This window comes from Trematomus bernacchii, unplaced genomic scaffold (assembly GCF_902827165.1).
Source record: "Trematomus bernacchii unplaced genomic scaffold, fTreBer1.1, whole genome shotgun sequence".
Taxonomy (NCBI): domain Eukaryota; kingdom Metazoa; phylum Chordata; class Actinopteri; order Perciformes; family Nototheniidae; genus Trematomus; species Trematomus bernacchii.
In genome coordinates, this window is record NW_022987567.1 from 7,911,077 (window position 1) to 7,981,386 (window position 70,310).

Sequence of the window (70,310 nt, forward strand, 5' to 3'; positions counted from 1 at the left end):
TTGTTTTGGGCATGTCATTTTCGAGCCTGAAACATGAAAAACAGGCTTGGTGCTTAACAGGTTAACAGAGACGTGTGTTCATGATTTACACGTCAGGAGGGCAAAGGAAGTCAAAGGTGGATTTGCAAATGGTTAATGACGGGGGGGTTTGATGGTTTAATGATGGGGGGGTGTAGGACCAGTTTCTTTTCATGAATATATATAAGAACAGCCAACAGGTCGAGTGCCACATGTCTGTATATTTTGTAATGTTTGGGTTTTTCTTGTTAATATAAGAACTAAAAGGACAAAAGTGAAAATCTCTGTCTTTTGCTTTTTTAAATTATAAATATATATTTAAATTATTTTTCTGAAACAAGTTATTTGCCAGAAGGGTTAAAGGTGGATTGTTAAATGAATAAGGACTTGTTAATGAATCATTTATCAGTTTCTCTTAAAGGAAATCACACAGACGTCAGCAGTCTGCTTCAGGACGTCCTTCTGAAATGTCACATGCATGCACCCTTGATGTGGACCGTGTGCTTGATGCTAATTATTTGATTTAGGGCAGGGGTCGGCAACCTTTTTGATATGAAGTGCCATTAAAAAAAAAATTGTTATCAGCGTGCCGACGATCGTGAATTATCAACGTGTTGAAGAGCTTCCACAAACAACAACCAACATAATTGTTACATTCAAATGAAGTAGCCTACATTATTCAAGTTTACATTAACTTTGGATAATAACACGGGAGAAATGAGCGGAAGCGCTCTCTTTTCCTCTCTCCCCCTCTCTCTCTCTCCTGACAGCCTGTCAGTATCTCATGCAGCTCACTGATCCAGTAATGAGTGACAGTGAAGAATAAATATATTTATAACTAGTTCCAAAGGTAGATCAAATAGCTAAGTGTGTTAGGTCTAACTCTTGTGTGTTCTGCTCCGCTCACCGGTCCGTCACAGCGGGTGGAGCTGCAGGATTTCTGCTTCACACACGTTGCATACCGCTATTTTATTGTCTTTTTCGGACACCTTAAAATACTGCCAGACTGGTGAAGCGATTTTGGCGAGCTTGTTTTGCCGCACACAGAGAAAAGTGTCATGTATGTTACGTCTCGCGATCGGCCTTTTTGAGTGGGGCTGCGTTGCGTGCATGGCTTCCTTCTGCAGGTAACGGGGAGACGCGCTCTGGCGGCGGTCTCCCCGTTACCGAAAATACATTAAATAAAATAAATATTTTGTACACTTATTCCACTTATTCCTAGTGTGCCACTGGTTACGGTGCCGCGTGCCATTGGTGGCACGTGTGCCAGGGGTTGCCGACCCCTGATTTAGGGGATGGGGCTCAATCCTGATCAGAACTTAATTATTACTTTTAAATGATTAGTTAAGATAAGGTTTGAACATAAAGAGTGAGAGTCTGCTTAAGTTTTTTTGTTTCTTTGAGTATAATTCAGATTAGAGTCTGACCAATGCTAGTGTTTAGTTGGACTCAAGATTCATAGCAAGCTGAACTTTTTACAGTGTAAGAAAGAAGTCAAAGAATACATTTATTGAATCTTTGTCACTGCAGATCTTTGCGATGATGGATGCCAAGGCCAGTCAGGACTGCATCAAGGAGAGAGATGAAGGTAAAGTTGATCCATCATTGTGTTCAGGGGGTCAGTGAGAGCACCATAACAGGTTTCCAGCATTAAGGGAAACATAGGATAACTAGTGTATGAGCATCACTTTGAGTTCAGCTCTACTTCTTCTTGTGGGAGCTGCTGCATGCTGTGTTAGCATGAAAACATGTGTGTCTCCTGTTTGCCCACTGCAGCAGCTGAATCACCCCAATGTGATCAAATACCTGGACTCTTTCATTGAAGACAACGAGCTCAACATCGTTCTGGAGCTGGAGGATGCTGGAGATCTGTCCCAGATGATAAAGGTCAGATCACAGACTCACCTCAGATCAAACAAGAACAGTGACCCTAACGGACCGTCTACACAGCAGCGTTAAAAAAATCTTGGAGGTGGGCGTATCTGAAGCTTGAGGATTTTTTGCGAGCAAGGCACGAACAACCAATCACATGAATCTCCCGCCCGCGACATACGAAGCAAAAAAGCCCGAAGTAAACTGGATATAAACTCCCCAAACAGGCGAAAACCTACCACTGTCTCTGCCACCTCCCTCCATGCCTGGCTCCTCCGGTTTATATCCCGTTAGGTAAATAGGGACTGGTCATAAAGCACCGGGTGATTCCCTACCGCTAATTTCTCCTCCATTTTTTGGAATATGAGGAAATGACCTGCGGTATGTCTCTCCCAGCTTACACGCCGTTTGATTGGCTAGAGCTTGAACTGTCAGATTTGCGTACACGGGATTTGATTGGCTGACGCTTCCACCTCAGCCTCAAAAGTTGAACATTGTTCAACTTTGAATCCTGAAAATCCTGAAAATCTCCGCTCTGCTGCCCACAATGCAGTTCGGCGAAAAGTGAGGGAAAGTGACGTCACCCCATTCAAAGTGAATGGGCAGAAGCGTTTCAAGATTTTTTTAACGCTGCTGTGTAGACGGTCCGTAACTCAACTCATTTTACACGCAGCATCAAACGTACTTGTTAGATTTGATTACTAGTATTTTATCAAGATTCATTTTCATGATTCTACTAAAAATATGTGAGATGAGAGCAACACTTTGTTTTGGCCTGGTTCCCATATGCTACACATGGGCCCGTTCTCATTTCATCAAATTCCCCTCCTCGACTCCCCTCCTCGAGACTTAGTCCCGCCCACAGGAGATGCGAGCGGAGGAGCCGAGGAGGGGAACCGAGGAGAGAGGAGTCGAGGAGAGAGGAGGGGAAGCAGCAGGCGGTTAGAGAAATGAGAACTCCTCTCCTCTGAGCGGTCATTTTAAAGAGACGTCCATTAATGATGACAGGAGGCACAGCAGCCCTCTGTCTGATGGACAGATGTGTTCATGACCACTTATATATTTACTTTGAATTCATTCACAGTGCGGTATAATGAGACAATAACAGGCTACAGATGCGGACATACACACAGACACACACACACACACACACACACACACACACACACACACACACACACACACAACACACACACACACACACACACACACACACACACACACATATATGTATATATTTATATAAATATATACAATTTCAGAATCAAACAGAGCACTCTCATAATAACGTAACACTATCAGAGACTGGATATATCCCCCCCCCCCCCCCCCTCTCTGGTCGCTACAATGAGGGAAATAAATGACGGGCCAAAAGTTTTATTTACAAGTATTACAAGTAAGCAGAGGACACCAAACCAACTGAGACCTGTCTGTCCTCTGCATCTACGCACACACTGTACCACACACACCTACACCACACACACGCACCTACAGCTCCTAAAGCATATCATCAGGATACAGCCATTGTGTATTTTATTATGTGAAGCACTAAATGATTTTAGAAAAATATCGACTTTGTTTGTAGATATCTACTAAACTAAAGCAAATCAAGAGAGTAGGCCTGTTATACTGAGTGATATATATTATACACACTGCTCTGCTTTCTGCACGGACCTCACAGCTGTTCTCACTGTAAACATCGCGTCGCGACGAAAGCAGTTAATAAAATAATATCCAGGGGATGCATGCAGAGCTGTCATTGGCTGAGATCAGTCCGGCCGTGCGTCTCGACTCTTTGAAACATCTCTGTTGCCGGAAATGCATCCGCGGAGGACCGTGGAGGACCCATCAGTGTATCCTCGGTTATAGCTCCTCCAGAGAGCCTCCTCGACGCTCGATGCTCGGTCCTCGAAGTGCATTTCGAGAAATGAGATGTCCTTCAACATGGCGCGCTAAAATTCATTTCCGGGTCACGGAGTCGAGGAGGGACATTTGATGAAATGAGAACGGGCCATAGCATCTTCAAGTCTATATATCAATATTCCAATTACTTGTATATAATAATAATAATAATACATTTATTTTATATAGGCGCCTTTCAAGGCTCTCAAGGTCGCCGTACAAATACATAAAAAACAAGATACACAATAGATAACACCAGCATAAGAAACATATATATATAGACTAGTCTTGCACTATTTCTATTATATTCTATATTATGTGTACTACTTGCACTATTGTATCTGTTTTATTGTGTTGCTCTGTTGGAGGAGTCTGTGACCTAAGAGAACTGTAGCTATGCACACATGCAGTGGCGGCTGGTGGAAAATATTTTAGGTGGGGCTGTGGAAATGGTGATCAGACAATACTAGAGGGGTCCGGGGGGATGCTCCCCCGGTAATTTTTTTTGAGAAAAGACCCCTTAAATCATGACTTCTGGTGATGTTAGAGGGGGGGGAGAAGGACAATTTGAGGCTTAAAAATATGAGAAGACTGATCAATACCTCCATAACTTCAGTGTGGTTAGCTATGAATCTTCCAAAACTTCCAAACACCTTGTCCTGGACATAGTTTCTACAGCATAAACTGTGCAACAGTACAGTAGGCCCACACAAACTGCAGAACACCGGGGCTTTGGGAACACTGATTTAATTCCCATTTAACCTGTTAAGGGGCTTTTTTCCCCCGTTTTTTTTTCTCAGGGCTTCTTAAAATGTAATAAACTATTAATGTGTCCTACTCAGAGGAAACGCATCTAACTGATGATATGAACCATGTTTACCGAAACAAAACACAAGTCTCACAAGAAGCGTCTAAATGAGCCCTGAGCGAAAAAATGCTAACGCACTCTAGGTATAAATCAATCGATATACTTATCGGATATGCACAAACAAGCTTACAAGCTGAGATTCCACATATGCTAGAAATATAAGTATCATCATTGAGCGATCAGAACTCGTGACAGGGGAAGCAAATACAGACATCACACGACGTAGCTTTAGGTAGCAAAACATGGAGATATGCTCACCTTTTGCAGAATAACAATTCTGATCAAAAACGAGAAAAACGCAGCTGAAGGTTAATCCATAGGTTCATCCAATGTGTCTGTCACTTTGAAAAATGATTGATGATCCATAATTCCATTTTTATGTCAAAAACGGAGTTTTCATTAGCTGCTAATGCTTCCAGAGTGTATGACAGCTTCCTGTTTTGTCTCCTTGGATAAGAGTCCAAACAACTCACAGACTGCACCGGGCGCTCACGTAGGAGCCCTGTGACCATCATATTTGACGACGCTGATTGGCTGAAATTATGTTTTCGCGGCATAGTTTACACGTTACAGATAGCAACAGTCAGCTGCTAGTGGCTGCTGCTGCACTGGTTGTGGGCTCCTCTCTTAGCGCCCAGACGAGAGAAGGTACACGGGCAAGGCCAGCAGGAAACATGTGACTTATCAGTAACTTTAGACATCATAACACTATTTTAAACGAGATGTTATTGTAGATTATACATTTTACTGATACCAATTATATAATATTTACCTTGTTTATTAAAAATAAAAATAAAAATATATATTTTTTTTAAATATATATATATATATTTTTTAATATGGGAAGAGGTGGGGCGGCGCCCATAGCACCCCTATGGACCGGCCGCCACTGCACACATGACAATAAAAGCCTTGAATCTTGAATCTAGCATTGTCACTTTCTATGGACTAACATTGCTTCCTTTTTATCTTTAAAGGGCCCATGTCATGGCCATTTCCACTGATCATAATTACATTGTTGAGGTATACTAAAATAGATTTATACTGTGCAATTTTCCAAACTCACATTGGTTTCGCATACAGCATCTCTGTCAAGCATGTGTATTCAGCAGTATTCACTTTCTCCACTAAACGACTCGTTGGAGCTCTTGCCCCCCCCTCCCTGTGAGCCTAGTGTGCTCCGATTGGTCAGCTCGGCCACTCGTTCTGATTAGTCAACCACCAGAGAGGCTGCGCCCATGTCAGTGCTTTTCCCGGCTGCTCTCAGCGTAACATCAGTCTTATCATGGCGTCGGTACAGCGGTATATTTTATATACATATATATTTTTAACTGTTGTTATCGAAGAGTGTGACGGCCCCAGGGCCTTTGTCTTACGATGGGGTGGAGCTGAAGAGGCTAATCAGCACGATCACGGACACCTCCGGACACTACGGCCCCAGTCTCTCTCCAAAGCGGCTGCAGGAAGACTAACTCTGCGATCCTCTCAACCACCTGTCTCTGCATTTACCACAATAAATGTGCCGTGGTTTTGTAAACTCGTGTATGTCTCCTTGTCTTTCCGTTGTGGCCTACGAGCCGCTCATAACAAAGAGTAAGTTATTTTTACCCGTTATAAACTACTACTGTTTGATGAGAAATCAAATCATGGTTTGCTATATATGAATTCAGGGAAGAAAGGATAGGCCTACTAAGTATTTCCATTAAACTTTATTTTTAGAAATGTACAAAATGAACATAAATATACATATATACATATGTATATCATCCATTCCTCCTCCTCTTGCCTGCGCACAGCCGGTGCGGTGCGGTGCCTTTTAGCAAGAGGCCTCAGTAGTAGTAGAATCCCTTCCCCGTCATGGATTGTCCGCCAGGATCTGGCTGGACGAAATCAAATGCAAATCACAAAATATTAGAGAAACTTAGTTGTTTTTAGATTCGTTAGTAGTAGTTGTGTAATGAACAGCTTGCCTGCTAATATGCTAACCTAGCTTTGTTTACCTTGGTAGCTAACACGATATGAACGTTAGCTTGGAGGAAAGGCAACTATAATGCAGTGTAATAAAACTACTATGAACAAAAGCTAGTGGTTCATATTAGGCTAGCAATAACGTGTTTATAATTGCAATCGTATACGGGTATTCTGCTACCATACAATGTAACTTGCATGAATACATTGTTTTGCGCTAGCATACAGCTAGCCTCGTTAGCTACATGCAGTATATGTACGGTCACAATGTACGGTAAACCGGAGTATACTGTATGAGTATTCCGTGTGTGTGACTGCAGACATTCTCCTGCCATGACAAACATGTAAGGCCATCTGCTGACATTGTAGTTGATATATTTAAACGCTAGCAACGTAGCATCACAAAAATGTTTTTCTGACCAAAACTAGCTCTAGCTCCGTGTGTTAGATCGCTACGCCAGCTATAATGTAATTACGTTTCGCGACTGACCGGCAAATCACCCGCAGTATACTGTCAATAGGTATTTTGTGTGTGAATGCAGACATTCTCCTGCTATGAGATACATGTATGCAAGGCCATCTGCTGATATTAGAGTTGATATATGGAAACTCTAGCAACTTAGTTAGCACAGTTAGCACTGTGTCAATGGCTTAGCAGTCCAACACAGTTTACACATTTAAACAGTCTTGTTTGATAAATACACAAATAACAATGCAAACTTACAGGTTGTATACCCAGATCTTCCCCTGCTCCAAACGGTCCAAACAAGCTGTGCATATCCGGCCTCAAACTGGGCAATGTTTTGGAAGCTTTCGTCTGTGAAATGCCGGTTCTTCGAACCTCTGGAGGAGGAACACGCCGCTGCTGGTGTGGCCATAGCTCTTCGGGATTGGTCCATTTCGTTCCGGGTACCGCATGACATCATGCGGTACCCGGAAGAATCAAATGGGCAGTGACGTATCTCCAACGAGGCGTTTTGGGGAGGTATTTTCTGTGTTAGAGTTTTACTCGCTACAGGGTGTACTTTGAGGGTTTTGACTCTGCACACCGTTTACATGCATAAAAACCTTCATAACACACAAGGGGACGGGTAATAACCGGAAAAGCATGACATGGGAGCTTTAAAGTACTTCAAGAAGAAGAGGCGCCTCATCCCAGAGAGAACTATCTGGAAGTATTTTGTGCAGCTCTGCAGCGCCCTGGAGCACATGCACTCACGCAGAGTAATGCACCGTGGTAAGCAGCTCCTGACCCATTTACTCACCCTCGTCACATTTCATAAAAGAGTGGTGCAGGAATGAGTCTTCCAACCCGTAAAGGAGGTAGCATTTGAACACTTCTGGTTGAAGGACGGCCTCACCTTAGTATGTTTCTGACAGGATAAGAAACCAACACCACTATTTGTGGTTCTTTAATTGCACTTGCATTGATCTCCTTTGTTACGCTGCCCCCTGGTGGAGAGCCTTAGACACTGAGGGGTCAGACTTATATTTGCCGCAATAAATGTACAAGCTGCTCGAATGAAAGCCATCAGAAAACCTCATTATGGATCATCAGCAATTGCATATTGGTATCAGCGGCAAAAACTTGATCTATTTATTCGTACTTTTGTTCTTATTGTACAATCAATATTTAAACACAGGAAGGAATGTGTACTTGACATAGTGTACATTTCTCTACAGCCTGCAATGATTTTATAAGCTTTGCCGTTACATTTCAATGTGTGTGTGTGTGTGTGTGTGTGTGTGTGTGTGTGTGTGTGTGTGTGTGTGTGTGTGTGTGTGTGTGTGTGTGTGTGTGTGTGTGTGTGTGTGTGTGTGTGTGTGTGTGTGTGTGTGTGTGTGTGTGTGTGTGTGTGTGTGTGTGTGTGTCAGATATAAAGCCAGCCAACGTGTTCATCACAGCCACAGGTGAGGTGAAGCTGGGTGACCTGGGATTAGGACGCTTCTTCAGCTCCAAAACCACGGCGGCACACTCCTTAGGTAAGGAACAGACAGAACATGTAAATACAGAACATGCATACATACATATTCATATACATGGATTCGATACACAGAATACATTTAAAAAACAGCATTAAATCTGTGTGTGGGCTGTCTTTCATTTTGACACACAGAACAATGGGGGCTATCCACCCTTATCCACAATGTAAAGCAATTCACACAGCCTCTTCCCTCTTCTCTCTGTGAGGAGCAGCAGGTTCAGCTTTCAGAACAAAGTAACACAAAACAAAAATGGCATTCATTTTTTTAAATGTGTAGTAATAGATTTATTTATTTTCTTCTCAAGAGAGTACCAGAATGTGTATTTTATGTTAGTATTTCAAAAAATCTCCTGTGGGAGAATCCCCCCAGACCCCCCTGCAGGGGTTGGGTTTTCAGCATGTCAACTCTTTCACCTGTGGGGAAATTGCAGGAATGGCTCCAGGTCGCCCTTTTTATTTACTACAAGACAAATATGCCTTTTTATAATTTCATACAGTTCAATTTGGATTGAGACAAGGAAATAATCTAAACCTCACGCGTGGCGTTTCACTATCAAGGGGGGCGATATAGCGTGTATGTAATTACATTGCAAATACTGATTTGAGCCCCACCACGGACTGGGACTACAAGTCAGCCCGGGACTCTCAACCGGCCCACTTCGGTACCGCCGGATTGTACGGTTATGAATGCACAATAAGTTAGTTATGATGTAGTTAAAATAATATTGGATGATAGTCATTTATTTTTTGTGTTTTGGACTGAAATAAATCATGGGTCAAAATGTACCCGTGAACACCATGAACGGTAACAGCTTTCGAACACAACACAAGGGTTAGAGAAAGCATGAGACGGAGATTTTCACTTTTGTCCTCTTAGTTCTTTTATTAACAAGATTAAAAAATATACAGACGTGTAAATGTGGCACTCGACCTGTTAGCTTTTCTTTTTTATGACTTCTCTTTTGATTTGTTTTGTTGCATTATTCAAACTTTCATTTATGCATTCAACACATTTAGACTTAGTTACAAATTAAAAACCTTTAGAATCAAATATCTCCAATGAAAGAAGCTCTGGTGCTTTCTCTCTAAAGACTCACTTTACAAGAGAAACAACACACAAATACATCAATATCCATATTCAACACATTTTTAAATCATGAACACACGTCTCTGTTAAACACATACAAGACTACAAATACAATTGAACAGAGTAAAAGGCACTCAGAGTATAAGACTATATGTTTTAAATGATTATATGATCATTTAACACGACACAGAACAACACGTGAGAAGATGTTAAAGCACATCCCATCATGTTTGATTGACAGCTGATCTCTGTGCAGTGAAGACATGAGCAATCAGCTCTCAGCAACAATGATGGACACACGGTGAGTTTAAGAAGTAGAAGAGTTCCTCAAATGACTTCAGGCTATTTCAGTTTACAAAACTCAGCTGTGTCTTCATAATTATAAAGCCAAACTCCAGCATGTAGCCGCTGAGTGAATGTGGTCTGCACTCTGTGGAGGAGAGTCATGGTTTCAGAGACGATGCTGTAGAAGGACAGAACACCTGCTCTGTGATCCAGGTACACTCCTACTCTGGAGGACAGAGGACCTGAGACGGGAGTGTCAATACTGTCTTATCACCAACAAACCGCCTGTCTGATGGTCCTCTATTCCGCTACGAGTCACCAAGTCATCCACAAGGTGATGACATGTTGTGGTTATTAATACAAAATAAAGAAAATACAATGAAGCTACTGAGAATTTCGCTCCGTGTTCATGTCGGGTGACTTTTGGGACAAACCGGCTACCGTACCGGATGTTACGTTTCGTTCGTTTTTTCGTTTTGTTCAATTTTATTAGTATTTATCAAATAAATCCTAAAAACGGAGGAGCGATAATCGCATTTACATTTACTGACTAACATTTGTATCATCTGTTGTAGACCCAAGGAAATAAAATAAAAGAAGAACTCATTCTCAAAAACGATAAATGCCATTCTTAAAATGTGTAAACGAACAATAGTTTGATTAATATTGTTGAGAGAATAAAAAGAGATATGTTATCTATCAAAACCCAGTTAAATTAACATTCATTGGATTGACCACTTTGTTGTTCAGATATATCACATATTTGTAACTGAATGATACATTAATTGAAACAAAACACAGTATAGACTGAGGGGTGAGTCTCGTGAGTTTCATGTGTTTTCTTCACTCCGCTGGGAAACTGCTCTCATGTCAAGAAGCATCAGATCAGTGCATGCGCTGCATCGCCCAATCAGTGAGCGATACACAGTAAGGGGGCGGGGCGAGTATCTGAGGATTTCCCCGGAGGATGGTCTGGTGGTTCCTCCATTATCGCTCCTCGATCCTCGCTCCTCGCTCCTCGCTCCTCGCTCCTCGCTCCTCGCTCCTCCGGCACAAATAAGGGCAATAGAGAGGCGAAGTCCCTCCCTTTCCGGGGGACCACCATGGGACCTTATTTCTGAAAAAGTATGTATTGAAGTCAATGGAGAGAGAAAGATTATCTTTCGATCCCGTTTGAATTGTGCCACGAATTACACATATGATGTTTGTCAATTTAAAAGATAATTTTGCAAGTCAAAAAAATAAAAATGTGTCGTAAAACTGTGAAGTAACACTTTTTTTTGTGTGAAACCACTCAATGAACTACATCTCCCGTCTCGCACCACACACCAAGACGGCCGTCACGTTGGCACATTTCACTCCTTTCTTTCAGAATGAGGCGGAAAGTATTAAAAGAGGTGAAAATCACTACAAGTCTGGGCATGTTGAGAGCTGTACATACACACAAGGGGAGTTAGTCGGTTCCTAAGAGCCAGCATGCGGGACCGGGACTCTGGGATTTGTAGTCTTTCTAGTATTTTTCATAGTCTTATATTTCAACAGTTTTACGACAAACTGTGACTTTTTTGACATGGAAATGATTTTTTAAGATTGACAAACATCATGTGTGTAATTCGTGGCACAATTAAAACAGGATCGAGAGATAATCTTTCTCTCCACATTGACTTCAATACATAATTTTTCCGAAATAAGGTCCCATGGGGCGGAAGTAGATGGGCGGGACTTCGCCTCTCTATAGGACGCTACTCAAGATGGCGCAGACAAATCAACTTCTGGTGATACCGAGACCGAGGAGCGAGGAAATTAAAAATAAGAGAAGTGAGAAGCAGCCCCAGTCACTCGTCCATATCTTGCCAGGTATAAACATGTTGGTGACATCAAGTAACAACTAAGGAATCATATAATTCATAAATTGTCAAAATATTGATTTTATGTTGGGAGGAAATTATGATGAATCATCTGTCCACTAATGTGGACGTCATGCATCACTGGCTATATTTCAACTACAATTCATACTTTTACTGCTACTGTTGTTCTTGAAAATACTTCATCTGCAATATCTTTTTGGGCCGTAAATCAATATACTTATGTTATTATAATGTAATTATGTAATGAATGTAACGATGCTGCATGCACACGAAGAACCAAGTACATCTGCATGCAGTGTCTCGTGGCCTTGTGCCCTGGGTGCTTTGCCAATTACCATAGTAGATAGCATCCCCAATGAAGGATCTTGTTGTGTCACAGTTATCAGTTCTTAAAAGTTCATAGCTATAACAGAGACTGTAACGGAGAGTCTACATGCCAGCGGTGTGTGGAGGTTACTCTTTCCATGTGTTCTATACAGGAAAGTGAAATAGAGTATTCCTAAATGGTGTTTTGGATATGTATGCAGATTTTCTTTATATTTACATATATCATTTTAAGTTTGCACATCTTTATTTATCATTTTATCAATATTTGTGTTAAATACAAATTTCTTCAGTTCAAACATAAACGCATACTGTCCACATATTGTTGTTCATGCCCCCAGAGCAATAAAAACACTTGGTAAAACAAATCCTGACTGAGGTTGTCATTATTCGTGCATGAAAGGGTTAAGTTCCTTTACATACACACACACACACACACACACACACACACACACGCACACACACACACACACACACAAACACACACACACACACACACACACACACACACACACACACACCTGCTGTCTTTCTGCTGACACAATCTCGATCTCATACCTGAGTTCTGTTGTGTTGTCACACACACACACACACACACACACACACACACACACACACACACACACACACACACACACACACACACACACACACACACACACACACACACACACACCACGCTTTATACTCTTACATTAGACTCAAAACAAACCCACAGAAGAACAGAAGCTCAATGTTCCCTGTGTGACTTTAAGGTTTCCAACGTGACGCAGGAGTTCCTTCCTGTTCCGGTCGGACCGGTCTGACATCAAACTGCTGCTGCTGGAGAAACGGCTCACCAGCCTCAGGCTCCATTATTGATCTTAGCAAGAGATGCCTTTTTCAGATTGTACAAGTTCACCTTTTTCAGCTCTGGTTTCATCTGATTTTTCTTAATCCTACAAATAAATAAAATATATATAAAAACATGAAAATATCTTGTTTCAGAAAAATAATTTATATATTTATAATTAAAAAAAGCGAAAGACAGAGATTTTCACTTTTGTCCTTTTAGTTATTTTATTAACAAGAAAAACCCCAACATTACAAAATATACAGACATGTGGCACTCGACCTGTTGGCTTTTCTTTATTATGACTTTTCTTTTGATTTGTTTTGTTGCATTATTCAAACTTTCATTTATGCATTCAACACATTTAGACTTAGTTACAAATTAAAAACCTTTAGAATCAAATATCTCCAATGAAAGAAGCTCTGGTGCTTTCTCTCTAAAGACTCACTTTACAAGAGAAACAACACACAAATACATCAATATCCATATTCAACACATTTTTAAATCATGAACACACGTCTCTGTTAAACACATACAAGACTACAAATACAATTGAACAGAGTAAAAGGCAATCAGAGTATAAGACTATATGTTTTAAATGATTATATGATCATTTAACACGACACAGAACAACTCGTGAGAAGATGTTAAAGCACATCCCATAATGTTTGATTGACAGCTGATCTCTGTGCAGTGAAGACATGAGCAATCAGCTCTCAGCAACAATGATGGACACACGGTGAGTTTAAGAAGTAGAAGAGTTCCTCAAATGACTTCAAGCTATTTCAGTTTACAAAACTCAGCTGTGGCTCCATGATTACAAAGCCGAACTCCAGCATGTAGCGGCTGAGTGAATGTGGTCTGCACTCTGTGGAGGAGAGTCATGGTTTCAGAGATGATGCTGTAGAAGGACAGAACACCTGCTCTGTGATCCAGGTACACTCCTACTCTGGAGGACGTAGGACCTGAGACGGGAGTGATGATACTGTTGTAACGAAATGAATAACTGTTTGGGTTACACTCTAAGGACCAAGATTTGTCATTGAGTCCAAATACACATTCATTCCCCCCCCCTGCTCTGCTGATATTCTTGTATGCGACTGCTACAAAAACTCTTCCCCCTCTCCACTCCACCTCCCAGTAACAACGTCCAGTCAGACTCTCTCTACTCAGGACCTGACAACATCCAGTGAATCTGTCTGGGTGACTAGGATAAGACTGTTGTTGTTGCATGATTGTTGCTTTTCTGCTCCCCTCAGATAATACCAGCCATGTGTTTGCTGTGTTTGGATCCAGAGTGACTTCCTGTGAATATTGTAAGAACCCAGCTCTGGTGGTGGGCTCTGCTGCTGACAGTAAAACATCCACTTCAGTCGATGAGACCTTTGTCCATTCCTCTCTCAGGACGTCCTGTAGTTTGTCTCTGACTGCTGACAGGGCCGCCGTCACGTCCTCAAAGTAGCTCAGAGGACGGATGTTGATGCTGGATGAGTGTGTAGGTTCACTGAGGGCTGACAGTGAGGGGTAGCTGTGCAGAAACTGGTTGTGATCCTCTGTGTGAGACAGCAGCTTCAGCTCAGCGTCTCTCCTCTTCAGCTCAGAGATCTCCTGCTCCAGCTTCTCCTGAAGCTCTTTGACTCGACTCACTTCTCTCTTCTGCTGGGATCTAACCTGCTGCTTCACATCAGAGCTTCTTTTCTCCATGAGACGGATCAGCTCAGTGAACATCTTCTCACTGTCCTCCACTGCTTTATCAGCAGAGCCATTGACGGCCTCCACCTCCTGCTGAAGCAGCTTCACCTCCTTCTCTCCGTCCTGGATTCTCTGCTGGATGTTTAGTCGACTCCCCTCCAGCTCTCTCTGCCTCTCAGTCCTCTCTGCTGCAGCTGACACTGTGTCGTGGCCTTTGTGTTCGTCCACAGTGCAGAGAGAACAGATACACTGCTGATCAGTGCGGCAGAACAGCTTCATCACCTCGTCGTGACGAGAGCAGATGTTCTCCTGGAGCTTCTTGGAGGGCTCCACCAGCTTGTGTTTCTTTAATTGAGCTACGTCATAATGAGGCTGGAGGTGTTTCTCACAGTAAGATACAAGACACACGAGGCAGGACTTACAGGCTCTCAGTTTCCTCCCAGTGCAGACATCACAGGCCACATCTTCAGCTCCAGCATAGCAGTGATCAGCAGGAGCAGCTTGGAGTCCAGTCTTCTTCAGCTCCTCCACTAAAGCTGCTAACATGGTGTTTTTCAGCAGGACGGGCCTCGGTCTGAAGCTCTGCCTACACTGAGGGCAGCTGTGGATTAGCTCTCCATCCCAGTGGTGTTTAATACACTTCATGCAGTAGCTGTGTCCACAGGGAAGAGTCACCGGATCCTTCAGTAGATCCAGACAGATGGAACAAGAGAAGGTTTCCCGGTCCAGCTGAACTCCTTTCTGCGCCATTTCACCTCTCAGTAGCAGCGAGTGTCTGAGTTTCACTTCCTGAGAGCTGAAACTATGTGAGCTGTGATCTGAACAGGATGTGTGTGTGCAGTGAATGTGGCCTATCAGCTCTTGTGCTTTACCCACATGTTGGTTACACCCATCCTCCTCAGTGTGGATCTGAAGGGGAGGAACCAGGAAGTACAGAGTGGAGCTGGCTGTGGCCGTTTCTCAATGTCGAGTATACCTGCTGCAGAGCCACTATTTCAAGTATACTACGTCATCGAGTGGCGCCGAAGGACTGTGTAAATGCATGCTAAATGCCCAGCATTCGGCGCCACTCGTTGACGTAGTATACTTGAAATAGTGGCTCTGCAGCAGGTTTACTCGACATTGAGAAACGGCCTGTGTTTGAGAGCAGGAAGAAGAGGGAGGGCTTATCAAACTCTGAACTGTTTCCTCATTTACAAACGGAGCCTCGCTCACAACCTGCTCTACAGTTGAAAACAGTCTTCAGCTGTAAAATATGTGTTTTAAATTCAGGCTTTTGTAGCACACAGCTCCACACTCATTTTTTATTTGTATTTAGCCTTTATTTATACAGGTGTAAAATCTCATTGAGACACAAGGTCTCATTTCCAAGAGAGACCTGTCAGTGGTAACACTACCACACAAAGTTACAGACAGACAGGACACTAAACACAGAGGCAACACTAAATTACAACACAGTAAAAAAAGTAGTCATTGAAATCCATATAAAGTATTCAGATATAGCAGGTGCAAACACCCACAGTTGATTTCTCCAGCTTTTTTAAAATTAGTTTAAAATCTGTGATGGGTATCAAACTGGTCAGCTTAAGTTCCTGCTGAAGTGTGTTCCAGGTCGAGGGGGCAGAGTATGATATGGCTTTTTTCCCAAGCACTGTGCGAACTGAGGGGACGGACAGAGTGATGTAATTTTGAGATCGTAGGCTATAGCTGTACTGTTTGTGTGATATGTAAGTGGATATGTAGAGGGGCAGCAGTCCAAGCATAGCGGTATAGATGAGTTTGTACCAGTGCAGTGATCTGCGCATTGATAATGATGTCCAGTTGACTAAAGAGTACAGCGTGCAATGGTGTGTGAGGGGTTTACAGTTGGTTATGAACCTCAGAGCCCCATGGTAGACAGCGTCCAGCAGATGAAGGGAGTGAGCTGAGGCGTTCATGTACACAACATCCCCGTAGTCCATGAGCGGTAACAATGTGGCAGCTACAAGCCGTTTCCTCGCACTTGTGGAGAAGCAGGCCTTATTTCTAAAAAAGAATCCCAGTTTTAATTTCAATTTCCTTAAGAGATTGTCAATATGTGGTTTGAAGCAGAGATTTTCATCTATAGTGCTGCCTAAGTATCTGTAGGTGTTAACAGCTTCAATGGGGTTATGCTGTGCAGACATGATGCAGGGAAGAACAGTTGGTAACCTTTTCTTATTGGAAAACAACATGACTTTTGTCTTATCTGAGTTTAACACCAACCTAAGGTGGAACAGATGTGACTGAAAAGTGTCAAAAGCAGACTGCAGACGTTCAAATGCAAGGGCAACAGTGCTAGCACAACAGTACACAACAGTATCATCTGCATATAGATGTACAGAGGCATCAATGCTTTTACCCACATCATTTATATAAATAGTAAAAAGGGTCGGTCCCAAGACCGAACCTTGAGGAACACCTCTGGGCACATTAAGAAAGCTTGAGGAGAGACCGCTGAATTTTACACATTGCTTGCGATTTGAAAGATAGTTTGCAAACCAACCAACAGCTTGGTCAGACAGGCCAATATATATATATATATTTATTTTGTTTGTGGGGGTCTGCCCACAAAAAACTGTTTTAATTCCTGAGAAAGTCAAATAAGACGGTGTGTAAAACTACACTGCCCAGCCAAAAAAAAGTAACCACTTTGATGTAACTAGGCCAGTAGGTAAGGGCTTTCCACTGGATAATAACTGCAGCGATGTATATGTTTTAGCTGAATACACTTTTTTTTTTTAACCCTAACTGATGCAGTTAGTCACTTCTTTAATGTTTGTTCTTTCTGATGTAAAGTCAAGGTTGTAACTGTTTGCAGTAAAGTCGTGGGGCGCTGAACTGTTCCTTTGAATCTTTTGAATTTTGATACATGATATACTTACTTGTCTTTCAAATTTGAAGGAGGGTGAGCAAGCATCTTGAGGAACATTCATCATTAACTCCTCCAAAAAATATAGTTTATTCAATAATAAATGAATATGTGAATCATAACAGTGATTGACAGCTGATAGGAATAATATGATTGTTAATAGTATCATATTCATTCAGACAAACATCGATGAGACAGTTAATTAATGTACTTATTGCAGCAGTCTTCATAGATTTGGTTCCCCTGCTGGTCTAAGAGTGAAACAAACTCATTCAGTTATTGTTCAGTTAAAATTCATTTCACTAGCAAGAACCACGCCACAACAGTGTGATGTTTGTACGTTTATTGAAGAAACATGTGAAGGATATGAGGGGGGTGAAGAGGTGATCTGGGAGGACGAGCTATGGTCCGTGCAGTGGGAGACTCAGAGTGGGGGTTCCGTCTCCGGCATGAACTGCGTGGGCTGATTACGGTCCCCCAGACGATACCTGGACTTTAATGTTAGTATACGCAGTATATAGATATGCACAGTTTAGATATAAATGGTGATGGGCAGAGGATGTTTATGGGTAGAAGGGTGAGGGAGGGTGGGTTGAAAGATGAGACAAGCGGTGGCCGGAAGCTTTCGCCGGATATAAATAGGGGTGGCCGTGGTTTGAGGCGGAGTTTTAGGCGTGGCCATGCTCCTGAACCTATGTTAACATTTTAACCTCATTTCACTAGCAAGAACCACGCCACAACAGTGTGATGTTTGTACGTTTATTGAAGTAACATGTGAAGGATATGAGGGGGGTGAAGAGGTGATCTGGGAGGACGAGCTATGGTCCGTGCAGTGGGAGACTCAGAGTGGGGGTTCCGTCTCCGTCCCCCAAAAGAGTCGGATTAAAAGCAGCTGACTTAAGCGTGTGCATGTCAGACGTCGTTTAGATTGTTGCGGATGTAAGCGTGGTACGCTTGGGATGACGAGCGGCCGAGGGCCTAGGTGGTTGGATAAGAGATGCCTGGTCTAGCTGCTGTGGACGCTGCGCCGATGCGGGAGAAATGGCTCTAATTCTGAGAGTGCCCCCCAAAATGTGCGGGATGTTCTGAAAGTGTTTCTGGACCAGAAACATGTGGCTTGAAGATAACGTGCCCGGAACGAGTGACTACATCTTCACTTCTAAATCCGGCTAAACATTACCTTTGAGGAGTTAGAATGATGCACGCGCGGTTTGCCCAGAACCGGGCCTCCGTTACGCTCTAAGGGAAAATACGTTTATGCCGTAAATGTTAGGTTGGGTCTGCTCGCTGCGAGGGTCAGAGGGCTTGCTGTGCCTGTTAACTGTTCTGGACTATGAGGAGATCTCTAGTCATCCTGAGAAGTCTACTGGGTTCAGGTCTGTTCTGGACTATGTGGAGATCTCTAGTCATCCTGAGAAGTCTACTGGATTCAGGTCTGTTCTGGACTATGTGGAGATCTCTAGTCATCCTGAGAAGTCTACTGGATTCAGGTCTGTTCTGGACTATGTGGAGATCTCTAGTCATCCTGAGAAGTCTACTGGATTCAGGTCTGTTCTGGACTATGTGGAGATCTCTAGTCATCCTGAGAAGTCTACTGGATTCAGGTCTGTTCTGGACTATGTGGAGATCTCTAGTCATCCTGAGAAGTCTACTGGATTCAGGTCTGTTCTGAACTATGTGGAGATCTCTAGTCATCCTGAGAAGTCTACTGGATTCAGGTCTGTTCTGGACTATGTGGAGATCTCTAGTCATCCTGAGAAGTCTACTGGATTCAGGTCTGTTCTGGACTATGTGGAGATCTCTAGTCATCCTGAGAAGTATACTGGATTCAGGTCTGTTCTGGACTATGTGGAGATCTCTAGTCATCCTGAGAAGTCTACTGGATTCAGGTCTGTTCTGGACTATGTGGAGATCTCTAGTCATCCTGAGAAGTATACTGGATTCAGGTCTGTTCTGGACTATGTGGAGATCTCTAGTCATCCTGAGAAGTCTACTGGATTCAGGTCTGTTCTGGACTATGTGGAGATCTCTAGTCATCCTGAGAAGTCTACTGGATTCAGGTCTGTTCTGGACTATGTGGAGATCTCTAGTCATCCTGAGAGGTCTACTGGATTCAGGTCTGTTCTGGACTATGTGGAGATCTCTAGTCATCCTGAGAAGTCTACTGGATTCAGGTCTGTTCTGGACTATGTGGAGATCTCTAGTCATCCTGAGAAGTCTACTGGTATCAGGTCTGTTCTGGACTATGTGGAGATCTCTAGTCATCCTGAGAAGTCTATTGGATTCAGGTCTGTTCTGGACTATGTGGAGATCTCTAGTCATCCTGAGAAGTCTACTGGATTCAGGTCTGTTCTGGACTATGTGGAGATCTCTAGTCATCCTGAGAAGTCTACTGGATTCAGGTCTGTTCTGGACTATGTGGAGATCTCTAGTCATCCTGAGAAGTCTACTGGATTCAGGTCTGTTCTGGACTATGTGGAGATCTCTAGTCATCCTGAGAAGTCTACTGGATTCAGGTCTGTTCTGGACTATGTGGAGATCTCTAGTCATCCTGAGAAGTCTACTGGATTCAGGTCTCTTCTGGACTATGTGGAGATCTCTAGTCATCCTGAGAAGTCTACTGGATTCAGGTCTGTTCTGGACTATGTGGAGATCTCTAGTCATCCTGAGAAGTCTACTGGATTCAGGTCTGTTCTGGACTATGTGGAGATCTCTAGTCATCCTGAGAAGTCTACTGGATTCAGGTCTGTTCTGAACTATGTGGAGATCTCTAGTCATCCTGAGAAGTCTACTGGATTCAGGTCTGTTCTGGACTATGTGGAGATCTCTAGTCATCCTGAGAAGTCTACTGGATTCAGGTCTGTTCTGAACTATGTGGAGATCTCTAGTCATCCTGAGAAGTCTACTGGATTCAGGTCTGTTCTGGACTATGTGGAGATCTCTAGTCATCCTGAGAAGTCTCAGTTGAATGTGGTGGCTGAAAACGGTGGGACCGGTATGGGATGGAGATCCGCCTCTGGGGCCGAGTTTCTGAATTTCCTGACGGGTGTGCTGAGGTGCCGTGATAGTCAATCGATGGGTGGTGTTGCTGTGGCTAGAGTGTAGCTGGTTGCACAGGGAGGAAAAACATTTGGGTGTTGGGGAAGGGATGGGGGGGAGGGGGAGGGGGAAAAGGTAGAGCAGTTGGAAAGGAAGGTACTAGGTAAGAGTCGGGTGATAGGTTAGCATGTGGCATGGCCCCTGCCCCTTGGTTTACTGGGTGGGACGCTGTTGCTACGGGGTTAGCTGCTAAAGGAGGAAAGTAAGCAGAAGCTGGGTAGCTGTGGACTGCTGAAGGTAGAGAAGAAGAAGGGATGGAGGGATGAAGGGATGTATGTGCAGGGGGATTTTGTGAAGCCTGTGGGCACAGGGACGACGCGCAGCGTGAATCACAGTCTGCCTGTCGATCTTTGAAAGATGAGACAAGCGGTGGCCGGAAGCTTTCGCCGGATATAAATAGGGGTGTCCGTGGTTTGAGGCGGAGTTTTAGGCGTGGCCATGCTCCTGAACCTATGTTAACATTTTAACCTCATTAAATGATGTCTGCCACCTTATATATTTATATGTAAGGCTTGACTGATGTGCCACAATAATGTCACCTATGTTATTGAGTTAAAATATGAATATTGTGGCTTTCCAAGTTAACATTGATTGATAGACTGCGATTAAATCAGCATATACTTCTGCCAGGGGATGCCACCCCTCAAAATCTCCTGCCACCCTCTTGCCACCCCATGAATATGTGTCTAGATCCGCCCCTGCAACAAATCCCACGAAAAGACACAACAACAATGTGGTAATCGGCCCTTTAGGTTCATTCATTTCCTACAGCCAAGTAACATTTGATCAAGGAGGAAAAATTGCATTTGTTGTCTGTATTAATGATTCCTCATCTACCTTCTCAGAGTGATGGTCCGGAGGGAGGGGGGGGTAATCACACTTCTCGATCTTCTGGCAGAGGGAGAGCAGGTTCATCTTGTCCCCATAAAACGGACTCTGCAGCGCTGCCATCTGCAGAAACAAGTGGAAGACAGGCTGGATGAGAGACATTCCTGATGAAGACTTTAAACCAACACGATGAAGAAGAGGTGATAGATCAGTCGCTGCTGACAGAGCGCAGACGTCCACTCTTTGGGGGATTGAAAAGGAGCTTGAAGACTGCAAGCTGCCCTGCATGTATTGTGACTTTCCTGGGACTGATGCTAGGCCCACTACATTTCATTATACCTGAAGAGCTCCCTTTCCATCCTCGTCTAAAGCAGGCCATACGTACTATATGTGAATATGTATTAACCTCAGCTGTAGTGTAAAAGGGTTAGGGTTCAAAGTGCTTGAATTTCACGTTGGAAAAGGTGTACAAATCTTTAAAAAAACAAGTAACAGTGTATGTGAGCTTACCTCATACAGAAGACATCCCAGAGACCAGATATCAGACTTAAAATTGTATCCGTTCTCGTGGATCCTCTCCGGCGACATGTAGTAAGGAGTCCCCACTGGGAGAAAGAGAGTTAAGATGTTCAGAAAATCAATTGATCATTGCTGTGAGACGATCACATAAAACACACAGATCTAATGCTGTTTTTTAAATGTATTCTGTATCGAATCCATGTATATGAATATGTATGTATGCATGTTCTGTATTTACATGTTCTGTCTGTTCCTTACCTAAGGAGTGTGCCGCCGTGGTTTTGGAGCTGAAGAAGCGTCCTAATCCCAGGTCACCCAGCTTCACCTCACCTGTGGCTGTGATGAACACGTTGGCTGGCTTTATATCTGACACACACACACACACACACACACACACACACACACACACACACACACACACACACACACACGTTGAAATGTAACAGCAAAGCTGATGCAATCATTGCAGGCTGTAGAGAAATGTACACTATGTCAAGTACACATTCCTTCCTGTGTCTAAATATTGATTGTACAATAAGAACAAAAGTATGAATAAATAGATCAAGTTTTTAGCCGCTGATACCAATATGCAATTGCTGATGATCCATAATGAGGTTTTCTGATGGCTTTCATTCGAGCAGCTTGTACATTTATTGCGGCAAAATATAAGTCTGACCCCTCAGTGTCTAAGGCACACACACACACACACACACACACACACACACACACACACACACACACACACACACACACACACACACACACACACACACACACACACACACACACACACACACACACACACACACACACACACACACACACACACACACACACAAAGGCAAATATAAGTCTGACCCCTCAGTGTCTAAGGCTCTCCACCAGGGGGCAGCGTAACAAAGGAGATCAATGCAAGTGCAATTAAAGAACCACAAATAGTGGAGTTGGTTTCTTATCCTGTCAGAAACATACTAAGGTGAGGCCGTCCTTCAACCAGAAGTGTTCAAATGCTACCTCCTTTACGGGTTGGAAGACTCATTCCTGCACCACTCTTTTATGAAATGTGACGAGGGTGAGTAAATGGGTCAGTAGCTGCTTACCACGGTGCATTACTCTGCGTGAGTGCATGTGCTCCAGGGCGCTGCAGAGCTGCACAAAATACTTCCAGATAGTTCTCTCTGGGATGAGGCGCCTCTTCTTCTTGAAGTACTTTAAAGATAAAAAGGAAGCAATGTTAGTCCATAGAAAGTGACAATGCTAGATTCAAGATTCAAGGCTTTTATTGTCATGTGTGCATAGCTACAGTTCTCTTAGGTCACAGACTCCTCCAGCAGAGCAACACAATAAAACAGATAAAATAATGCAAGTAATACACATACAAAATAATATAATAGAAATAGTGCAAAGATAGGGTTATGGGTTAATGATCTACTAATCTATATCTAACTCAAATTGGCATCAAAAAAATAGTTAAAGTACCAAAAGTAAAAGTACTTACAGTGCGTAATGTCTCATTTTAGAATCATATATATTGAATTACTGGATTATTTCATTTTTTATACATTCTTGTGTTTTTTTCCATCCCTAAGAAAGTGTAGGGGAAATGGAGACAGTAACACACAACAACCTTGAGAGAGTCAGGGTGAATGTGAACACAAGTTTATTTATTTACATCAAAGAAAATGCCAACAAATGTTCTTTAAAGTGGACCTTTCATGCTATATCTAAATTATATATTGTAGGGCCATACCTATATAAGGTATATTTATACGTTTCTGTTTTCAAAATACCAAACAGATCATGCATTTTAGCCATGCCTCATTTCGCTCTATGTGCTGTTTGCTGTCTACGGGTCTGATTCTGCTGACCACGCCCCCCTGCAGGAGAGGGGAGCCGCTCTGATCAGCTGCTGGGCTGTCAGAAGAGGGGGAGAAAAAGAGATCTCCGTCCTCCGTGTTTTATTATATAGAGTCGTTATTCATTTGTTTTAAAGCTCAATAAATAACAAAGAAGACCTTTGACCGGCACTTTTCTAATTTTGTCCGGAAGATTTCAACTTTAACGGACATCTTGACCGGCGGAAAAGAAAACCTAACTGAAACTCTGCCGCACGGTCCCCTCGTTCCTTGGAAGAGGCGGAGAGGTGGGTGTTTGTCATCTGCTGGTGGACTAACCGGAGAGAATTACAGTGCTTGCCTCGACGGGGAGGGATTGCATTGAATTAAAGCAGCGGGAGCAAACGCTTGCCTCGGGGAGGGAGAAAAAAAGCCACAGCGGAGAATAAACAGAAGCGTAACCATGGTAACTATCTTCTTCGCTGCTTTTGTGGCAGACTACAGCGCCACTTACAGGCCTGGCATATGTACTACAGCGTCTCCAGCGCTTTCGAGCGGCAATGGCCGGCCGTGGCCCAACCCCACATTCCCCTGATAGGTGGAGAGTTGGCCCAATAGCCGTAGCGCCACTTCTGTGACGACATAGAAGTGTTCAAATCTGGATCAGTCTGTATCAGATCCGTTGCAGCCCCTTTTTTTTAGATTTGGGTACAGAGGAAAATAGAGAGGGTTGTGTTTTCTGACACTTGGTGAGTTCCCTGGAACACCGGGGACACATATTCATGTATAAAAGACGTGCAAAAGTGCATTTTGCATGATAGGTCCCCTTTAACTATATTTGTTTTTGTCTTTTGGCTAATTAGCGTAAACTCGAGGCACTGGCAGCTTAGTGATTTGTTCATCACCACTCACCTTCAAACAAGCCAAGAAAAGCCGGCATAAATAAGGCCCTGACACACCAGGCAGTCACCAGAGAACTCGCCGACACCGACATCGACTGTTGCATCGGCGAGTTCTCCTGCGTCTTGGCCGTGTGTCGCACTGGAACACACCACAAAGACTTCAGCCGAGCACGTACGAACTGCGCATGCGTGAGTGGCAATAACGCTCCTTACCAGCAGGCGGAGGCGGCGGTAGTGTGTATTCGTCATTCAAAATAGGCAACAACCGGAAGACAGAGAAGAAGAACAGACTGATATAAACAAACAACAAATAGCGTGTGCGTTCCATTTTCACTCTCGTCCATCGAAAACATGTTTTAGAATATAAAAATACATGAATGATGAAATGAGCACATAAAGTGCAGACATACTATAAAATCACAGTTAATAGACCTGCGTCTGATGATCGCAGTGTTCTGGCGGGTGTGTAGTTTATTGAGTCAGCAATGTAGTAATGTATGTAATGTCATAATGGCCACTTCTTGCTAAATTTACATTTCCATGTGATGCTTTTATCCGAGGCGACTCACAATAGGTAAATGAACAGCAGTAGACAGTATCTCATTTACTTAGACACTGTACTTAAGGACAATGTTGAGGTACTTGAGACTAATCCTGCAACTTTATACTGACAAATAAACCGATGAGATGAAAAACCGGACTTCACCAAACAAATCACGGAGCTCTCAGCAGAGGACAGCCGGGGACGCTCCCGCCGATATCAGAGATGTCCCTGCTATGTGTGGGACATTTAAGGGCTATGTTTGATGTCTTTTAAGTATCACCTGCTGGGGTTTAGCTGCTGTCCTGTGCCTTCTTAAATCGTTTGTTTACGTCCCTCACTTCCGTTTCGCTTCTCATTTGCTAGCTGAACAGCTGATCAGAGTGGTTTCTTGGCCCGATAGCTTGTGTCCGACAAATGGCCGATTCAACATGTTGAATCGGCCATTTGTCGACCGTGAAAGGCCAAATAAGGCGTGTCACGGCCGAGGGTTCGGGACACACCAAATTGACTTTGGGCGACAGGGCACGCTTTGTCGCCAGACAACCGAAGACGGCCGATATCGGCCTGGTGTGTCTGAAGTGACTGTCGGTCTGAAGTGACTGCCAATGTCCGCACCGCTGTGGGCGAGACGTGGAGGGAGGGAGGGAGGGAGGGTAGAGAGAGCATCGGAACTTCACAGTCTAATCTCCCGACCTGATCTTTTTTATTTTGTATTCAATCAATATCTTTTTGGAAAGGGAAACTGTGCGCAAACAGTACACAGCAAATTGAGAAGAGTTAATATTTTGGTGTTGGTGAAATGTAAACAAGAGTAGAGTTAAATATACTCCTGATAGAGTTAAATCCCTTATATTTAACTCTCATTAGACAAATAGTTGGTGTTAAAAACGAGTGTCAAAACGAAATATCTATAAATCAAATCTGTAAGTGTAATTGTAGTACATTAACTCTGAACGTTTAACTCTTAACTCCAAACCTAACACCTTAAGTGTAAATGCATGTATCACCATGCCCCCATTGTCGTAGCACTGAAGCCACTTCAAAGTTCAAACAAGAGTCTGCCGTGACGGCTGACTGCTCCCGGACATTATTTGGTAAGTCAATTAAAATCATTTCTGTTAATGTTGTGTTTTGTTATTGGTATTTCTCTTTTATGTCTCTGTCTAAAAGTGAGACACCGTAAGCCTCACGTTATCGTTATCCTGTAACTTATACCGCGGTTCTGTTCCTTGCCATCCGTCAATAACCAGTGATAATTCTGGTTACATTGGCTATTCCAACATTTAGTTCGCTAAAACTTCTGTTTTCATGACAAACGTGTGATAGACTATTTTCCTGTTGAGCTGTGCTATAAGACAGGCGAGTCACCGCTAAGATAAGATGTGTTTGGCTTGTGGGCTTTTAGCATTAAGCTAGAGTTAGCGCTAGCTAACCAAGCCAAAAAAACGTGTAACCAGACAAACATAACCTTTATGTGAATGCAGGCACCGAGTGGGAGCGTGATATCGGTAGTATTTAATGAGATCCCTGTTTTGAAGGCTTGCGTTTATTTGCTAATGAATCATAGAAACGTTCAAGTCTACATCATAGGTTAATGTTACTGGTGCATCTGCCTTGTAACGCAGGTTGCTTCTCTCGTCATTTTGGTTGGTCAGACAATAATAACAGTTGTGTTTTTAAGATAAAGAAGTTGCCTGTTTAATAAGTTAAAGTGGACCTATCATGCTATATTTGAATAATATAGTGTAGGACCATACCTATATAAGGCATATTTATACTTTTTTTTTTTCAAAATACCAAACAGATCATGCATTTTAGCCATGCCTCATTTTGCTCAATTTGAAAAATGTTAGCTCTGTTTTTGCAAGGGCTGATTCTGTGAGAACAGCACCATCTACAGGCCTGGCATATGTACTACAGCGTCTCCAGCGCTTTCGAACGGGAATGGCCGTGGCTGTCTCCTCCTGATTGGTGGAGTTGGCCCAATAGCCGTAGCGCCACCGTCCTGACGTCAGGACAGTGTTCAAATCTGGATCAGTTTTTATCAGATCCGTTGCAGCCCCTTTTTTAGAGATTTGGGTATGGAGGAAAATAGAGAGGGTTGTGTTTTCTGACACTTGGTGAGTTCCCTGGAACACCGGGGACACATATTCATGTATAAAAGACGTACAAAAGTGCATTTTGCATGATAGGTCCCCTTTAAATATGTAACAGTAGCCTCAACTACAACTCAAGTAGGAACCCTAGAAGAATTATAATTTTTTTAAATGATTCACCTCTATGGTCCCTTGATTATTGACTGCAGCTTCAATTTATATATTTTTCTAATACATTCTCCTCTGTTTATTTTCAAGGCTGGGATGGTGACATTTCAGCTCTCCTGTTGCTATTGCATCTCCTGCCCCCAATGCCCAGAGGCCATAAAAAAACTGCCAAGATAAGCTCATCTTGTAAGATTTCTTAAGGTATTTACCATTAGATTTTTGTACTAACATTTTTTTTGTGTGCTGTGGTTGTATGTAAGTGTTGCAGTTTGATATAAGACTGCAAGAATAAATCTTACTCCTTATTAAGTAAGTTATGCTAAGTAGTAACTTTTTATATATATAAATATATATATATGTACAGTAAATGTATATGCATTTGTCATTCAAACTACAGCAGGGAGCCAGCCTCACCACATTCCTGGAGAAAGTTGAAGCAAGACAGCCCTTCCTCCTCTGCATTGGTGAGCAAAGGAAGAAAATCCAGAGGTCATCGTTGTGGACCACAAACCCATACCATGCAACGCTCAGACATCGGTGGCTGCTTTTGATGCCCTTTTCAAAGCTCACTATGTCTTCAGCCTTTCTTATGATGAAGCTCTCTCCAGTTTCTACACCTTCATCCAAACAACGATGTTCAACATCGATGTTGGTAATGCAAAGGAAAGCCCACGAGTCAAAGAACTAAGTGCACGACTACTGCGTGAGCAATAACAGCCAATTCACGAATTTCAGTCTGTGTTCACTGAGACTAATCCTGGACTTATCCTGCGCTCCAGAGAACTGCACGTTGAACATTGTAATGCATTAAGTGAAGATCCTGCTCGACCTTCCATTTATGGTGTTAAAACATCTTGTGTGCTCAATTCATTGCAGTATTTTCATAGCACTGACAATTTTGCAGTTGATATAATGCATGATTTGTTAGAGGGTGTATAGTATGAGCTAAAGCTTTTCTTTCAGTACCTAATGAAAAATGGTTACATCTCTTTGAATGCCCTGTCAGACAGGGTACAGAGTTTTAACTATGGTTACTTGGAACGTAAAAACAAACCAAGTGCTTTAAAACTTGATGACAACAGCAAGCACTTAGGTTTAAACGCCATTCAGTCATTGTGTGTTCTCCGCACTTATCTTTGGCGATATGGTTCAAAGAGAAAATAAGTATTGGAACTTTTTGCTCATTTTGTTGCAAATAGTTAATATTGTTTTCTCCCCTATCCTGACTGAAGTTACCTAAAACATTTGATCTGTGACCACGACAACATGTTCAAAGTGTTATTTCCTGATAAGAAATAGATTCCCTAACACCACTTAATGATTCACTATCCGAGATGTATTACAACAATTGTCCCTCTTATCCATATGTGGTTTATGTGATTCAAAGCAAAACATAATTTGTTTAAAAGGTCTGTAAACAATTTCAAAAACCTTACAAAATCTCTTGTTAAGCAACACCAGCGGCAAATGGCTTTTTATTATGAAAACTATTATTTTAAAAGGTTTGAGCTTGGTCCTTTAAAAATGAAAACAATAAATAACTTGGAAGGTGCAGAATCAGTGTCAGATGTTGCATTTAGATGCATTTTCAGAGGTTTCAATCTTTTCAGGTTTCAACTACAAGATGGGTCAAAAATGATGGCACTGAATACCAAATTGATCTATACATATGCACTGGAACATTCCATTACCTACCTGTGTATGCACTGGAACATTCCATTACCTACCTGTGTATGCACTGGAACATTCCATTACCTACCTGTGTATGCACTGGAACATTCCATTACCTACCTGTGTACAGTATGCACTGGAACATTCCATTACCTACCTGTGTATGCACTGGAACATTCCATTACCTACCTGTGTATGCACTGGAACATTCCATTACCTACCTGTGTATGCACTGGAACATTCCATTACCTACCTGTGTATGCACTGGAACATTCCATTACCTACCTGTGTATGCACTGGAACATTCCATTACCTACCTGTGTATGCACTGGAACATTCCATTACCTACCTGTGTTCATGAAAATTCGCAACATCATCATTCATGAGCAGCGTGCTTTCATAATTGGTTGCACTGTTCACACGCTGTACTATGATGATCACTTTCATGCCGACTGTATCGAGGACCAAAGTAATGAACATGCTGTTATTTGTATTGACCAGCTCACCTATGTTAGACCCTTTGATAGGCAATACTTTAATGAAATGAGAGAGCATACATTGTTCCATATTGCTGTGTATTTTGAAATGTATTTTAAAATGCTTTTGTGGTGCGAATGTTTGAAAATAAATCTTGTTTCAAACAACTTTAGCCTACTTTATTTTTTAGTAATTGTTATGCTTTATTAGAGCTTTATTTACACCTTAAAGTGTTAATATATGAGTAACACTTTCATAGTTAATAAACTATTCTGTGATAGAGTTAATATTTAACACCATGCAAGTGTTGAGAAAAACTAACACTGGTTAGTGTTACGAAGAGTTACATTTTAACTCCAAATAGAGTTAATAATTACTCTGAATAGTGTTAAGAAACCAACTCTTTAACAATAGTGAAATTAACTCTATCTGGACCCATATAGACACTGTCAAAGTGTTGAAATCAAATCTGACAGTGTTAATTTGGGGATGCTGATTTTGCTGTGTATAGATATATATTCATTTATTTATAAAAAAAGGGGGGAAAAAGGTCACTTTCTCTGGAGGAAGAAAAAGGGCAGGGGCTCAAGCCCACTTTGATGTCTATGTGTGCACGTGCCTGCACCTCGGTACAAAGGCCTCCACCACAGCCATCACGATCAACCCAGCCAGCAAAGAAGTCTCACCTAGCACACGTACCTCCCACACAGCCACCAGCATCAACCCGGGACAATCACACCTACCTCCCTCCAGCAGCCACCAGCAGCCCATGCACCATCACCCCCACCTACACAGCAGCCAGACCCCCTGTCCTGGAAGACAGACAATCACACTGCTCCCCCTGTCTTTACATTTATAATGAATAGTTGGTTGAAAAAGTTCTGATATTGGAAATATTGAGATTTTACAGTTTCTTATGTTAACATAAATAGTTGAATGAAATAATTGTATTTGTACACATCACATGAACCTTGGTATGGAATATGAAGTCATTATTCAGTCCTGATGTAACTTTTCTGTGGTGAAAGTAGAGTGATAGAAAATGTTTACTCCAAATTATAATTTACACATTTTCATTTTAGACATGAACAACACATTTAGCCTATAGTAGGGGGGGGGGGATAAATGGCCTAAAAATAAAAAAATTGGAAAATGATTACGCCCACTTCAGGGATGGTGCATTGGGTCATTTGGGAGATATTTTGTATTGGGAGTTGGTACCTATCATGAAATAAACCCCCCACCCCACCCAAAAAACTAAATCGGACATGTTTTTTTCCCCCTTTTATCATTAAAAAATAAAATAAAATCTTAAGAGAACACTTTGGTTCACCTGTCAGATGTTGCAAAGTTCTAATGTAACAAAGTACATTTACATAATGCATTGTGGCTCCTGGTTGACTGCAAGCAAACCGTTGAAATCCCCAAGCAGACGATCATATTCAACACACCATCTGACAAGCAGTTAAACAGAGTTGTCGCAGGTATGTTTTTTCCTTTTTAACAAAACTATTATATTATATTATTTTATAATTATATTATTATATGATATTATATGATAATTTAGCTTGGTTTGTGTCAGGTTCCATCCAATATTAGTCATACTTTTAGCTTTCTAGCTGTTAAGAACGTAGCTCAAACTAGCTAGCTAGCTTAGTGCAACAGTTGATTTGACATGTTTTTGCTCAAATTAGCCAGCTAACTTTATTATACAGTAATTACTTAGCTAACTGTTACATTAAGCTAAATTAGTAGACAGCACTGAAGTAATTAACACTCTCCTAGACCTAGTGCTTGTAACTTAATCTAATTTAGAATATTAATCTTTTTCAGAGAAGTCACATCAGTCTGATGACATACATCATCAAGCATGGCAGAGCCCAGACACATGTCCAAAACTAGATCTACCGGAAACATTTATAATGCAGATACCGACTTTCCTCCCTCCAAGAACTTCCAACCACCCACAAAACTCCCCACACTGCAGAGTGTCATAAGCATGAGACGGTACCACCTGGAGATGGGCAATGGGAGAGTGACTACAACCATAGCAGCATGGGAAGTGGCAAAACAGGTCTACGCCAAGTACTACCACGACACTGTGTTTTGTGTTTCCTTGAGCACCATCCAGAGGAAGGTAGAAAGGATCTGGAAACAGTTCATTGAGGGCAGAAAGAGGTATGGACAGACAGGGAAAGAAGACTCACTGGCTGTCCAACAATACAAAGAGTTATTTCATACAAAGTCTGAGCTCTTTGATGTATTTGCCCATGACCCTATACGGCGGCAATCACTGGAGAAAGAGTGGTGTGTAAGCATGAGTGAGATGGAGCACAAATACTATGAAGACCAGAAGACAGAGCGAAGGATGTTCTGTTCCAAAGGTGTGGACCCTGTCTGGTACCATAGCATGATGCGAACCCAAAGGTTGAGGGAGAGGAGCGAAGAGTACTAGAGGAAGAGAGACCAGCAGTTCTCATATCAAACTCTGGACCATATCACAGATATCTTGATTGAAACTGGTGAGATATCCAGCTGCAGCAGCGATGAAGAGAAAGAGGGCACACCTCCAAAAGCGACTGAGACAGATGTCTGAGACTGACACACAGCTTCAAAAGGAGGGTGAAGAGAGTGAGGCGCGAGCAGAACCCAAAGGAAGGAAAACAATCTTCACAGATGTTGCTGAACTAGACATGGATGAAGATTTACTACCACAAGAGTTTCAAAACATACGATTGTCCGAGAGAAAAGTCCGGGATGAGTTCTATACAACTATAGCCAATCTCAGAAAGAGGAGATGGCTCAAAGAAAGGAGAGGAAGAGACTAGACATGCTGGACACACTGAAATCTAGAGGTGGCCCCTTCACTGACAGTGGGGAAGTTGAGAAGTTCCTTGTGGATGAAAGTCTGAACAACAACGCAAAGCTGCAGAGGATGAAGCTTGAGGTTCAGTTTGCCAGAGAAAGTACCACGCTTCTGCCTAAAGTCGAACCTATCTTCAGAATCCAGGTGACACTGCCCAGTGGGAAGAGGAGGATGAAAACGGCACAGGAGTTTGGAGATGCTCTCATGGCGTACCTAGGCAAGAGGAGTGACCGAACCACACTGGAATATGCAAAATTCCAAGAAAGTCTTGAAAGGCTAAGAAAAATATGAGGTGCTACTTAAGACTGACAAGTTGAAGTTCTTTCTATGTCAATGTGACTGAATAAAAATGATTTAACTGTTTTGTATTTGGAATAAAAATCTAATCAAGTTTTCCAAATTAGTTTAGTCTTTTAGTCTTAACAGACTGTAAGAATAGTGAATTTCAAAGGGCGGAACAGCCAAAAAAAACGCTCTTTTTGTGTTCTTTTTTTAATTTTAAAGAGGGATGGGGGATTATTTTCAAGATACAGAGTTACTTTGAGGTGTAACAGTTCTTCTATTAATAATGTTTATTAATTCTCAAATGGGTTTGAAAGCATTCATTCAACAGTATATAGGCAAACAGTAAGAATAGCTTATGCATACCAGGCGGAATGTGCAGAAAATGCCACTTTTTGGGTTCTTTTTTTCATTTTCAAGGGGTGGGGGGTTATTTTCAAGATACAGAGTTACTTTTGGTGTCAAAGTTCTTGTATTGATAGTGTTAATCAAGTCCCAAATTGGTGTGTTGAAATTTTGAACTTGATGATTATCCCCCCCCCCTACCTTAGGTAAGGAACAGACAGAACATGTAAATACAGAACATGCATATTCATATACATGGATTCGATACACAGAATACATTTAAAAAACAGCATTAAATCTGTGTGTTTTCTGTGATCGTCTCACAGCAATGATCAATTGATTTTCTGAACATCTTAACTCTCTTTCTCCCAGTGGGTACTCCTTACTCAACCCTGTCTCCTAAAAATTACGTTCCCACAGAACTAAACTGCATTCTCAATTACGTTTAGCTAGAAACATATTTTCTCCCACGTTACGTTTGTTATGAACTTATCTCAAATACGTTTATTTTCTACATATCTTCTAGAAACATATTTTCTCCCACGTTACGTTTGTTATGAACTTATCTCAAATACGTTTATTTTCTACATATCTTTGCCATTTATTGTCTTGCTTATAATATTGATAATAGTCATTTATAAATATCATTTTAGAGCACACATTTGAAATCGACGATCGGGCTTGATATCCTATGGTTAAATTAAAATCAGTAGGCGAGGCTGTAATTTCGCCAGCTGCGAGGCATAGTTTTAACATGCCAAAAAGCTGCTGTGTCTTTTATTGCACCTCAAACACCTCAAACTTCCTCTAATGCCCCTTTCACACCAACGCAACTCCGGTTCAAGCTCCGTGCTAGAGCTTTTCTGGTTCAGAACCGGTTCTTCGGTTTAGCGCCGGCTCTTTTCACACCGCTCAGAGCCCGACTGGTGCTGCCGCTGCTGCGTCATGACGTCACAGTTTACGTCGCTGAGTTTCTCCCCAACGCCGGAGCTCACCTCACAACAACAACGGGCCGGGGACTGCGTTGCTTTTAATCATACGAAGCCAGATTAAATTAAATAACGACTTCTCCAACCTTATACTTTTCTCCAGAGTGCCGTGGTTCATTGTTTATTAATGTGTTTCAGCGGCATTTACCGACCGCTGCAGTGCTGGCCGGCTGCTCTTCAACGGGATTGTATTCTCACGTTAGCTCCGGGTTAGCTCACACGGCTCTAAAGTATTCACTGTCTGACTGTCACACAAGCAGCTGATACATATCCCCAGTTCCCCTTAAGTGAATGTGTGTCAGTCTGAATTGACGCTATTTGGTGTCAGTCTGAATTGACGCTGTTTGGCATCACAACGCTGTTATGAAAGTTTCTCTGGTATAACATGGGTGATGTTAGCATAGCAACCGAAGCTAAACTGACTACTTGCTAAGCAGTTTTCTACAGGCACTTTTTACCGACGTATTTTTCATTATGATTCTACTTGTGATAGTCGGACATGACAACCTGTGCAGCCCATGTATTGATTCCATCCGATAGCTGCTATAATAACAAACAAAACGTCTGCCTGCTCTCCACAATGATCAATAACAGCGAACGGATGGTCAAAGTAAGGTACAAATAAACAGAATCACACGAAGCCTGGTTAGTGTTGCCTGACTTTATAAAGTGTGTTTTTTTTAACAAGTGTGTGGTTGCGTTCTAGTCACTTTGCTCAGCACTACTGCTTGTTACAACTTTTATTTGCCGTACTCGCCTTAAGTGTTAGCTCAGGTTAATCTCGCCCCCCTCCGACGTAAGCGTGACGTATGCGGTTCTTGCTTCTAGACGGACAACTTTTTGGTGCTCGAAACGAACCGGATTCCGGAGCTATGACGCTGCTCCGCTGCGGTGTGAACAGGAAAACCCGGTGCTTTTCAAGCACCAGCACCGAACCGGCCCTGAAACACCGTTGGTGTGAAAGGGGTATAAGGACAGCAGAAGAGCTCTGTGGCTTCAGGCTTAATCGCCGTTCAAATGACAGCGTTGGTTTCCCCAAAAGTGGGTGGGGCTGTGACGTAGATTTTACTCTCATCTATTATTCAAAACCATTCTATTTATTCTAACGTAAATTACATGCCAGTGTTTTATCTTTTATTAAGCGATTTGTTTCTGTTGTTTAACTCATACATATATATAAACATATGTTTTTATATATATCTATGGTTTAACTGGAAATGTTTTCACATTGAACCTGAAGTACGTCACTTCACTTTGTCTTTTCGTCCCTTTTACGTTCCAGACAATGCATGGCTCAGCGTAACAGACTGAACAGCGACCCCAGGTGTGTCTACATTGGAATTACATCTTCATTACTGAAGGAAAAATACTTTACCTAGTGTTTGTTAACTGGGTTTTTAATGCAGTTGGCTTTTCTTAATGGTTACAATATTGCTATGTGTTACAGTATATCTGAAGCAAATTATGTTTCTGAAGATGTGTAGTCAATTCCACCCTTCAATGTAGCATAAATGTGAACTCTCATTACAGGAACAATACCGGAAACAGACGTATAGGAAAGATCCTCAGCTCGCTGATTGGATGTTTTAGCCGCAATGCACGTTGGGATATGGTTACAACAGTATCAGCACTCCCGTCTCAGGTCCTCTGTCCTCCAGAGTAGGAGTGTACCTGGGTCACAGAGCAGGTGTTCTGTCCTTCTACAGCATCGTCTCTGAAACCATGACTCTCCTCCACAGAGTGCAGACCACATTCACTCAGCCGCTACATGCTGGACTTTGGGTTTATAATCATGGAGTCACAGCTGAGTTTTGTAAACTGAAATAGCCTGAAGTCATTTGAGGAACTCTTCTACTTCTTAAACTCACCGTGTGTCCATCATTGTTGCTGAGAGCTGATTGCTCATGTCTTCACTGCACAGAGATCAGCTGTCAATCAAACATGATGGGAGGTGCTTTAACATCTTCTCACAAGTTGTTCTGTGTCGTGTTAAATGATCATATAATCATTTAAAACATATAGTCTTATACTCGGATTGCCTTTTACTCTGTTCAATTGTATTTGTAGTCTTGTATGTGTTTAACAGAGACGTGTGGTCATGATTTACACGTCAGGAGGGCAAAGGAAGTCAAAGGTGGATTTGCAAATGGTTAATGACGAGGGGGGGGTTTGATGGTTTAATGATGGGGGGGTGTAGGACCAGTTTCTTTTCATGAATATATATATAGTGTGGATGTGAGCTGTGTTCTGGGTGCAGAGCTTCTCTCTCCTCTGACGGTGAAGTGGCTCTGTTCCTGCATTTGAGATGGATTTCACTGTTTATTTACTTTATTTATTACTTTATTAAATATAACAAAATGTAAACTTTGCTCTAAAAACGTGTTGAATATGGATATTGATGTATTTGTGTGTTGTTGTTTCTCTTGTAAAGTGAGTCTTTAGAGAGAAAGCACCAGAGCTTCTTTCATTGGAGATATTTGATTCTAAAGGTTTTTAATTTGTAACTAAGTCTAAATGTGTTGAATGCATAAATGAAAGTTTGAATAATGCAACAAAACGGAAAAAAAGAAAAGTAAAAAAAAAAGAAAAGTGTGTGTGTGTGTGTGTGTGTGTGTGTGTGTGTGTGTGTGTGTGTGTGTGTGTGTGTGTGTGTGTGTGTGTGTGTGTGTGTGTGTAGGTCTTTGGAGGTGCTACTCTGCTCCCTGAGCTCCACCCAGGTTATCCAGTTCAATGTCCTCCTCCGCCCCCTGGTGGCCTGGAGACACACGACAGCACACAGGTGAGACTTCCTGTTCAATAAACATGTGCTCAATGCCAAATCCTAAATGCTGACTTGGTTAGTAGAACAAAAAAAGACACAGAGAAACCTACGTGGGTCTACAAGGCGACTCGAAATGGACCGAGAAAACAAGTCTCTCCCGACAACTTTTTTTTGTTTAGGCCAAACCTGCCAAACGTTTTTTTTCACCTCTGATCTGCCCGGCAACAGTGGGAAAACGTCCATATCTCATCAATTAAACCACTGACGCCTTTCACATTCACAGCAAATGGTCCCTTTTGATATGCGGCACGCTGGCGTGTGCGTGACATTTTTGATATTCTTCAAAAAAGTCCTCTTTTTCAACAATTACTGTTTTGTCACTTGCCAACACACTCACGTGATGACATGTCGCACACTGCGCCATCATTTACACTCAAACACACTCAAAGTGAGCAAACCCTGCTCAGATCCTCAAATCTCCACAACTCCCAACACATTTCCAACAGGTGAGCTGTCAAAGGTCAAAGGTCAAACTACACAAGACAGGAAGTAACAGATTTTCATGTTTTTATATATATTTTATTTATTTGTAGGATTAAGAAAAATCAGCTGAATTCAGATGTCACAGAGCAGGTGTTCTGTCCTTCTACAGCATCGTCTCTGAAACCATGACTCTCCTCCACAGAGTGCAGACCACATTCACTCAGCCGCTACATGCTGGACTTTATCTTGATTATGGAGCCACAGCTGAGTTTTGTAAACTGAAATAGCCTGAAGTCATTTGAGGAACTCTTCTACTTCTTAAACTCACCGTGTGTCCATCATTGTTGCTGAGAGCTGATTGCTCATGTCTTCACTGCACAGAGATCAGCTGTCAATAAACATTATGGGAGGTGCTTTAACATCTTCTCATGAGTTGTTCTGTGTCGTGTTAAATTATCACATAATCATTTAAATCATGTCTATCAACCTGAAGGTCAGTGGTTCAATTCCCTCTCATATCTTATGGAACTAACGAGGCTGTGGTAATTGTGCTTTAAAAAACTGAAATTATAAACAGAACTAAGGTAAAGTTAGAAAGAAATCGATGCTTATCCTTAAGTCCTGGCTCCAGATGTGCTGGTAGACTTAGGTTCTTCTGGAACAAAACAAAATAGTTTGCTCCCGGGGTACTACTTCCGGTCCGGATGTCTGATGTCTGTTTTTTTTTTTAATTAGTTTTGTATCTGGTTTCATAATTTCATAATGCCCTGAGATGTAATTCATTTAATAATCACTAACTTATCAATACTGATTTTTTCTTTTGAGTAATAAATCAGAATTCTTACTTAAATCTCAGATCTATGAAAACAAATCCTGAAGGTTTTCAGTGAAAGTCAGAAATCTGATAATTTTTTTTAACTTTTTTTCAGATTTTCTATTACTTTTTACAGAAAATCTCAGAAATCTGACTTTTCCTTAAAATATATTTTATTTATTTTCATGAAAACCTTCAGGATTTGTTTTCATAGATCTGAGATTTAAGTAAGAATTCTGATTTATTACTCAAAAGAAAAAATCAGTATTGGGACTGATCAAATCTTTGTTCAGCCAGCGATACCTGTCACGGGGCTTGGTGTGTTTATTTGGTTGGGGCTCGATGTCCACATAATCACTGACTGGGCGGCCATTGGGTTCAGATAAGAGATAAGATAGAACTTTATTGATCTCAATTTGGGACATTGTTGTGTTGCAGCAGCATAAAAGACATGGCATACAATACAAATGAAAAAAGACTAGAAATAAACAAGAAAGTAGAAAATATACATGTTGAATTTACAAATGAACAAAAGCCAAATATAAAGCAAGTTATTATATATACATAAGTATGTGAGGGATGGATTGTTGTTGGTTTTCTTTGTCCACAGGCATCTTCATCTGCCTCTTCTTCACTCATAGCAGTGTCCTCTGATTCCATCTCAAATCACTTTCTCCTTTTTGGATCACATCCTGCACACTGAATCCAGGACCTCTCTTTGCTGCTGGCATTCTGAAATGGAAAAAGTCATTAATAAATATGTATCAATAATACATATGCTTATTATATTGTAATAGATTACCTGAAGGCATGGGCGTAGGAAGCATCCTGAATGTGGGGGGGACATTTTTAACGGGGGGTGTGGGGGCGGGAAAAAAAATAGATTTCCTGTATTCTGGTGCATTTTAACAGGTGGTTTGATACTTTTATGTGGCTATACTAGCATGAGGGAAATGATGGGTACATTTTGTAATTTCATCCAGTAGTAAAGAAAGGAAACATATTGTGAGGATCTGCAGTACTTCCTCCTTCTTTTCCCCTTCTATGTTTGTCTGTCTTCCTGGCTGGGCGTGGCTGACCTACATTCTGATTCCCGCCAACTCACCTCCACTGCTGTTGTTCATCTCACTGATTGCCACTACTCACCTGCACCTGCTTAAAACCCTGGTTCCCATCCTCAGACTTCGCCAGTTCTTCGTTTATTCTTCAGTGGTAAACTATCGTCCAGGCCTACTAGCAGTAATTCTAGTAAACCTTTTTGATACTCCTAGTGAAAGGTTATTCCTTTCTAACCCTGCATCTTTCCTGTTCCAGATCTACACACACCTGCCGCTCTCCTTGCCACGTCCAGCCTCCGACTCCTCGTCTGAGTTCCCTCCGTGCTTCCACGCACACCAGCTCATCCTGTCTACATTCGCCAGCTCTGGATCTCCGGCTCTCCACGCCGGTGCTCCCTCCGTGCATCTCCGCACCTCCGTCTCCCCCTGAGCTATCCAGCTCCACGTCTGTCTTCTCTGAGCTCCTCTTTACACCTTGCCTGTGCCGTGGTCAAATAAAGACTATTGTTTGACACTTCACCACTGTCTCCGTCTAGTGTTTGCGTAGCGGGTTCTCATCTCCAGTCACTTCTCGGGAAGCGTAACACATATTTGATTATTAATTCAGAGCTGTCTTTGAATTAATAAAAAGCAGTTTAAATGCCCATTTTTTGTACATTTATATACAACAATAAATATTTGTGAGTGCATTGAGAGATATTGTTGTGGAGAGTCATTTATATATAAATCGCAAAATACATTTGTGAATCCTTCTGTGAGCATTTATTAATATTGAGACTGATCTGACTCCATACGGATGTTAAGTTCACCTAGGAATGGTATCATTGACTTAAATGTTCAAATAAATGTTGCTCTTCTGTCTATATTGGTCATATGATGCCCCTTGACTGAAATGTTTCCTGTTCAAGATCCCCACTGATTTCCTTAAAATCCTGGGATGAGAGTCCACATCACAATTTACTCTCAACTGTCATTTCCCTTTCATCACTCACCTCAGCAATGCTCTCTCCACTGTCCCTGCATTCTGCCTCTGACTCACTCTCAAGTGCCTAGATGTCAAGAGAGGTGGTGAAGTGATAATTATTTATTGAGCAGTATACTCTTTCACGTTGAATCATAACAAGTCATACTGAATGTAAATACAACTGACTCTAAAGTAAGTCCCAGTCTGTGACATTGGACATTTTGAAGACTCAAAGTCCCAAGCAGTAGGTAGAATATTAGCTAGTCTATGTAATGTGCACAGAAAATAAATAGTTAACTGAATACTGGGATGGAAATAGCCTATAAGCACTCAGTAAAACATAAACACACACAAAAAGCTTCTGAATGATAAGAATTAAAACATAATGCACATTACAATTTTGAGAGAGAGTACCTAAGTTAAAGAACTCAGAAAAGAATCTCTTATCGAACTGAGGCTCCAGTAAAACACACTGACTGCGTCTCTACATGGACATCAGTAAGCCGTGTATGAGTATTATCCCGGTTATGATCATATTGGGGATATGGTGTTTACATGAGCACAGAGAGATCGGGTTATTCATGTTCCCTGTTTACATGATAAATACTAGTAACCTGGCATTTCGATGCCTTTTCTCATCTAAACTATTCAGTATTTGTATCTCTCTATCATGACATAAAGACGAAACTCCTCTCCAGAAGTGAGACGCCGCCATCACTGTTAACTGATTAACTGCTACCAGCTGATGACTTACTTTCCTCTTCTTTGAAAAAAATGTTCTTATGTCCATGTTGTCTGGGGGAGAAAACATATCAAACCAAGAGATCGTCAGCTTTGATTTTCGCTGTATTAACCATTTCCTGAACATTTGGTGTGTGTGCCTTACCTCCGCTACCGGCATCGCTTCATACAACAGATCAGGGGCCTCATTTATAAAGGGATATACGCTCAAAAAATGGCGTAAGCCAGTTTCTACGCAATGTTTGCGATTTATAAAATTCTAACTTCACGGGAAAATGTGCGGTCCTCCACGCAAACTCTAACCCATGCGTACGCACTAAGCACACAAACGGGAGAGACGAGAAACTGCGACACCGTTGGCAGAAAGAAGAATGGAGAGAAATATGTGGAAATAAATCAAATGTTACCTCTCATTTATCAAATGAAGAATTCATTTTCAAACATTGATTAAAGCCAATCTTAAAATGATTAAACAAACGGCTGTTTGAGACTCCTCAGTGCACACAAACACTTGGAGAAATAAATAAATACGGATATGTTATTTAAAACCACCTCGAATATGTTGTGTTAATGTTATGAAATGTTTTCTCATAAATGATGCGGTAAGCAGGAGGACAGAATTACGTCTAAACTGACGCCGTTTTGCATTTCTATAGGTTGTAGATACGAGCATGGTTTTATATACTATCACGTTTAATCGTGTTTTATGCCGTTTGCCAAGACTTGATAAGTCGCTCGTAAAACACAGGAGGTATGGAAACTAAGAACACCATATGTGGTAAATTGTACAGCTAATATAACACAACACATTGTATTTCCTTTAACTGGTGGATTATGGATATATAGTTGCTGATCGACAGCTGGAACACAAACCACCAAATACAACAAAATAATTCAGATCCAGTCGTCATGACTACACTCCGGAGGGATTCCCCGATCATTTCTTACAGTTTCTCATCAAGGGGGGGGGGGTCTCCTGTCCCCGGGACAAACACACTGCCTGAGGAAGGTTATGTGTCTTTTTTTTGTCATTAACTTTTTTCGGACCACTTTATTTATTTAGGTGACGATCCGACCTCCATGCTGCTACTCTGGTTCAAACTGCATCCACCAAACAATATGATTTATCTCGACCTCCCCACAATAACCTAAATCTGACACGGTGTGAGATGTCTTTTTTAGTTGTTCGGTCGTCATTTCCTGCGATCTTCTTCATGCAGTCAGTCAAAATGAATGAATGAATGAATGGGCGTTTCTTTGAGTATTTATAGGCAAATATGGGCGTTACGAGTCGATTGTGATTTATAAAGGGAAACAGGCGTAGGGAGTGCCGTACGCACTTCCCTCGCCGGTACGCAATGTTTTGTGAATCGGAAAATGGCGGAAAATGTATGTACCTATTTTTGTGCTTTGTACTACGTAAGCAACCTTCCTACGTCAATCCTACGCAAGGCGTTATAAATGAGGCCCCTGAGCTGTCCAACTATGACAACACTCCTTGAACATGCGCACGCTATGTGAGAATCTGCCTTGGTACAAAGTAGCAGTGAAAACATGGTACGGAGTTTCATTGATTTGGGCATTCTCTCAATAAGCAAGTGGAATGGATTTCATTTGATAGTGAAGCACTGACACAGCGCTCTACAAAGTGCGGCGAGTGGATAGACCTATTCATGGACTTTCCGCATAGTAAAAGTGGGGGGGTCTAAACTAATCATTTGAAAAAGTGGGGGGGACTTGTCCCACCCTCATATAATGGCTGCGACGCCCATGGTTAGTGTACATATTCTTTGAGAAAGGTTGAGTTCCCATGGGGGGAGGGGGGCAGAGGGAGGGGAGACCAGGTGCATGTTGCGAAAAATTATTGTTACAGTTGATGAAGGGCAGTGGTGTAGTGGGGATTTTTTAACTGGGTGGACACTATGGACGCGCTCGTGAACTGTCAACAGGGGGGTACACTGTGGACCTCTGTGTCGCTTGTCAGCCCAACATGATGCCGTTTAAACAATATAATAATAAAGGGCGGTGCCGGCAGTCAGCGAACCGATCCGGCCTTTCTGCGCAACTGTCACTCAAATGCGGGACATAGTCTCAATTTGTGGGACGCGGGACAAATAATACAAATGCTGTGTGTGCATTCCCGCACAAAGCGGGACACCTGGTCACCCTACACACACGGTGCTGTCCCTCACACACACACGCTTCAAATCAAGTTGCATAAATGCTTGAGCTATGTTTTTATTATAATTACTGTGAAATCTGCCAATTATGTTTTCGTCATTATTACAACAAATACACACTTGCAACTGATAACACTGGAAATGATTTTATATTTATTAGACTGTTAAAAAAAAAAAGCATGCTTCAAATAAGTGCTATACTAAATAATAAATAAATATATACTATGGAGGACGGAACATGACATAAGTATAAATAAATAAATAAATGTGGAAAAATATGAATGAATAAATAAATACATAACATTTGAGAATAAAACAGAACACACACTATTATAAAATCTTTAACATATTTCTACATTTAAAAATAAGGACAACAAAAATCATTTGCTCCCGACCCGGGGTACTACTTCCGGTCCGGATGCCTGAGTCACTTGTGTTTTTTTTTTAAATTAGTTTTGTATCTGGTTTAATAATTTCATAATGCCCTGAGGTTTAATTAATTTAATAAACACTAATTTGATGTGCCCTTTTCAGATTGATTTGATAAATAATAATACAATTAAATAAAAAAAGAAAGAACGAAACGTAACATCCGGTACGGTAGCCGGTTTGTCCAAAAAGTCACCCGACATGAACACGGAGCGAATTTCACAGTAGCTTCATTGTATTTTTTTATATTCATGTATTTAATTTGGCACAATCTTCTTTGTCTCCTCACTTAAAGTGGACCTATCATGCTATATTTGAATAATATAGTGTAGGACCATACCTATAAAAGGCATATTTATACTTTTTTTTTTTCAAAATACCAAACAGATCATGCATTTTAGCCATGCCTCATTTTGCTCAATTTGACATTTTTTAGCTCTGTTTTTGCAAGGGCTGATTCAGTGAGAACAGCACCATCTACAGGCCTGGCATATGTACTACAGCGTCTCCAGCGCTTTCGAACGGCAATGCCGTGGCTGTCTCCTCCTGATTGGTGGAGTTGGCCCAATAGCCGTAGCGCCACTGTCCTGACGTCAGGACAGTGTTCAAATCTGGATCAGTTTTTATCAGATCCGTTGCAGCCCCTTTTTTAGAGATTTGGGTATGGAGGAAAATAGAGAGGGTTGTGTTTTCTGACACTTGGTGAGTTCCCTGGAACACCGGGGACACATATTCATGTAGAAAAGACGTACAAAAGTGCATTTTGCATGATAGGTCCCCTTTAAAGAACATTTGTTGGCATTTTCTTTGATGTAAATAAATAAACTTGTGTTCACTTTCACCCTGACTCTCTCAATGTTATTGGTTGTTGTGTGTTACTGTCTCCATTTCCCCTACACTTTATTAGGGATGGAAAAAAACACAAGAATGTATAAAAAATGAAATAATCCAGTAATTCAATCTATATTGTTCTAAAATGAGACATTACGCACAGTAAGTACTTTTACTTTTGGTACTTTAACTATTTTTTTGATGCCAATTCGAGTTAGATATAGATTAGTAGATCATTCAAAATATAAATCAATGATTAAATACACTTTGACAGATATTTATAGGATAAGATATCCAGCAGCAGGACATCAAGTTATTCAAATGATCTCTACATTTACTAACTGTGATAAAACACATCAATAATCATTATAGTAACCCAGTAACTCAATATATATATACGATTCAGAAAAGGGCCATAATGCATAAGGAGTACTTTTACTTTTGGTCCTTTAAGTATATTTTGATACCAATGCTTTTGTACTTTTACTTGTAACAGAGTATTTTTACCCCGTAGTATTTCTACTTTTACTTTAGTAGAATATCTGAGTACTTCTTACACCACTGCCACCATGAGTGTGGAGCTGTGTGCTACAAAAGCCTGAAGTTAAAACACATATTTTACAGCTGAAGACTGTTTTCAAATGTAGAGCAGGTTGTGAGCGAGGCTCCGTTTGTAAATGAGGAAACAGGTCAGAGTGTCTGCTCCTCCTCCTGGAGTGAGTCAGAGTTTGATAAGCCCTCCCTCTCCTTCCTGCTCTCAGACACAGCCAGCTCCACTCTGTACTTCCTGGTTCCTCCCCTTCAGATCCACACTGAGGAGGATGGGTGTAACCAACATGTGGGTAAAGCACAAGAGCTGATAGGCCACATTCACTTCACACACACATCCTGTTCAGATCACAGCTCACATAGTTTCAGCTCTCAGGAAGTGAAACTCAGACACTCGCTGCTACTGAGAGGTGAAATGGCGCAGAAAGGAGTTCAGCTGGACCGGGAAATCTTCTCTTGTTCCATCTGTCTGGATCTACTGAAGGATCCGGTGACCACTTCCTGTGGACACAGCTACTGCATGGACTGTATTAAACACCACTGGGATGGAGAGTTAATCCACAGCTGCCCTCAGTGTAGGCAGAGCTTCACACCGAGGCCTGTCCTGCTGAAAAACACCATGTTAGCAGCTTTAGTGGAGGAGCTGAAGAAGACTGGACTCCAAGCTGCTCCTGCTGATCTCTGCTATGCTGGAGCTGAAGATGTGGCCTGTGATGTCTGCACTGGGAGGAAACTGAGAGCCTGTAAGTCCTGCCTCGTGTGTCTTGTATCTTACTGTGAGAAACACCTCCAGTCTCATTATGACGTAGCTCAATTAAAGAAACACAAGCTGGTGGAGCCCTCCAAGAAGCTCCAGGAGAACATCTGCTCTCGTCACGACGAGGTGATGAAGCTGTTCTGCCGCACTGATCAGCAGTGTATCTGTTATATCTGCACTGTGGACGAACACAAAGGCCACGACACAGTGTCAGCTGCAGCAGAGAGGACTGAGAGGCAGAGAGAGCTGGAGGGGAGTCGACTAAACATCCAGCAGATAATCCAGGACAGAGAGAAGGAGGTGAAGCTGCTTCAGCAGGAGGTGGAGGCCGTCAATGGCTCTGCTGATAAAGCAGTGGAGGGCAGTGAGAAGATGTTCACTGAGCTGATCCGTCTCATGGAGAAAAGAAGCTCTGATGTGAAGCAGCAGGTCAGATCCCAGCAGAAGAGAGAAGTGAGTCGAGTCAAAGAGCTTCAGGAGAAGCTGGAGCAGGAGATCTCTGAGCTGAAGAGGAGAGACGCTGAGCTGACGAGGAGAGACACTGAGCTGAAGCTGCTGTCTCACACAGAGGATCACAACCAGTTTCTGCACAGCTACCCCTCACTGTCAGCCCTCAGTGAACCTACACACTCCTCCAGCATCAACATCCGTCCTCTGAGCTACTTTAAGGACGTGACGGCGGCCCTGTCAGCAGTCAGAGACAAACTACAGGACGTCCTGAGAGAGGAATGGACAAACGTCTCATCGACTGAAGTGGATGTTTTACTGCCAGCAGCAGAGCCCACCACCAGAGCTGGGTTCTTACAATATTCACAGAGAATCAAACTGGATCCAAACACAGCACACATACTGCTGTTATTATCTGAGGGGGGCAGAAAAGCAACATTCATGAAACAACAACAGTCTTATTCTAGTCACCCAGACAGATTCACTTATTTTGGTCAGGTCCTGAGAAGAGAGAGTCTGACAGGACGTTGTTACTGGGAGGTGGAGTGGAGAGGGGGAACAGTTTTTGTAGCAGTCGCATACAAGAATATCAGCAGAGCAGGGGCTGAAAGTCGATTTGGATTCAATGACAAATCTTGGTCCTTAGAGTGTAACCAAAACAGTTATACATTTCATTACAACAGTATCCTCACTCCCGTCTCAGGTCCTCCGTCCTCCAGAGTAGGAGTGTACCTGGATCACAGAGCAGGTGTTCTGTCCTTCTACAGCGTCTCTGAAACCATGACTCTCCTCCACAGAGTGCAGACCACATTCACTCGGCCGCTACATGCTGGAGTTCGGCTTTGTAATCATGGAGCCACAGCTGAGTTTTGTAAACTGAAATAGCCTGAAGTCATTTGAGGAACTCTTCTTCTTCTTAAACTCACCGTGTGTCCATCATTGTTGCTGAGAGCTGATTGCTCATGTCTTCACTGCACAGAGATCAGCTGTCAATCAAACATGATGGGATGTGCTTTAACATCTTCTCACGAGTTGTTCTGTGTCGTGTTAAATGATCATATAATCATTTAAAACATATAGTCTTATACTCTGATTGCCTTTTACTCTGTTCAATTGTATTTGTAGTCTTGTATGTGTTTAACAGAGACGTGTGTTCATGATTTAAAAATGTGTTGAATATGGATATTGATGTATTTGTGTGTTGTTGTTTCTCTTGTAAAGTGAGTCTTTAGAGAGAAAGCACCAGAGCTTCTTTCATTGGAGATATTTGATTCTAAAGGTTTTTAATTTGTAACTAAGTCTAAATGTGTTGAATACATTTACATGTCTGTATATATTTTAATCTTGTTAATAAAAGAACTAAAAGGACAAAAGTGAAAATCTGTCTTTTGCTTTTTTAAATTATAAATATATATTTAAATTATTTTTCTGAAACAAGTTATTTGCCAGAAGGGTTAAAGGTGGATTGTTAAATGCATAAGGACTTGTTAATGAATCATTTATCAGTTTCTCTTAAAGGAAATCACACAGACGTCAGCAGTCTGCTTCAGGACGTCCTTCTGAAATGTCACATGCATGCACCCTTGATGTGGACCATGTGCTTGATGCTAATTATTTGATTTAGGGGATGGGGCTCAATCCTGATCAGAACTTAATTATTACTTTTAAATGATTAGTTAAGATAAGGTTTGAACATAAAGAGTGAGAGTCTGCTTACGTTTTTTTGTTTCTTTGAGTATAATGCAGATTAGAGTCTGACCAATGCTAGTGTTTAGTTGGACTCAAGATTCATAGCAAGCTGAACTTTTTACAGTGTAAGAAAGAAGTCAAAGAATACATTTATTGAATCTTTGTCACTGCAGATCTTTGCGATGATGGATGCCAAGGCCAGTCAGGACTGCATCAAGGAGAGAGATGAAGGTAAAGTTGATCCATCATTGTGTTCAGGGGGTCAGTGAGAGCACCAGAACAGGTTTCCAGCATTAAGGGAAACATAGGATAACTAGTGTATGAGCATCACTTTGAGTTCAGCTCTACTTCTTCTTGTGGGAGCTGCTGCATGCTGTGTTAGCATGAAAACATGTGTGTCTCCTGTTTGCCCACTGCAGCAGCTGAATCACCCCAATGTGATCAAATACCTGGACTCTTTCATTGAAGACAACGAGCTCAACATCGTTCTGGAGCTGGAGGATGCTGGAGATCTGTCCCAGATGATAAAGGTCAGATCACAGACTCACCTCAGATCAAACAAGAACAGTGACCCTAACTCAACTCATTTTACACGCAGCATCAAACGTACTTGTTAGATTTGATTACTAGTATTTTATCAACATTCATTTTTCATGATTCTACTCAAAATATGTGAGATGAGAGCAACACTTTGTTTTGGCCTGGTTCCCATATGCTACACATAGCATCTTCAAGTCTATATATCAATATTCCAATTACTTGTATATAGACTAGTCTTGCACTATTTCTATTATATTCTATTTCTATTACTTGCATTATTGTATCTGTTTTATTGTGTTGCTCTGCTGGAGGAGTCTGTGACCTAAGAGAACTGTAGCTATGCACACATGACAATAAAAGCCTTGAATCTTGAATCTAGCATTGTCACTTTCTATGGACTAACATTGCTTCCTTTTTATCTTTAAAGTACTTCAAGAAGAAGAGGCGCCTCATCCCAGAGAGAACTATCTGGAAGTATTTTGTGCAGCTCTGCAGCGCCCTGGAGTACATGCACTCACGCAGAGTAATGCACCGTGGTAAGCAGCTACTGACCCATTCACTCACCCTCGTCACATTTCATAAAAGAGTGGTGCAGGAATGAGTCTTCCAACCCGTAAAGGAGGTAGCATTTGAACACTTCTGGTTGAAGGACGGCCTCACCTTAGTATGTTTCTGACAGGATAAGAAACCAACACCACTATTTGTGGTTCTTTAATTGCACTTGCATTGATCTCCTTTGTTACGCTGCCCCCTGGTGGAGAGCTTTAGACACTGAGGGGTCAGACTTATATTTGCCGCAATAAATGTACAAGCTGCTCGAATGAAAGCCATCAGAAAACCTCATTATGGATCATCAGCAATTGCATATTGGTATCAGCGGCTAAAAACTTGATCTATTTATTTGTACTTTTGTTCTTATTGTACAATCAATATTTAAACACAGGAAGGAATGTGTACTTGACATAGTGTACATTTCTCTACAGCCTGCAATGATTTTAACAGCTTTGCCGTTACATTTCAGTGTGTGTGTGTGTGTGTGTGTGTGTGTGTGTGTGTGTGTGTGTGTGTGTGTGTGTGTGTGTGTGTGTGTGTGTGTGTGTGTGTGTGTGTGTGTGTGTGTGTGTGTGTGTGTGTGTGTGTGTGTGTGTGTGTGTGTGTGTGTGTGTGTGTGTGTGTGTGTGTGTGTGTGTGTGTGTGTGTGTGTCAGATATAAAGCCAGCCAACGTGTTCATCACAGCCACAGGCGAGGTGAAGCTGGGTGACCTGGGATTAGGACGCTTCTTCAGCTCCAAAACCACGGCGGCACACTCCTTAGGTAAGGAACGGACAGAACATGTAAATACAGAACATGCATACATACATATTCATATACATGGATTTGATACAGAATACATTTAAAAAACAGCATTAAATCTGTGTGTTTTATGTGATCGTCTCACAGCAATGATCAATTGATTTTCTGAACATCTTAACTCTCTTTCTCCCAGTGGGGACTCCTTACTACATGTCGCCGGAGAGGATCCACGAGAACGGATACAATTTGAAGTCTGATATCTGGTCTCTGGGATGTCTTCTGTATGAGGTAAGCTCACATACACTGTTACTTGTTTTTTTAAGATTGTTACACCTTTTCCAACGTGATATTCAAGCACTTTGAACCCTAACCCTTTTACACTACAGCTGAGGTTAATACATATTCACATATAGTACGTATGGCCTGCTTTAGACGATGATGGAAAGGGAGCTCTTCAGGTATAATGAAATGTAGTGGGCCTAGCATCAGTCCCAGGAAAGTCACAATACATGCAGGGCAGCTTGCAGTCTTCAAGCTCCTTTTCAATCCCCCAAAGAGTGGACGTCTGCGCTCTGTCAGCAGCGACTGATCGATCACCTCTTCTTCATCGTGTTGGTTTAAAGTCTTCACCAGGAATGTCTCTCATCCAGCCTGTCTTCCACTTGTTTCTGCAGATGGCAGCGCTGCAGAGTCCGTTTTATGGGGACAAGATGAACCTGCTCTCCCTCTGCCAGAAGATCGAGAAGTGTGATTACCCCCCCCTCCCTCCGGACCATCACTCTGAGAAGGTAGATGAGGAATCATTAATACAGACAACAAATGCAATTTCTCCTCCTTGATCAAATGTTACTTGGCTGTAGGAAATGAATGAACCTAAAGGGCCGATTACCACATTGTTGTTGTGTCTTTTCGTGGGATTTGTTGACCAAGAAACTGCAGAATATCCGTCTCCTTTAAAGGGGACCTATCATGCAAAATGCACTTTTGTACGTCTTTTATACATGAATATGTGTCCCCGGTGTTCCAGGGAACTCACCAAGTGTCAGAAAACACAACCCTCTCTATTTTCCTCCATACCCAAATCTCGAAAAAAGGGGCTGCAACGGATCTGATAAAAACTGATCCAGATTTGAACACTGTCCTGACGTCAGGACGGTGGCGCTACGGCTATTGGGCCAACTCTCCACCAATCAGGGGAATGTGGGGTTGGGCCACGGCCGGCCATTGCCGCTCGAAAGCGCTGGAGACGCTGTAGTACATATGCCAGGCCTGTAAGTGGCGCTGTAGTCTGCCGCAAAAGCAGCGAAGAAGACTTCCCGCCCATAGTTACCATGGTTACCCTTCTGTTTATTCTCCGCTGTGGCTTTTTTTCTTCCTCCCCGAGGCAAGCGTTTGCTCCCGCTGCTTTAATTCAATGCAATCCCTCCCCGTCGAGGCAAGCACTGTAATTCTCTCCGGTTAGTCCACCAGCAGATGACAAACACCCACCTCTCCGCCTCTTCCAAGGAACGAGGGGACCGTGCTGCAGAGTTTCAGTTTCAGTTACTTTCGCCGGTCAAGATGTCCGTTAAAGTTTAAATCTTCCGGACAAAATTAGAAAAGTGCCGGTCAAAGGTCTTCTTTGTTATTTATTGAGCTTTAAAACAAATGAATAACGACTCTATATAATAAAACACGGAGGACGGAGATCTCTTTTTCTCCCCCTCTTCTGACAGCCCAGCAGCTGATCAGAGCACGTCTCCCCTCTCCTGCAGGGGGGCGTGGTCAGCAGAATCAGACCCGTAGACAGCAAACAGCACATAGAGCGAAAGGAGGCATGGCTAAAATGCATGATCTGTTTGGTATTTTGAAAACAGAAACGTATAAATATACCTTATATAGGTATGGCCCTACAATATATCATTTAGATATAGCATGAGGGGTCCACTTTAAGCTAATGAAGCCCTTCTTTCCTACAGCTGAGGGAGCTGGTCAGCATGTGCATCAACCCGGAGCCAGACCAGCGGCCGGACATCGTCTTCGTGCTGCAGATCGCCAAACAGATGCAGGTTTGGACCTCCAGCACCTGAGCCCCCCCCCCTCCTTCTTCTCAATCTGAGGACTGTCTCATGTGCACAGGAGCACCATGGCAGCTTCACCCCCTCTCCTCTCCTGTCATGGAGGATGTGAAGAGCCCAGTAGTGGTGCAGCACTCGTTCAAAGTGGACTTTTCTGAAAGCAAAGGAGACTTTTCTGCAGCTCAGGATGAAGAGCTGTCTCAGTCTGATCAGATTTCTTCGAGGGTGCATTCCATACAGACGGGGACTTTGAGTATTGATCGTCTGTCGTTGTAATCTATTTTATATTGTCAATTTAAGTACATTCTGTAGGGGTCAAATGAGCCATCGGTAACTGTGTATTAGCCATTACTGAGTCACATTTGTGATTTGTCTTCACATTTGTCGTTTACATGCAGTGTGTATTAGCCCAGTGTGACTGCTTCCTTATTATATCACTTCTCTGGGCCTGGTCTTGTTCAAATATATTTTATTTATTTTCATGAAAACCTTCAGGATTTGTTTTCATAGATCTGAGATTTAAGTAAGAATTCTGATTTATTACTCAAAAGAAAAAATCAGTATTGGGACTGATCAAATCTTTGTTCAGCCAGCGATACCTGTCACGGGGCTTGGTGTGTTTATTTGGTTGGGGCTCGATGTCCACATAATCACTGACTGGGCGGCCATTGGGTTCAGATAAGAGATAAGATAGAACTTTATTGATCTCAATTTGGGACATTGTTGTGTTGCAGCAGCATAAAAGACATGGCATACAATACAAATGAAAAAAGACTAGAAATAAACAAGAAAGTAGAAAATATACATGTTGAATTTACAAATGAACAATAACAAAAGCCAAATATAAAGCAAGTTATTATATATACATAAGTATGTGAGGGATGGATTGTTGTTGCTTTTCTTTGTCCACAGGCATCTTCATCTGCCTCTTCTTCACTCATAGCAGTGTCCTCTGATTCCATCTCAAATCACTTTCTCCTTTTTGGATCACATCCTGCACACTGAATCCAGGACCTCTCTTTGCTGCTGGCATTCTGAAATGGAAAAAGTCATTAATAAATATGTATCAATAATACATATGCTTATTATATTGTAATAGATGACCTGAAGGAATAGATAGGCAGGTTGAACAAGTGTTCATTCTGTCTGGCTTAGCCTATTATCACACTAAAAGGAATGCCTACACCCACACATGCAGGTAAACCAGTTCAACAAGTCACACAATGCTGTCTGGATAATGCTAACAGGCTAATTATCATACTAAAAGGGATACATCCAAATGTCTCAAAACATTTCAGAAAGAACTGTTTCTGCCAGAACCAGGGAAGAGTTAAATGTATTTTTGTAACTAATTAACTGATAAGATACAAGTAGAGTTTATAATATAGCTACAGATATAATTTCACATACTGCTATCAGAAATAATGTATTAATTTATTCAATTCTGGTGTTAATTCAACATCTTAACAGAGGACACATTTAGAACTCAGTTATAGTGAATTATCAAAGACATTCTATTTTTCTATTAGTGTTTTATTTCCATATAAGAAGGTAGCCAGGGCCGGTCATTAAAGGAGGCGATCCAGGAAGCCTTCGCTCTCTCAGACCTGCTGCTGACTCCAGAGCCTCTTTGTGGTCTCTGAGAGATTTGGTCATTATTCTGTCTTCTTGTTTTTAGTATTGTTAAATGTGTGTGTGGTGGGAAGTGGAGGATTTGGGTAAGTTTGGGGTACCCTCTACCTCTCCTCACGTAGGTAAACTCTGATAGACACACTAGGTTAGTAGATTGTTGCACCCTGTAGTTGTTTTGTCTCCTTGTTAGTAGAACAGATAGTGAGGGCTTTTTGTTTGAGTTTTGTTATATTCATTTATTTAATTTGGCACAATCTTCTTTGTCTCCTCACTTAAAGAACATTTGTTGGCATTTTCTTTGGTGTAAATAAATTAACTTGTGTTCACTTTCACCCTGACTGTTGTGTGTTACTGTCTCCATTTCCCCTACACTTTATTAGGGATGGAAAAGACACATGAATGCATAAAGAATGAAATAATCCAGTAATGCAATATATATGATTCTAAAAGGAGACATTACGCACAGTAAGCACTTTTACTTTTGGAACTTTAACTATTTTTTTGATGCCAATACGTCTCAGTTTATGCTGCTATATACTTCTACTGCACTACATTTTAGAAGACAGTATTGTACTTTTTACTTCACTGCATTCATTTCACAGCTTTTACTAGTTAGATATAGATTAGTAGATCATTCAAAATATAAATCAATGATTAAATACACTTTGACAGATATTTATAGGATAAGATATCCAGCAGCAGGACATCAAGTTATTCAAATGATCTCTACATTTACTAACTGTGATAAAACACATCAATAATCATTATAGTAACCCAGTAACTCAATATATATATACGATTCTGAAAAGGGCCATAATGCATAAGGAGTACTTTTACTTTTGGTCCTTTAAGTATATTTTGATACCAATGCTTTTGTACTTTTACTTGTAACACAGTCTTTTTACCCCGTAGTATTTCTACTTTTGCTTTAGTAGAATATCTGAGTACTTCTTACACCACTGCCACCATGAGTGTGGAGCTGTGTGCTACAAAAGCCTGAAGTTAAAACACATATTTTACAGCTGAAGACTGTTTTCAAATGTAGAGCAGGTTGTGAGCGAGGCTCCGTTTGTAAATGAGGAAACAGGTCAGAGTGTCTGCTCCTCCTCCTGGAGTGACTCAGAGTTTGATAAGCCCTCCCTCTCCTTCCTGCTCTCAGACACAGCCAGCTCCACTCTGTACTTCCTGGTTCCTCCCCTTCAGATCCACACTGAGGAGGATGGGTGTAACCAACATGTGGGTAAAGCACAAGAGCTGATAGGCCACATTCACAGCACACACACATGCTGTTCAGATCACAGCTCACATAGTTTCAGCTCTCAGGAAGTGAAACTCAGACACTCGCTGCTACTGAGAGGTGAAATGGCGCAGAAAGGAGTTCAGCTGGACCGGGAATTCTTATCTTGTTCCATCTGTCTGGATCTACTGAAGGATCCGGTGACCACTTCCTGTGGACACAGCTACTGCATGAAGTGTATTAAAGGCTTCTGGGACGGAGAGGATGAGAAGAAGATCCACAGCTGCCCTCAGTGTAGGCAGAGCTTCACACCGAGGCCTGTCCTGCTGAAAAGCACCATGTTAGCAGCTTTAGTGGAGGAGCTGAAGAAGACTGGACTCCAAGCTGCTCCTGCTGATCTCTGCTATTCTGGAGCTGAAGATGTGGCCTGTGATGTCTGCACTGGGAGGAAACTGAGAGCCTGTAAGTCCTGCCTTATGTGTCTTGTATCTTACTGTGAGAAACACCTCCAGCCTCATTATGAATCACCTGCCTTTGAGAAACACAAGCTGGTGGAGCCCTCCAAGAAGCTCCAGGAGAACATCTGCTCTCGTCACGAGGAGGTGATGAAGCTGTTCTGCCGCACTGATCAGCAGTGTATCTGTTCTCTCTGCTCTGTGGACGAACACAAAGGCCACGACACAGTGTCAGCTGCAGCAGAGAGGACTGAGAGGCAGAGAGAGCTGGAGGGGAGTCGACTAAACATCCAGCAGAGAATCCAGGACAGAGAGAAGGAGGTGAAGCTGCTTCAGCAGGAGGTGGAGGCCGTCAATGGCTCTGCTGATAAAGCAGTGGAGGACAGTGAGAAGATGTTCACTGAGCTGATCCGTCTCATGGAGAAAAGAAGCTCTGATGTGAAGCAGCAGGTCAGATCCCAGCAGAAGAGGGAAGTGAGTCGAGTCAAAGAGCTTCAGGAGAAGCTGGAGCAGGAGATCTCTGAGCTGAAGAGGAGAGACGCTGAGCTGAAGCTGCTGTCTCACACAGAGGATCACAACCAGTTTCTGCACAGCTACCCCTCACTGTCAGCCTTCAGTGAACCTACACACTCATCCAGCATCAACATCCGTCCTCTGAGATACTTTGAGGACGTGACGGCGGCCCTGTCAGCAGTCAGAGACAAACTACAGGACGTCCTGAGAGAGGAATGGACAAACGTCTCACCGACTGAAGTGGATGTTTTACTGTCAGCAGCAGAGCCCACCACCAGAGCTGGGTTCTTACAATATTCACAGGAAGTCACTCTGGATCCAAACACAGCATACACACTGCTGTTATTATCTGAGGGGAGCAGAAAAGCAACAAACATGAAACAACCACAGTCTTATTCTAGTCACCCAGACAGATTCACTGGATGTCTTCAGGTCCTGAGTAGAGAGAGTCTGACTGGACGTTGTTACTGGGAGGTGGAGCAGAGAGGGGGAAGAGTTTTTGTAGCAGTCGCATACAAGAATATCAGCAGAGCAGGGGGTGCGGGTGTAAGTGGATTTGGATTCAATGACAAATCTTGGTCCTTAGATTGTAACCAAAACACATATACATTTCGTTACAACAGTATCAGCACTCCCGTCTCAGGTCCTCAGTCCTCCAGAGTAGGAGTGTACCTGGATCACAGAGCAGGTATTCTGTCCTTCTACAGCATCATCTCTGAAACCATGACTCTCCTCCACAGAGTGCAGACCACATTCACTCAGCCGCTACATGCTGGAGTTTGGCTTTGTAATCCTGGAACCACAGCTGAGTTTTGTAAACTGAAATAGCCTGAAGTCATTTGAGGAACTCTTCTACTTCTTAAACTCACCGTGTCTCCATCATTGTTGCTGAGAGCTGATTGCTCATGTCTTCACTGCACAGAGATCAGCTGTCAATCAAACATTATGGGATGTACTTTAACATCTTCTCACGAGTTGTTCTGTGTCGTGTTAAATGATCATATAATCATTTAAAACATATAGTCTTATACTCTGATTGCCTTTTACTCTGTTAAATTGTATTTGTAGTCTTGTATGTGTTTAACAGAGACGTGTGTTCATGATTTAAAAATGTGTTGAATATGGATATTGATGTATTTGTGTGTTGTTGTTTCTCTTGTAAATTGAGTCTTTAGAGAGAAAGCACCAGAGCTTCTTTCATTGGAGATATTTGATTCTAAAGGTTTTTAATTTGTAACTAAGTCTAAATGTGTTGAATGCATAAATGAAAGTTTGAATAATGCAACAAAACAAATCAAAAGAAAAGTCATAATAAAGTAAAGCCAACAGGTCGAGTGCCACATGTCTGTATATTTTGTAATGTTTGGGTTTTTCTTGTTAATAAAAGAACTAAAAGGACAAAAGTGAAAATCTCTGTCTTTTGCTTTTTTTAATTATAAATATATAAATTATTTTTCTGAAACAAGATATTTTCATGTTTTTATACATATTTTATTTATTTGTAGGATTAAGAAAAATCAGATGAAACCAGAGCTGAAAAAGGTGAACTTGTACAATCTGAAAAAGGCATCTCTTGCTAAGATCAATAATGGAGCCTGAGGCTGGTGAGCCGTTTCTCCAGCAGCAGCAGTTTGATGTCAGACCGGTCCGACCGGAACAGGAAGGAACTCCTGCGTCACGTTGGAAACCTTAAAGTCACACAGGGAACATTGAGCTTCTGTTCTTCTGTGGGTTTGTTTTGAGTCTAATGTAAGAGTATAAAGCGAGGTGTGTGTGTGTGTGTGTGTGTGTGTGTGTGTGTGTGTGTGTGTGTGTGTGTGTGTGTGTGTGTGTGTGTGTGTGTGTGTGTGTGTGTGTGTGTGTGTGTGTGTGTGTGTGTGTGTGTGTGTGTGTGTGTGTGTGTGTGTGTGTGTGTGTGTGTGTGTGTGTGTGTGTGTGTGTGTGTGTGTGTGTGTGTGAGAAACTCACCTTGTAGGCTACACTCAAAACACTACAACCAATCAGCTGGTCAAATAGTTTAATCCTACAGACGGTGTATGTAAAGGAACTTAATAGGTCGATGCATTATTTGTAGAAAAGTGACTTTGTACCACTCACTCTAATTGGGGCAGATTTGTTTCTGCAGAAATATAAACACATTTCAAACACATTAAGAAGGCAAATCATTCCACAAATTGACTCTTGACAAGGCACACGTGTTAATTGAAAACCGGGGACGACCTCATGAAGCTGACTGAGAGAAGCCAAGAGTGTGCAAATCGTTTATCGAGGCAAAAGGGGGCTACTTTGAAGAATAGAAAATAAAAATCATATTCTGGATTTTTTTAACACTTTTTTGTTAACTAGATAATTCCATATGTGTTCTTTCATAGTTTTGATGTCTTCAGTATTAATTTACAAAGTAGAAAACAATAAACATTAAAGGGCCCATGTCATGCTTCTCTGGTTATTACCCGTCCCCTTGTGTGTTATGAAGGTTTTTCTTCATGTAAACCGTCTGCAGAGTCAAAAACCCTCAAAGTACACCCTGTAGCGAGTAAAACTCTAACACAGTCTATGCTGCCCCAGAACGCCTCGTTGGAGATTTCTCATTTTCCAGTGTTTACTTCCTGGGTACTGTGACGTGGGGATACCCAGAGGCCACACCCTCTGCCAGCCTTTCACGAAACAAAGCTTCCCAAACCTTTCAGCGATTCATGCCGGATATGTACAGCGTAGGGCACTGAAGAACGATGCTGTTCCTACTTTGTTTGGACCAGCGGGAGATTCGGGTACACAACCTGTAAGTATTCATTGTTGTTTGTGTATTTATGATGTTTAAAACAAACAAGGTATCTACCACGACTGTTTAAATGGGTAAACGTTTTTCGGGCTGCTAAGTTGGGATCGCGGAGAAATGCTCTCCGCAGACCCATGCTCACAGCGTTATAAACCTTTTTCTTACTCAATATCAAGCCACACTTATTGTTTTTACTTCGGCTGTGAGTGTGTGTGTGCTCAGGATGAGTTTCGCTTGTTCTAGCTGTATCGATATGTATAAATCTATTTTAGAAGACCTCAACAATGGAATTATGATCAGTAGAAATGGCCATGACATGGGCCCTTTAATAAACTGCAGTAGTAGTACTATAAGGAAGTTATATTTTTGGCTAACAAATTTCAGGAAATGTGGGAAACAGCTGTCCCAATGAAAAGTTAGAGATATCTTGAAAATTATAGTTGTAATCGTGAATTAATAAATGATGGCGCTCCATATATGACAGATTTTTGTAGACAAAGGATACTGGCCTATGCTGAAATATCAAAGTCTCTGCAGAGCACGACTGTTACGTGCTCCCTTTTCTGTTGTCTTCTCTGTCTCTCTGCTGCGCAGGTACACCTGGTCCGCCCCTGGCTCCGCCTCCCCCAGGTGTCCTAATTCCATTCAGCTGGGGACTTAAAAGGAGAAGCTGGAGGAGAAGAGATCTCTCTCCTGATCCTTATGCCGGAAGACTCCGTCCGAGGACAATCTCTCTCTGCTGTTTGGATCTGTAGATCATTTGTGTTAATTTGGCAATATGTGTACTCTGGAGGATCTGGGAGTATAGGTTTTCGCGGCTTTATTTTACCCGTAGGGTTTTGTTAGATCTCTGGGTAGGGGAGGGAAGCTCTGGGTCCTACGGCCAGAGGACTGGTTGGCCCAGGCCCCCTTCTTCTTTTGTTTGTTTTTGCCGTCCTCCAGACGTGGTTCGTTTGCCGGTGGGCACATGTGAGTACGGCTGTGCGCTTTAATAAATGCTCGCCGACAAGTGCTGCGTATTTGGTGTGGTTTATTTTATGTTGCGGGTCTTCCCACGAGCCACTACCACTTGGTAGAGGACGGGTCGTAACACCAAAAGACTGAGACCAAATGACCTTTGACCCTGACTGACAGTGTTACTTGAGAAAAGCACTAGCCGCGTTCACACCAAGTACTTTGCCGTACTTAGTGCCCTGGCACCCAGTGCCCCGGCACTTATTACCCCAGGGCACTTAGTACAGATTGTGTTCACACCGGAATAAGTTCCCTGAGGGAATATTACGCAAATGAGCCGCTGACGTCACTTCGTCTTCTTCTGCTTTGGGTTTACTGGCAGGGCGCAAACAACTTCACGGCGTATACCAGGGTTGCCGACTTTGGGTACCTGGCTGGAGTGAGATTTTGATATCATGGGTTTAATTCGGTTTAATTACACATATGCGCACTAAATGACTGCTATCGTGTCAGCAGCGGGACCTTAGCACAAATACACAATATTGGACACAGACTATAAAGGGCACACAGTTTCATTCACTAATGAAAGTCAAACATGTTTGTTTCCACTGTTTTATTGTGTGCCTGTCGCGATAAGCAATTAATTGACTTATCGTACGATAAATAAAAATGAACTCGATAACTTTTCTGACCTCGATAAATTGCCATTTACATGAGGATGTGACTAGCAGTTTGAAAGGATGTACTTGAATTATTATTATATATTATCATTATGTCAGTGGTCTAAAATGGTCATACAACGGTGCCGTCAATATTATCGTTTATCGCAATAATTTCCGGGAAAATGTATCCAACAAAATTAATTATCGTGAGAGGCCTATACATGAAACACACACAAACACATCTACAGACTTACTCCAAACTGCCAAATATATTAATTAACACACTCCCACTCTCATATACTCTTTGACTCTATTTTGGCCTAGTAGAACAATAAGCAGCAGACTTTTACTTTTTTATCATTTCTACTGGATTTTAGATCTGCGCATGCGCAATACGGGTCGGCAGTGGCGGCTCCAGAGTATTTTTGTTGGGTAATCTATGGTAGGGCTAACCCATACAGTGGTGGGGCTCAAGTCAGTATTTGCAATGTAATTACATACACGCTATATCGCCCCCCTTGACAGTGAAACGCCACGCGTGAGGTTTAGATTATTTCCCTGTCTTAATCCAAATTGAACTGTATGAAATAAAAAGGCACATTTGTCTTGTAGTAAATAAAAAGGGCGACCTGGAGCCATTCCTGCAATTTCCCCACAGGTGAAAGAGTTGACATGCTGAAAACCCAACCCCTGCAGGGGGGTCTGGGGGGATTCTCCCCCAGGAGATTTTTTGAAATACTAACATAAAATACACATTCTGGTACTCTCTTGAGAAGAAAAATAAATAAATCTATTACTACACATTTAAAAAAATGAATGCCATTTTAGTTTTGTGTTACTTTGTTCTGAAAGCTGAACCTGCTGCTCCTCACAGAGAGAAGAGGGAAGAGGCTGTGTGAATTACTTTACATTGTGGATAAGGGTGGATAGCCCCCATTGTTCTGTGTGTCAAAATGAAAGACAGCCCACACACCTATCAATCATCAAACCGTGGGGTCTTATTTCATTACGTGTTGATTTCTATCAACACGTAATGTTGTATCGATGTAGCCAGATGTACTACAGCAAAAGTATTCTCCGTCGGGACTTCCTGCAACAACACCACGCCGTTATCGTGATTCTGATTGGCCAGAAGACATTATCAAAGATGTTCTATTGAGAAGACGATCACTACGTGACAAAAGTTTTCAAAACCGTTTCTTGTCTTCGGTATTCTTGTTTTTGGCGTGAGAATAGTTTGGGCAGCGTGAGAGCGTGAGATTGAGAGTGAAAGCGTGTGTCACATGCCAGATGCATGAGAGTTGGCAACCCTGCCTTAGTATGTTTCTGACAGGATAAGAAACCAACACCACTATTTGTGGTTCTTTAATTGCACTTGCATTGATCTCCTTTGTTACGCTGCCCCCTGGTGGAGAGCCTTAGACACTGAGGGGTCAGACTTATATTTGCCGCAATAAATGTACAAGCTGCTCGAATGAAAGCCATCAGAAAACCTCATTATGGATCATCAGCAATTGCATATTGGTATCAGCGGCTAAAAACTTGATCTATTTATTCGTACTTTTGTTCTTATTGTACAATCAATATTTAAACACAGGAAGGAATGTGTACTTGCAGTGGCGTTTTTATATGTACAAAAGTGGTGGGGCACAAAAAACTTAGATGTCTATATATAAGCTTCTGCAGTGACGTGCAGTGAGGTTCATGGCTGCTGAGGCACTGGCACTGACTCTTCAGGTTTACAAATATTATATTTTGACCTAAACCAAAATATAATATTATTTTCAAAAGCTTTTTTTGTCTGATGCTTCGATTAATTTTAAACAGACAGTTCAACAAAAGGATACCCAAAAAATGTCATTTTATCATTTAAATATTGAATTGTTCTCTCTTAGTAAGATCCCATTTTCAATAAAATGGCGGTCTTACCTTGACTTGAAGATGAAGTCCATTTTCCTATCCTTCTGGACAAACATTTCTATTACTTTTTTGTAAAAGTCCTCCTTATGTTCTTGCAGTTTCAAAAGTCTATCATAAATCTAATCCATAGATTTATGATAAAAAAATTATATAAGTAGGGTAGACATGTGGATGTTATCCGGCTAATCAAAACGTGCATTTATCTAACAGGTACGTTTCCCACAGATCTTATTTCGAGCTATTTTCTAAAATCCTCTGGAGAAATCTCATTGCTTTTTTGTGCTCACTTCCTGGTTTTAGGACGCGTCACTGCAGCTCTCTCGTCTCCTCTTCACACAGCACACTTTTCGCGGCACACGTACTTACAGCCAATCAGCTCTGAATGATTTGAGATGAGGTATGGTGGGGATGGTAGCTCCATGCCCCTCTGGTCATTATTTTTTTGCCACACACATTTCATTACAAAATACTCTGAGCATGCGCAGTGAAGTTTTTACAGTCACCGTTGACTTCACAGCGAGAGGAAGGGGCATAATCAGGTTTTGTCCCACATGGCTCTAAACAGCTCAATAGGCACACACTGTGACTGTAGACACACTAATTAGAAGAACACAGACTAAAACAGCAATGTACAGACGAATCAGATGATTAAACATGATCTTAAAATATATTTTATATATTTTTTTATTTATTTTTTTGCATTTTTGTAATCATTATTTGTAATACTTTCTGCTGACACTAGGTGGGGCTGTGCCCCACCTGCCCCTAATGACCAGTCGCCACTGTGTACTTGACATAGTGTACATTTCACTACAGCCTGCAATGATTTTATCAGCTTTGCCGTAACATTTCTGTGTGTGTGTGTGTGTGTGTGTGTGTGTGTGTGTGTGTGTGTGTGTGTGTGTGTGTGTGTGTGTGTGTGTGTGTGTGTGTGTGTGTGTGTGTGTGTGTGTGTGTGTGTGTGTGTGTGTGTGTGTGTGTGTGTGTGTCAGATATAAAGCCAGCCAACGTGTTCATCACAGCCACAGGTGAGGTGAAGCTGGGTGACCTGGGATTAGGACGCTTCTTCAGCTCCAAAACCACGGCGGCACACTCCTTAGGTAAGGAACAGACAGAACATGTAAATACAGAACATGCATACATACATATTCATATACATGGATTCGATACAGAATACATTTAAAAACAGCATTAAATCTGTGTGTTTTATGTGATCGTCTCACAGCAATGATCAATTGATTTTCTGAACATCTTAACTCTCTTTCTCCCAGTGGGGACTCCTTACTACATGTCGCCGGAGAGGATCCACGAGAACGGATACAATTTTAAGTCTGATATCTGGTCTCTGGGATGTCTTCTGCATGAGGTAAGCTCACATACACTGTTACTTGTTTTTTTAAAGATCTGTACACCTTTTCCAATGTGATATTCAAGCACTTTGAACCCTAACCCTTTTACACTACAGCTGAGGTTAATACATATTCACATATAGTACGTATGGCCTGCTTTAGACGATGATGGAAAGGGAGCTCTTCAGGTATAATGACATGTAGTGGGCCTAGCATCAGTCCCAGGAAAGTCACAATACATGCAGGGCAGCTTGCAGTCTTCAAGCTCCTTTTCAATCCCCCAAAGAGTGGACGTCTGCGCTCTGTCAGCAGCGACTGATCTATCACCTCTTCTTCATCGTGTTGGTTTAAAGTCTTCATCAGGAATGTCTCTCATCCAGCCTGTCTTCCACTTGTTTCTGCAGATGGCAGCGCTGCAGAGTCCGTTTTATGGGGACAAGATGAACCTGCTCTCCCTCTGCCAGAAGATCGAGAAGTGTGATTACCCCCCCCTCCCTCCGGACCATCACTCTGAGAAGGTAGATGAGGAATCATTAATACAGACAACAAATGCAATTTCTCCTCCTTGATCAAATGTTACTTGGCTGTAGGAAATGAATGAACCTAAAGGACCGATTACCACATTGTTGTTGTGTCTTTTCGTGGGATTTGTTGACCAAGAAACTGCAGAATATCCGTCTCCTTTAAGCTAATGAAGCCCTTCTTTCCTACAGCTGAGGGAGCTGGTCAGCATGTGCATCAACCCGGAGCCAGACCAGCGGCCGGACATCGTCTTCGTGCTGCAGATCGCCAAACAGATGCACGTTTGGACCTCCAGCACCTGAGCCCCCCCCCCCCCTCCTTCTTCTCAATCTGAGGACTGTCTCATGTGCACAGGAGCACCATGGCAGCTTCACCCCCTCTCCTCTCCTGTCATGGAGGATGTGAAGAGCCCAGTAGTGGTGCAGCACTCGTTCAAAGTGGACTTTTCTGAAAGCAAAGGAGACTTTTCTGCAGCTCAGGATGAAGAGCTGTCTCAGTCTGATCAGATTTCTTCGAGGGTGCATTCCATACAGACGGGGACTTTGAGTATTGATCATCTGTCATTGTAATCTATTTTATATTGTCAATGTAAGTACATTCTGTAGGGGTCAGATGAGCCATCGGTAACTGTGTATTAGCCATTACTGAGTCACATTTGTGATTTGTCTTCACATTTGTCGTTTACATGCAGTGTGTATTAGCCCAGTGTGACTGCTTCCTTATTATATCACTTCTCTGGGCCTGGTCTTGTTCAAATATATTTTATTTATTTTCATGAAAACCTTCAGGATTTGTTTTCATAGATCTGAGATTTAAGTAAGAATTGTGATTTATTACTCAAAAGAAAAAATCAGTATTGGGACTGATCAAATCTTTGTTCAGCCAGCGATACCTGTCACGGGGCTTGGTGTGTTTATTTGGTTGGGGCTCGATGTCCACATAATCACTGACTGGGCGGCCATTGGGTTCAGATAAGAGATAAGATAGAACTTTATTGATCTCAATTTGGGACATTGTTGTGTTGCAGCAGCATAAAAGACATGGCATACAATACAAATGAAAAAAGACTAGAAATAAACAAGAAAGTAGAAAATATACATGTTGAATTTACAAATGAACAAAAGCCAAATATAAAGCAAGTTATTATATATACATAAGTATGTGAGGGATGGATTGTTGTTGCTTTTCTTTGTCCACAGGCATCTTCATCTGCCTCTTCTTCACTCATAGCAGTGTCCTCTGATTCCATCTCAAATCACTTTCTCCTTTTTGGATCACATCCTGCACACTGAATCCAGGACCTCTCTTTGCTGCTGGCATTCTGAAATGGAAAAAGTCATTAATAAATATGTATCAATAATACATATGCTTATTATATTGTAATAGATTACCTGAAGGAATAGATAGGCAGGTTGAACAAGTGTTCATTCTGTCTGGCTTAGCCTATTATCACACTAAAAGGAATGCCTACACCCACACATGCAGGTAAACCAGTTCAACAAGTCACACAATGCTGTCTGGATAATGCTAACAGGCTAATTATCATACTAAAAGGGATACATCCAAATGTCTCAAAACATTTCAGAAAGAACTGTTTCTGCCAGAACCAGGGAAGAGTTAAATGTATTTTTGTAACTAATTAACTGATAAGATACAAGTAGAGTTTATAATATAGCTACAGATATAATTTCACATACTGCTATCAGAAATAATGTATTAATTTATTCTATTCTGGTGTTAATTCAACATCTTAACAGAGGACACATTTAGAACTTAGTTAAAGTGAATTATCAAAGACATTATATTTTTCTATTAGTGTTTTATTTCCATATAAGAAGGTAGCCAGGGCCGGTCATTAAAGGAGGCGATCCAGGAAGCCTTCGCTCTCTCAGACCTGCTGCTGACTCCAGAGCCTCTTTGTGGTCTCTGAAAGATTTGGTCATTATTCTGTCTTCTTGTTTTTAGTATTGTTAAATGTGTGTGTGGTGGGAAGTGGAGGATTTGGGTAAGTTTGGGGTACCCTCTACCTCTCCTCACGCAGTTAAACTCTGATAGACACACTAGGTTAGTAGATTGTTGCACCCTGTAGTTGTTTTGTCTCCTTGTTAGTAGAACAGATCGTGAGGGCTTTTTGTTTGAGTTTTGTTATATTCATTTATTTAATTTGGCACAATCTTCTTTGTCTCCTCACTTAAAGAACATTTGTTGGCATTTTCTTTGGTGTAAATAAATAAACTTGTGTTCACTTTCACCCTGACTGTTGTGTGTTACTGTCTCCATTTCCCCTACACTTTATTAGGGATGGAAAAGACACATGAATGCATAAAGAATGAAATAATCCAGTAATGCAATATATATGATTCTAAAAGGAGACATTACGCACAGTAAGTACTTTTACTTTTGGAACTTTAACACATTTTTTTGATGCCAATACGTCTCAGTTTATGCTGCTATATACTTCCACTGCACTACATTTTAGAAGACAGTATTGTACTTTTTACTTCACTGCATTAATTTCACAGCTTTTACTAGTTAGATATAGATTAGAAGATCATTCAAAATATAAATCAATTATTAAATACACTTTGACAGATATTTATAGGATAAGATATCCAGCAGCAGGACATCAAGTTATTCAAATGATCTCTACATTTACTAACTGTGATAAAACACATCAATAATCATTATAGTAACCCAGTAACTCAATATATATATACGATTCTGAAAAGGGCCATAATGCATAAGGAGTACTTTTACTTTTGGTCCTTTAAGTATATTTTGATACCAATGCTTTTGTACTTTTACTTGTAACAGAGTATTTTTACCCCGTAGTATTTCTACTTTTGCTTTAGTAGAATATCTGAGTACTTCTTACACCACTGCCACCATGAGTGTGGAGCTGTGTGCTACAAAAGCCTGAAGTTAAAACACATATTTTACAACTGAAGACTGTTTTCAAATGTAGAGCAGGTTGTGAGCGAGGCTCCGTTTGTAAATGAGGAAACAGGTCAGAGTGTCTGCTCCTCCTCCTGGAATGAGTCAGAGTTTGATAAGCCCTCCCTCTTCTTCCTGCTCTCAGACACAGCCAGCTCCACTCTGTACTTCCTGGCTCCTCCCCTTCAGATCCACACTGAGGAGGATGGGTGTAACCAACATGTGGGTAAAGAACAAGAGCTGATAGGCCACATTCACAGCACACACACATGCTGTTCAGATCACAGCTCACATAGTTTCAGCTCTCAGGAAGTGAAACTCAGACACTCGCTGCTACTGAGAGGTGAAATGGCGCAGAAAGGAGTTCAGCTGGACCAGGAATTCTTATCTTGTCCCATCTGTCTGGATCTACTGAAAGATCCGGTGGCGACTTCCTGTGGACACAGCTACTGCATGAAGTGTATTAAAGGCTTCTGGGACGGAGAGGATGAGAAGAAGATCCACAGCTGCCCTCAGTGTAGGCAGAGCTTCACACCGAGGCCTGTCCTGCTGAAAAACACCATGTTAGCAGCTTTAGTGGAGGAGCTGAAGAAGACTGGACTCCAAGCTGCTCCTGCTGATCTCTGCTATGCTGGAGCTGAAGATGTGGCCTGTGATGTCTGCACTGGGAGGAAACTGAGAGCCTGTAAGTCCTGTCTCGTGTGTCTTATATCTTACTGTGAGAAACACCTCCAGCCTCATTATGACGTAGCTCAATTCAAAACCTTTGAGAAACACAAGCTGGTGGAGCCCTCCAAGAAGCTCCAGGAGAACATCTGCTCTCGTCACGACGAGGTGATGAAGCTGTTCTGCCGCACTGATCAGCAGTGTATCTGTTATATCTGCTCTGTGGACGAACACAAAGGCCACGACACAGTGTTAGCTGCAGCAGAGAGGACTGAGAGGCAGAGAGAGCTGGAGGGGAGTCGACTAAACATCCAGCAGAGAATCCAGGACAGAGAGAAGGAGGTGAAGCTGCTTCAGCAGGAGGTGGAGGCCGTCAATGGCTCTGCTGATAAAGCAGTGGAGGACAGTGAGAAGATGTTCACTGAGCTGATCCGTCTCATGGAGAAAAGAAGCTCTGATGTGAAGCAGCAGGTCAGATCCCAGCAGAAGAGAGAAGTGAGTCGAGTCAAAGAGCTTCAGGAGAAGCTGGAGCAGGAGATCTCTGAGCTGAAGAGGAGAGACGCTGAGCTGAAGCTGCTGTCTCACACAGAGGATCACAACCAGTTTCTGCTCAGCTACCCCTCACTGTCAGCCCTCAGTGAACCTACACACTCATCCAGCATCTACATCCGTCCTCTGAGCTACTTTGAGGACGTGACGGCGGCCCTGTCAGCAGTCAGAGACAAACTACAGGACGTCCTGAGAGAGGAATGGACAAACGTCTCACCGACTGAAGTGGATGTTTTACTGCCAGCAGCAGAGCCCACCACCAGAGCTGGGTTCTTACAATATTCACAGGAAGTCACTCTGGATCCAAACACAGCAAACACAGAGCTGTTATTATCTGAGGGGAGCAGAAAAGCAACAAACATGGGACAACAACAGTCTTATTCTAGTCACCCAGACAGATTCACTGGTTATCCTCAGGTCCTGAGTAGAGAGGGTCTGACTGGACGTTGTTACTGGGAGGTGGAGCGGAGAGGGGGAGGAATTTTTGAGGCAGGAGTTAATGTGGCAGTCGCATACAAGAATATCATCAGAGCAGGGAATGAATGTCGATTTGGATTCAATGACAAATCTTGGTCCTTAGATTGTAACCAAAACAGTTATTCATTTCGTTACAACAGTATTGACACTCCCGTCTCAGGTCCTCCGTCCTCCAGAGTAGGAGTGTACCTGGATCACAGAGCAGGTGTTCTGTCCTTCTACAGCATCATCTCTGAAACCATGACTCTCCTCCACAGAGTGCAGACCACATTCACTCAGCCGCTACACGCTGGAGTTCGGGTTTGTGATGTTTTTAATTTTGGAGCCACAGCTGAGTTTTGTAAACTGAAATAGCCTGAAGTCATTTGAGGAACTCTTGCACTTCTTAAACTCACCGTGTGTCCATCATTGTTGCTGAGAGCTGATTGCTCATGTCTTCACTGCACAGAGATCAGCTGTCAATCAAACATGATGGGATGTGCTTTAACATCTTCTCACGTGTTGTTCTGTGTCGTGTTAAATGATCATATAATCATTTAAAACATATAGTCTTATACTCTGATTGCCTTTTACTCTGTTCAATTGTATTTGTAGTCTTGTATGTGTTTAACAGAGACGTGTGTTCATGATTTAAAAATGTGTTGAATATGGATATGGATGTATTTGTGTGTTGTTTCTCTTGTAAAGTGAGTCTTTAGAGAGAAAGCACCAGAGCTTCTTTCATTGGAGATATTTGATTCTAAAGGTTTTTAATTTGTAACTAAGTCTAAATGTGTTGAATGCATAAATGAAAGTTTGAATAATGCAACAAAACTAATTAAAAGAAAAGTCATAAAAAAGAAAAGCCAACAGGTCGAGTGCCACATGTCTGTATATTTTGTAATGTTTGGGTTTTTCTTGTTAATAAAAGAACTAAAGGGACAAAAGTGAAAATCTCTGTCTTTTGCTTTTTTAAATTATAAATATATATTTAAATTATTTTTCTGAAACAAGTTATTTGCCAGAAGGGTTAAAGGTGGATTGTTAAATGAATAAGGACTTGTTAATGAATCATTGATCAGTTTCTCTTAAAGGAAATCACACAGACGTCAGCAGTCTGCTTCAGGACGTCCTTCTGAAATGTCACATGCATGCACCCTTGATGTGGACCATGTGCTTGATGCTAATTATTTGATTTAGGGGATGGGGCTCAATCCTGATCAGAACTTAATTATTACTTTTAAATGATTAGTTAAGATAAGGTTTGAACATAAAGAGTGAGAGTCTGCTTAAGCTTTTTTGTTTCTTTGAGTATAATTCAGATTAGAGTCTGACCAATGCTAGTGTTTAGTTGGACTCAAGATTCATAGCAAGCTGAACTTTTTACAGTGTAAGAAAGAAGTCAAAGAATACATTTATTGAATCTTTGTCACTGCAGATCTTTGCGATGATGGATGCCAAGGCCAGTCAGGACTGCATCAAGGAGAGAGATGAAGGTAAAGTTGATCCATCATTGTGTTCAGGGGGTCAGTGAGAGCACCATAACAGGTTTCCAGCATTAAGGGAAACATAGGATAACTAGTGTATGAGCATCACTTTGAGTTCAGCTCTACTTCTTCTTGTGGGAGCTGCTGCATGCTGTGTTAGCATGAAAACATGTGTGTCTCCTGTTTGCCCACTGCAGCAGCTGAATCACCCCAATGTGATCAAATACCTGGACTCTTTCATTGAAGACAACGAGCTCAACATCGTTCTGGAGCTGGAGGATGCTGGAGATCTGTCCCAGATGATAAAGGTCAGATCACAGACTCACCTCAGATCAAACAAGAACAGTGACCCTAACGGACCGTCTACACAGCAGCGTTAAAAAAATCTT

General features: G+C 41.9%; 9 protein-coding genes and 1 long non-coding RNA gene across 10 annotated transcripts in view; 8 read left to right on the top strand and 2 right to left on the bottom strand.

Moving 5' to 3' along the window:
- Positions 1 to 1,517: 1,517 nt before the first annotated feature.
- Positions 1,518 to 12,340, top strand: LOC117478771 (serine/threonine-protein kinase Nek6-like). Its single transcript, XM_034125674.1, has 5 exons — positions 1,518 to 1,606; positions 1,795 to 1,905; positions 7,757 to 7,865; positions 8,504 to 8,611; positions 12,333 to 12,340. Exons 1-5 carry the CDS (start codon positions 1,565 to 1,567, stop codon positions 12,338 to 12,340), a joined length of 378 nt encoding a protein of 125 aa, XP_033981565.1. The 5' UTR covers positions 1,518 to 1,564.
- Positions 12,341 to 13,217: 877 nt separating this feature from the next.
- LOC117478924 (tripartite motif-containing protein 16-like) lies at positions 13,218 to 15,451 on the bottom strand. The gene has a single exon (XM_034125886.1). The coding sequence runs from the start codon at positions 15,449 to 15,451 to the stop codon at positions 13,790 to 13,792; it is 1,662 nt and encodes a 553-aa protein (XP_033981777.1). The 3' UTR covers positions 13,218 to 13,789.
- A 5,925-nt stretch (positions 15,452 to 21,376) lies between these two features.
- LOC117478772 (serine/threonine-protein kinase Nek6-like) lies at positions 21,377 to 28,117 on the bottom strand. The gene is made up of 6 exons (XM_034125675.1): positions 28,100 to 28,117; positions 23,138 to 23,246; positions 22,296 to 22,403; positions 22,029 to 22,123; positions 21,528 to 21,641; positions 21,377 to 21,388 (listed from the first exon to the last, which is right to left on the bottom strand). Exons 1-6 carry the CDS (start codon positions 28,115 to 28,117, stop codon positions 21,377 to 21,379), a joined length of 456 nt encoding a protein of 151 aa, XP_033981566.1.
- A 10,043-nt stretch (positions 28,118 to 38,160) lies between these two features.
- Positions 38,161 to 40,584, top strand: LOC117478941. The gene is made up of 3 exons (XR_004555514.1): positions 38,161 to 38,342; positions 39,481 to 39,482; positions 40,575 to 40,584. It is a non-coding gene; the product is annotated as an uncharacterized LOC117478941 (long non-coding RNA).
- Positions 40,585 to 45,437: 4,853 nt separating this feature from the next.
- On the top strand, positions 45,438 to 47,532 carry LOC117478939 (tripartite motif-containing protein 16-like). The gene has a single exon (XM_034125913.1). It carries the CDS (start codon positions 45,438 to 45,440, stop codon positions 47,109 to 47,111), a length of 1,674 nt encoding a protein of 557 aa, XP_033981804.1. The 3' UTR covers positions 47,112 to 47,532.
- A 525-nt stretch (positions 47,533 to 48,057) lies between these two features.
- On the top strand, positions 48,058 to 52,881 carry LOC117478773 (serine/threonine-protein kinase Nek6-like). The gene is made up of 7 exons (XM_034125676.1): positions 48,058 to 48,146; positions 48,335 to 48,445; positions 48,883 to 48,991; positions 49,663 to 49,770; positions 49,943 to 50,037; positions 50,424 to 50,537; positions 51,708 to 52,881. Exons 1-7 carry the CDS (start codon positions 48,105 to 48,107, stop codon positions 51,816 to 51,818), a joined length of 690 nt encoding a protein of 229 aa, XP_033981567.1. The 5' UTR covers positions 48,058 to 48,104; the 3' UTR covers positions 51,819 to 52,881.
- Positions 52,882 to 54,800: 1,919 nt separating this feature from the next.
- LOC117478940 (tripartite motif-containing protein 16-like) lies at positions 54,801 to 57,053 on the top strand. Its single transcript, XM_034125914.1, has one exon. The coding sequence runs from the start codon at positions 54,801 to 54,803 to the stop codon at positions 56,469 to 56,471; it is 1,671 nt and encodes a 556-aa protein (XP_033981805.1). The 3' UTR covers positions 56,472 to 57,053.
- Positions 57,054 to 62,780: 5,727 nt separating this feature from the next.
- LOC117478774 (serine/threonine-protein kinase Nek6-like) lies at positions 62,781 to 64,610 on the top strand. The gene is made up of 5 exons (XM_034125677.1): positions 62,781 to 62,800; positions 62,901 to 63,058; positions 63,230 to 63,324; positions 63,712 to 63,825; positions 64,021 to 64,610. Exons 1-5 carry the CDS (start codon positions 62,781 to 62,783, stop codon positions 64,129 to 64,131), a joined length of 498 nt encoding a protein of 165 aa, XP_033981568.1. The 3' UTR covers positions 64,132 to 64,610.
- A 2,471-nt stretch (positions 64,611 to 67,081) lies between these two features.
- On the top strand, positions 67,082 to 69,063 carry LOC117478938 (tripartite motif-containing protein 16-like). Its single transcript, XM_034125912.1, has one exon. It carries the CDS (start codon positions 67,112 to 67,114, stop codon positions 68,807 to 68,809), a length of 1,698 nt encoding a protein of 565 aa, XP_033981803.1. The 5' UTR covers positions 67,082 to 67,111; the 3' UTR covers positions 68,810 to 69,063.
- Positions 69,064 to 69,841: 778 nt separating this feature from the next.
- LOC117478775 (serine/threonine-protein kinase Nek6-like) overlaps positions 69,842 to 70,310 on the top strand; it is a 5,721-nt gene continuing 5,252 nt past the window's right edge. Inside the window, exons 1-2 of the mRNA XM_034125678.1 lie at positions 69,842 to 69,930; positions 70,119 to 70,229. Coding sequence (XP_033981569.1) covers positions 69,889 to 69,930; positions 70,119 to 70,229 — 153 coding nt within the window. The 5' untranslated portion in view covers positions 69,842 to 69,888. The remainder of the gene's footprint in view (positions 69,931 to 70,118; positions 70,230 to 70,310) is intronic.

Coding starts and splice junctions, on each gene's coding strand:
- LOC117478771 (XM_034125674.1), top strand. CDS start 1,565: ATGCCAAGGCCAGTCAGGACTGCATCAAGGAGAGAGATGAAG. Junction 1,607..1,794: donor CATCAAGGAGAGAGATGAAG/GTAAAGTTGATC, acceptor TGCCCACTGCAG/CAGCTGAATCACCCCAATGT. Junction 7,866..8,503: donor ACGCAGAGTAATGCACCGTG/GTAAGCAGCTCC, acceptor TGTGTGTGTCAG/ATATAAAGCCAGCCAACGTG.
- LOC117478939 (XM_034125913.1), top strand. CDS start 45,438: ATGGCGCAGAAAGGAGTTCAGCTGGACCGGGAAATCTTCTCTTGTTCC.
- LOC117478938 (XM_034125912.1), top strand. CDS start 67,112: ATGGCGCAGAAAGGAGTTCAGCTGGACCAGGAATTCTTATCTTGTCCC.
- LOC117478940 (XM_034125914.1), top strand. CDS start 54,801: ATGGCGCAGAAAGGAGTTCAGCTGGACCGGGAATTCTTATCTTGTTCC.
- LOC117478772 (XM_034125675.1), bottom strand. Junction 22,124..22,295: donor CACGGCGGCACACTCCTTAG/GTAAGGAACAGA, acceptor TCTTTCTCCCAG/TGGGGACTCCTTACTACATG. Junction 21,642..22,028: donor TGGGATGTCTTCTGTATGAG/GTAAGCTCACAT, acceptor TTGTTTCTGCAG/ATGGCAGCGCTGCAGAGTCC.
- LOC117478774 (XM_034125677.1), top strand. CDS start 62,781: ATGATTTTATCAGCTTTGCC. Junction 62,801..62,900: donor ATGATTTTATCAGCTTTGCC/GTAACATTTCTG, acceptor TGTGTGTGTGTG/TGTGTGTGTGTGTGTGTGTG. Junction 63,325..63,711: donor TGGGATGTCTTCTGCATGAG/GTAAGCTCACAT, acceptor TTGTTTCTGCAG/ATGGCAGCGCTGCAGAGTCC.
- LOC117478924 (XM_034125886.1), bottom strand. CDS start 15,451: ATGGCGCAGAAAGGAGTTCAGCTGGACCGGGAAACCTTCTCTTGTTCC.
- LOC117478773 (XM_034125676.1), top strand. CDS start 48,105: ATGCCAAGGCCAGTCAGGACTGCATCAAGGAGAGAGATGAAG. Junction 48,992..49,662: donor ACGCAGAGTAATGCACCGTG/GTAAGCAGCTAC, acceptor TGTGTGTGTCAG/ATATAAAGCCAGCCAACGTG. Junction 50,038..50,423: donor TGGGATGTCTTCTGTATGAG/GTAAGCTCACAT, acceptor TTGTTTCTGCAG/ATGGCAGCGCTGCAGAGTCC.